This window comes from Triticum urartu, chromosome 3A (genome assembly GCF_056163025.1).
Source record: "Triticum urartu cultivar PI428250 chromosome 3A, HENAU_Tu73, whole genome shotgun sequence".
In the NCBI taxonomy this organism is placed as follows: Eukaryota; Viridiplantae; Streptophyta; class Magnoliopsida; order Poales; family Poaceae; genus Triticum; species Triticum urartu.
In genome coordinates this window covers 527,273,335-527,345,423 of record NC_141875.1, presented here as the reverse complement: position 1 = coordinate 527,345,423, position 72,089 = coordinate 527,273,335, and the positions used below count along the sequence as shown (strand labels likewise).

The window sequence follows — 72,089 nt, the reverse complement described above, 5'->3', positions numbered from 1 at the left end:
CGGGCGCGGAGGAGAGGCGCGGGCGCGGGCGGAGGAGAGCCGCTGCCTCTGGCCCGGTCGGCGGCGGGAGGGCCCGAGCTAGGCCTGGCGGGCCCGCTCGGTGGCGGCGAAGTGGTGCTCTCCCCCAGGCGACGTGGTGCGTCATTATTGGACGAGGGCGGTGGCGGCGAAATGTCCGGCCGTAACGGACATTGTCCGGCGGCTGGAGAGGGGATTTTCTAGGGTTTGGAAGAGGAGATCTGGGATTTAGAAATGGGGGTCTTTATATAGGGGTAGAGGGAGCTAGGAAGCTCCAAATGAGGTGCGGTTTGCGGCCACGCGATCGTGATCGAACGTTCTAGGTGATGGAGGGGTTTTTGGTGGGTTTTGGGCCACTTTGGAGGGGTGTTGGGCTGCAACACACACGAGGACTTTTCGGTCCCTCGGTTAACCGTTGGAGTATCAAACGAAGTCCAAATGGTACGAAACTTGACAGGCGGTCTACCGGTAGTAGACCAAGGCCGCATGACAAGTCTCGGTCCAATCCGAAAACTTTTAACACCCACACACGAAAAGAGGTAGAAAGGGACACCGGAGGACATAGGAGCGCCGGAATGCAAAACGGACAACGGGGAAAATGCTCGGATGCATGAGACGAACACGTATGCAAATGTAATGCACATGATGACATGATATGAGATGCATGACAAAGACAAAACACACGGAGACACAAACCTGACAACGAGGGAATAGAATAACTTAGTGCCGGAAACGGCAAGAGTTGGAGTACAAATAAGGTAAATTACATCCAGGGTGTTACACAACTATACCATGCTCCATTAAGAGAAACTATGTTAAAACTGCTTTATGTGATCTCGGAGCCGGTGTTAGTGTTATGCCTCTCTCTTTATATCGTAGACTTGATTTGAATAAGTTGACACCTATTGAAATATCTTTGTAAATGGCTGATAAATCAACTGCTATACATGTCGGTATTTGTGAGGATGTGCCTGTTGTAGTTGCAAACGTTACTATTTTAACAGACTTTATTATTCTTGATATTCCCGAGGATGATAGTATGTCGATTATCCTTGATAGACCCTTTTTGAATACTGCAGGGGCTGTTATTGATTGCAACAAAGGCAATGTCGCTTTTCATGTTAATGGTAATGAGCATACGATACACTTTTCGAGGAAACAACCTCAAGTCCACAGTATCAATTCTATTGGAAAAATCTCAACAATTACTATTGGAGGTTTTGAATTTCCTCTTCCTACTGTCAAGAAGAAATATGATATTCTTATTGTTAGGGATGTGCATATCCCCATAGTGTTATTCAAAATTTCTCGATTTCATGCGATTCGGAATGAGTTTGTTAACAAGACTTAATCAACATTGTTAGTGGATTTCTTTTGATGAGCATGAGATGGATGAAGTTAGAAAGCACAACTTTCTGTACCCTCCTTTTACTTTCTGTTATTTAGATTAAATAAAGCAAAAATAGTATTTTCTGTCTGCTTTCTGAATTATCCTTGCAATAAAAAATACCCCGAAAATAAAAGTTCTCCAAATGCCCTAAAAATTTAATATGATTTTTTCTAGAATATTTAAGAATTTTTGGCACTGAGAACACACCAGGGGTCCTCACCATGTGCCCACGAGGGTGGAGGGCACGCCCCCTGCCTCGTGGACCTCACGTGGGTCCCCTCCACTTATTCTTGCACCCACACACTTCGTCTTCCTTCAGAAAAAATCATCCACCAGCTCAAACCCGTGTTCTAGCTCATCTTGTTGCCATTTTCGATCTCCTTGCTCAAAGCTCCATTCACAAAACTGCTTTGGGGGATTGTTCTTAGTTATGTGACTCCTCCAATGGTCCAATTAGTTTTTGTTCTAGTGCTTTATTTATTGCAAATGTTTGCTGCTTAGGTGACCCTGTTCTTGAGCTTGCATGTCAAATTTATGTGGTCAAAAGTAGTTTTAATGCATGATATAGCCTCTAGGAACTTGTAGGAGTAGTTGCTATCAATTTTGTTGAGTTTGGTTCACTTTTATTTCGAGTTACAAAAAATTTCAGAAATTTTTCTGAGGAAGAAATATGTTTAGGAGAATGTACCAAGGTGGTTCCTCAAAGAAGCAAGGACCCAAGCCCGCGATACGTGAGCCGGACTATGAACTACCAAGAGAAGCTCAAGTGCGGCCTTGTGAATGGCCGTCAGAAAATTTCATGGTCCAAGTAGGAATTAAGGAGGAATTTGAAGCATATGTGCATAACACTGAACTTGAGGGCTTCGCGCCAGATAAGTGCCCCCAATATTATCACCAACTTCCTCCACGACCAGCTTGAACAATATCTCTTACTCACTAATACTTTTGTGCAAAATTTTCATTTCCATGCTAGGAGGTCGCCACCTTCGGTGGAATTTTATTTATATGATGAGCATAAGGAGATGTCACTTTATGATTTTTGCCGGGTTTGTAGGATACCCTTTGAGGGCAGCATAGAGGAACCACATCGTAATGATGTGGAGGGATTTATTGATATGATTGCTGTAGGGGAAACGAGGAAAGTTTCTGATGTAAGAATCACTAGCATACATTTTCCTGTTCTACATTACTTCGCAATATTTGCTAGTAGATGCTTAATTGGTCGCGGGAACTGTGGAAATCTTAGTGCCCCTGATATTGTTATTTTGCGCCATGCTTTGTTTCGTGATACCACTTTTAGTTTAGGCGCTATTGTTGCTAAATGGTTAAATCTAAACCGTACAAAGGGTCACGTCTTAGGGGGCATCTTCGCCTCGCGCCTTGCTGCACACTTTAACATACCTATTAGGCATTATGATAAAGAGGAAAAGTTGTTGCCTCATATTTTTCTAGATTATAAGAGTGTGGTAGCACATGATTTTATTGTTAAGAATAAGAAGAAGATGCTTAACTATAGACTGATATTTGATAAGAATTACTTTGACTATTACCTTGCTTTCTCCCTCCTTGTTCAACATATTTTCAGGCACGTACCTTGTTTTGTCGGAGGCCGTTCAGGCATACCAGAGCCTGACATTAGCTCCAGAGCCGGAGCCACTATCTGATCCTCACTGCCAGTCTGTTTATCAGTGGGAACTAGAGGAGATCGCCAACCAGTGGCACCCCGAGGACCCTCCTCAGTACACCGGAGAGGGCAGCTTCGATCCATGGGCATAGACCAACTTAGGCCAAAAGCCTAAGCTTGGGGGAGTACGTATTTATCACCGACATTACATTCATGTTCACACACTCATGCCAGTTGTCGGTGCTCATACTTTTTCATTGTATCATCCATGCTAGTTTAATTTATTTTTAAGCTTTCTCCTTGTGTGTTTGAAAAACCTTAAGAAAAACAAAAAAATAAAATTTGTTGTAGCTTTTAGCTAGTTTACTGCCTATAGTAGTAGTAACTAAAAGAAAACCCAAAAATATTTCTCGTTCTTCTTTTGCTTGTTGGGAGCTTTCCGTGTAAATAGTTTTGTTTCTTTTCTTTTCTTTGGGGTCGAGAGGAGAAGACCATGATGAAAATGTTGAATTGGCTCTCATATGCATTATTGTTGATCTAACAAAGAGCCCATATTACCTTGTCTTCTCCCTTGAATTGAATGCTTGCAGATTCCAGCTTAGTCCAATGCACGTGCACTATTATTATTATTATCCACACCGTTCAGTTGTGCAAGTGAAAGGCAATAATGATGATATATGATGGAATGATTGAGATGAGAAAAGTTGGTATGAACTCGACCTCTCTTGTTTTTGTAAATATGATTAGTTCATCGTTCCTGATTCAGCCTATTATGAATGAAACATGTTTGCAATGACAATTAGAGATTATAGTTGCTCATGCCATGCTTAATTTGCTAGGAGTTTATAATGGTTTACCTTGCGTGCCAACATGCTATTAAAATGGTTGTGATGTGGTATGATAGGGTGGTCTCCTCCTTTGAACGATTTGAGTGGCTTGACTTGGCACATGTTCACGCATGTAGTTGAAACAAAATCAACATAGTCTCCATGATATTTATGTTCATGGTGAATTATATCCTACTCATGCTTGCATTCAGTGTTGATTAATTTTAATGCATGTTCATGACTGTTGTCACTCTCTAGCTGGTCGCTTCCCAGTCTCTTTCTAGCCTTCGCTTGTACTAAGCAGGAATACTGCTTGTGCATCCAACTCCATAAACCCCCAAAAGTTATTCCATATGAGTCCACCATACCTTCCTATATGCGGTATCTACCTACCGCTCCAAGCAAATTTGTATGTGCCAAACTCTAAACCTTCAAATAAAAATTATGTTTTGTATGCTCGAATAGCACATGTATCAACTAGGGATGTCTATATCTTCCATGCTAGGCGGGTTATTCTCAAGAGGAGTGGACTCCGCTCCTCACTCACGAGAAAATGGCTGGTCACCGGGATGCCCAGTCCCATGCTCAAATCAAATCAAAATAATTGCAAACAAAAATCCCCCAGGATTGTTGTTAGTTGGAGGCACCCATTGTTTCGGGCAAGCCATGGATTGATGCTTGTTGGTGGTGGGGGAGTATAAACTTTACCATTCTGCTTGGGAACCGCCTATAATGTGTGTAGCATGGAAGATGTCGAGATCTCTTGGTTGTTATGTTGACAATGAAAGTATACCGCTCAAAATATTATTCATCTCTATTTCAAAAATCGAGCTCTAGCACCTCTACAAATCCCCGCTCCCCTCTGCGAAGGGCCTATCTATTTACTTTTATGTTGAGTCATCATCCTCTTATTAAAAAGCACCAGTTGGAGAGCACCGCTATCATTTGCATGTATTACTATTAGTTTACATTGAGTATGACATGACTGGATCTCTTTTACCATGAATTACAATTTCTAGTCAGCCCTTGATCTTCAGGGGTGCTCTGCATTTATGTTTTGCGGTCTCAGAAAGAGCTAGCGAGATACCATCTTGTTATATCATATTATGATTGTTTTGAGAAAGTGTTGTCATCCGAGATTTACTATTATTGCTCGCTAGTTGATTATGTCATTGATATGAGTAAACATGAGACCTAAATGTTGTTGTGAATATGGTTAGTTCATAATCTTTGCTGAAAACTTGAATACTGGCTTTACATATTTACAACAACAAGAGCAAACAAAGTTTGTAAAAGTTTTTCTTTATCACTTTCAGTTTGTCAACTGAATTGCTTGAGGACAAGCAAAGGTTTAAGCTTGGGGGAGTTGATACGTCTCCAACATATCTACTTTTCCAAACACTTTTGCCCTTGTTTTGGACTCTAACTTGCATGATTTGAATGGAACTAACCCGGACTAACGCTGTTTTCGGCAGAATTGCCATGGTGTTATTTTTGTGCAGAAATAAAAGTTCTCGGAATGACCTGAAAATCAACGGAGATTATTTTTGGAATATATAAAAATACTAGCGAAAGAATCAAGGCCAGGGGGCCCACACCCTGTCCACGAGGGTGGGGGCGCGCCTACCCCCCTGGGCGCCCCCTGCCTCGTGGACCCCCTGGTGCTCCACCGACCTCAACTCCAACTCCATATATTCACGTTCGGGGAGAAAAAAATCAGATAGAAGGATTCATCGTGTTTTACGATATGGAGCCGCCACCAAGCCCTAATCTCTCTCGGGAGGGTTGATCTGGAGTCCGTTCGGGGCTCTGGAGAGGGGAATCCGTCGCCATCATCATCATCAACCGTCCTCCATCACCAATTTCATGATGCTCACCGCCGTGCGTGAGTAATTCCATCGTAGGCTTGCTGGATGGTGATGGGTTGGAAGAGATTTATCATGTAATCGAGTTAGTTTTGTTAGGGTTTGATCCCTAGTATCCATTATGTTCTGAGATTGATATTGCTATGACTTTGGTATGCTTAATGCTTGTCACTAGGGCCCGAGTGCCATGATTTCAGATTTGAACCTATTATGTTTTCATGAATATATGTGAGTTCTTGATCCTATCTTGCAAGTCTATAGTCACCTATTATGTGTTATGATCTGTTAACCCCGAAGTGACAATAATCGGGATACTTACCAGTGATGACTGTAGTTTGAGGAGTTCATGTATTCACTAAGTGTTAATGCTTTGGTCTGGTACTCTATTAAAAGGAGGCCTTAATATCCCTTAGTTTCCAATAGGACCCCGCTGCCACGGGAGGGTAGGACAAAAGATGCCATGCAAGTTCTTTTCCATAAGCACGTATGACTATATTCAGAATACATGCCTACATTACATTGATGAACTAGAGCTAGTTCTGTGTCACCCTATGTTATAACTATTGCATGAGGAATCACATCCGACATAATTATCCATCACTGGTCCATTGCCTACGAGCTTTTCACATATTGTTCTTTGCTTAGTTACTTTTCCGTTGCCACTGTTATAATCACTATAAAACCAAAACTATTACTTTTGCTCCCGTTACCGCTACTATCATATTACTTTGATACTAAATACTTTGCTGCAGATATTAAGTTTCCATGTGTGGTTGAATTGACAACTCAGCTGCTCATACTTGAGAATATTCTTTGGCTCCCCTTGTGTCGAATCAATAAATTTGGGTTGAATACTCTATCCTCGAAAACTATTGCGATCCCCTATACTTGTGGGTTATCACAAGCTTGTCGACATCCAGAAGCAATACAAGATCATCGACAACGGGCAAGAGAAGGACTCCGTGGTTGACCTCGCCGAGACCATCATCGACCCCTGCTACGCCAACATGAAAGAAGACAACGATACCAAGGACCTGAACACGTGGGAGGTACCTCTGAATCTAGCCTACATAACCTACACGGGCAAGGACGCATACTCATGCTATGACATGTACAGGAGGATCTTGGACATGAGTGAGGGAGTCCTGGATTAGGGGGTCCTCGGACGGCCGGACTATATCCTTTGGCCGGACTGTTGGATTATGAAGATACAAGATTGAAGACTTCATCCCGTGTCCGGGTGGGACTCTCCTTTGCGTGGAAGGAAAGCTTGGCAATTCGGAGATGTAAAATCTCCTCCCTTGTAACTGACTCTGTGTAACCCTAGCCCCCTCTGGTGTCTATATAAACCGGAGGGTTTAGTCCGTAGGACAACAACAATCATAATCATAGGCTAGCCTCTAGGGTTTAGCCTCCATGATCTCGTGGTAGATCAACTCTTGTAATACTCATATTATCAAGATCAATCAAGCAGGACGTAGGGTATTACCTCCATCGAGAGGGCCCAAACCTGGGTAAACATTGTATTATCCTCCTTAGACGCACAGTTTGGGTCCCCCTACCTGAGATCCGCCGGATTTGACACCGACATTGGTGCTTTCATTGAGAGTTCCACTGTGTTGTCACCATAAGGTTTGATGGCTCCTTCGATCATCAGCAACGATGCGATCCAGGGTGAGGTTTTTCTCCTCGGATAGATCTTCGTATTCGGCGGCTTCATACTACGGGCCAACTCGCTTGGCCATCTGGAGCAGATCGAGAGCTATGCCCCTGGCCATCAGGTCAGGTTTGCAAGCTTGAACTATAGTACCTACATCCGCGGAGACTTGATCTTCGACGGATTTGAGCCCATGTCAGGTGCGCTGCACAGTCACGACGAGCATGACTTAGCTCTACCACCGGACGGTGTTCGGGAGATCACACCTGTGGCAACTCCGGCCCTCAATCCGGAGCAGATCGTGTCATCCGAGGACGGGTGGATGGACCCTGCCACAGAGGCTGCACACCAAGCGGCGATAGAGCCGAATACTGAACTCACCTCCTATGAGACCTGTGTTGCCGTGCCCTTGGATTCGTCCTCGACATAGGCTCCGAACCGCGTGCGTCCGTGCCTATCGAATCTGATTGGGCACCGATCATGGAGTTTACCTCCGCGGATATCTTTCAGCACTCGCCCTTGGGCGATGTGCTAAATTCATTGAGGTCTCTCTCCTTGTCAAGAGACCCTTGGCTGAACTATGTCTGGCTTGAGTGGGAAGCGGACGACGAAGAAATTCATTCCCCACCCACCACCCACTTAATAGCCACTATCGATGACTTGACCGACATGCTTGATTTCAGCTCCAAAGACATCAATGGTATGGACGACGATGCAGGAGAAGAACAGGAACCACCGCCCACAGGGCGCTGGACAGCCACCTCATCATATGATATATACATGGTGGACACCCCCAAAGAAAGCAGTGGCAATAAGGCAACAGAAGATAATCCCCCCGAGAAGCAATCTAAGCACTGGCGTCATCGGCGCCGCTCTAAGCCCCGCCATAGCAAAAGCAGCGATACCAGCACAAGAAACAATAACGCTGCAAACAGTGCCGAAGACGAAGAAAATTCCCTCCAGCCAGACTTCGAGCGGAAGGATGGGCAATCTAGCCCTAAGGAACAGGCGGCAGACGGAGAATCAGAGGATGACAATTACATGCCCCTCTCCGAAGACGAGGTGAGCCCCGGCGATGAAGAATTTATCGTGCCCGAGGATCCCGTAGAGGAGGAGCGCTTCAAGCGCCGGCTTATAGCCACAACAAAAAGCATGAAGAAAAAGCAACAACAGCTTCAAGCTGATCAAGACCTGCTAGCAGATAGATGGACCGAGGTGCTGGCAGCCGAGGAATACGAACTCGAGTGCCCAACGAAAAGTTACCCAAAGCGCAGGTTGCTACCCCAATTCAAGGAGGAAGCATTAAAGCCTACACTACCAGCATATGATGCGAGTGACCGACCACCTCGTGGCCGAGACAAAGCGGGATATCAGCCTGAAGTCCAGCCCGCACACCATCGCCAGTCAAACAAAAACACCAAGGCCCAGGGAAACACGCAGGACCTGTGAAACGTATTGGAAAACAAAGCAGAACATACAAGATCGATCTACGGATCACGGGGGCGCGCCCCAATGCATGACGACGACCGTCATGCCGGATATACTAAAAGTTTGGCCGGGATGAATATAGCAGACAAGACTCGTATGAACTGCACCGTGATATAGCCTGGCACAAAGGCGCCACACACCCCCTATGCTTCACTGATGAAGTAATGGATCACGAATTCCCAGAAGGTTTTAAACCCGTGAATATTGAATCATATGATGGCACAACAGACCCCGCAGTATGGATCGAAGATTTCCTCCTCCATATCCACATGGCTCGCGGTGACGATCTACATGCCATCAAGTACCTCCCATTAAAACTAAAAGGACCTGCTCGGCATTGGCTCAATAGCCTGCCGACAAACTCCATTGGCAGTTGGGAGAATTTGGAGGACGCATTCCTTGACAACTTCCAGGGCACTTATGTGCGACCACAGGATGCCGATGACTTGAGTCACATAACCCAACAGCCAGGGGAATCAGCCAGGAAATTATGGATCCGATTCCTAACTAAAAAGAACCAAATCGTCGACTGTCCGGATGCCGAGGCCTTAGCGGCATTTAAGCATAACATCCGCGACGAGTGGCTCGCCCGACACCTCGGCCAAGAAAAGCCGAAGTCCATGGCATCCTTGACGACACTCATGACCCACTTTTATGTGGGCGAGGATAGCTGGCTGGCTCGCAGCAACAACACATCAAGAAAACCTGGCAATTCAGATGCCAAAGATAGCAACGGCAGGCCACGTCGCAACAGACACAAATGTCGTAACAACGGCGACAACGCCGAAGACACGACAGTTAATGCCGGATTCAGTGGCTCTATCCGGTCAGCGGAAAAAGCCGTTCAAAAGAAGCAATCTGGGCCCGTCCTGCTTGGACCGCATACTCGATCGTTCATGTCAAATTCATGGCACCCCCGATAAACCAGCCAACCACACCAACAGAGAATGCTGGGTGTTCAAACAGGCCAGCAAGTTGAATGCCGAAAACAAGGAAAAGGGGTTGCATAGCGACGATGAGGAGGATCCCCGGCCGCCGAACACAGGAGGACAAAAGAAATTTCCTCCCCAAGTGAAAACGGTAAACATGATATACGCAACCCATATTCCCAAGCGGGAATGGAAGCGTGCACTGAGGGACGTCTATGCAATGGAGCCAGTCGCCCCAAAGTTCAACCCATGGTCTTCTTGTCTGATCACCTTTGATCGCAGGGACCACCCCACCAGTATCCGTCATGGCGGTTCTGCCGCATTGGTCCTTGACCCCATCATTGACAGATTTCACCTCACTCGAGTCCTTATGGACGGTGGCAGCAGCCTGAACCTGCTCTATCAGGATACAATGCGTAAAATGGGTATAGACCCTTCGAGGATCAAACCCACCAAAACCACTGTTAAAGGTGTCATCCCAGGTGTAGAGGCCTGTTGCACGGGCTCAATTACACTGGAAGTGGTCTTCGGATCTTCAGACAACTTCCAAAGCGAGGATCTAATCTTCGATATCGTCCCCTTCTGAAGTGGCTATCATGCACTGCTCGAACGAACCGCATTTGCCAGATTCAATGCGGTACCGCATTATGCATACCTCAAGCTCAAAATGTCAGGACCTCGCGGGGTTATAACAGTTAATGGAAACACGGAAAGCTCGCTCCGCACAGAGGAGCACACTGCGGCCCTCGCAGCAGAAGCGCAAAGCAGCCTTATGAGGCAAACCACCAATTCGGCGAAAAAGACCCCGGACACCTTCAAGCGAGTCCGGAGTACCCTGCAAGAGGATCGCCAGGCACGTTTAGAGCTCGCCTAGCAATTCGGCCTCCGTCCTAGTCCCAGTCAAGCGGCGAAATTTGCGCCACGCGTACATAATTATGCACTCAAGATACCATGGGCATAGGTGGAGGCACGACCATGGCGCGGCCCACAATGCGGCTCAACTGCTTCAGGACCCGTATACCTTTTACATTTTCTTCCTTTCAGGCCCCTATTCTCTGAAGGCCCTCTCCGATAGTCAGATTATCGGACCCATCACGGGAAGGAAACACCAAGGAAGCAAGAAGCTCTGACGTACAAGGGAATCCTCAGGTGGTCTCTGATAACGATCGATATACCTGTTTTGCATACCCACACGCAGCTTGACCTTGGATAGGACATGTCAAATAGTCCTATTTTTTACTTTTTGCAATACATGTATGCATATGCTTTGACGTATCATTTAAATAACAATATACAACATCAGCTCATTATTACATTCCTTTATCTTTTTTTCCCTGTCTGCTTATTTACGACAAATCGCACCCATACATTCTGATACGACCAGTGCGCCAGGGGCTTCAGTGTACCCCATAATGATAACCCACAAGTATAGGGGATCGCAATAGTTTTCGATAAGTAAGAGTGTCGAACCCAACGAGGAGCTAAAGGTAGAACAAATATTCCTTCAAGTTCTATCGACCACCGATACAACTCTACGCACGCTTGACGTTTGCTTTACCTAGGAGGAGTATGAAACTATAAGTACTTTGTAGGTGTTGTCGGATAGGTTTGCAAGATAATAAAGAGTACGAAAATAAAACTAGGGGCTGTTAAGGTAAAGAAGCAATAAAGTAAATATAGCGAGTGTGGAAAAGTGGTGGTAGGAGTTGCGAAATTGTCCCTAAGCAATTGACTACCTTACTAGACCGATAGCAAGTATTATGTGGGAGAGGCCACTGCTAGCATGGCATCCCTTACTTGGAATTCTATGCATTTATGATTGGAACTATTAGCAAGCATCCGCAACTACTAATGTTCATTAAGGTAAAACCCAACCATAGCATTAAGATATATTGGCCCCCCTTCAATCCCGTATGCATCAATTTCTATGCTAGGTTGAAGCTTCTGTCACTCTTGCCCTCCAATACATAGTCCTATCAACATACAACTAACCCTATGGTGTGATCCACGCGCGCACTCATATGATGGGCACCAAAGGATAGCAACATAACCACAAGAAAATTAAATCAATCATAGCAATTCATCAACCACCGATAGGGCAACGAAAATCTACTCAGACATCATAGGATGGCAACACATCATTGGATAATAATATGAAGCATAAAGCACCATGTTCAAGTAGAGGGTACAACGGGTTGCGGGAGAGTGGACCGCTGTAGATAGAGGGGGGAAGGTGATGGAGATGTTGGTGAAGATGGCGGAGGTGTTGGTGAAGATCGCGGTGATGATGATGATGATGGCCACGGCAGCATTCCGGCGCCACCGGAGGAGAGGGGGAGAGGGGCCCCCTTCTTCCTCTTCTTCCTTGACCTCCCCCCTAGATGGGAGAAGGGTTTCCCCTCTGGTCCTTGGCCTCCATGGCATGGGAGGGGCGAGAGCCCCTCCGAGATTGGATCTATCTCTCTGTTTCTATCTGGTTCTGCGTTCTCTTCTGGCTCTGTTTCACCGTTTCGTATATATATGGAGATCCGTAACTCCGATTGGCCTGAAACCTTCGCCGTGATTTTTTTTCCGAATATTAGCTTTCTTGCGGCAAAAGAAGAGCGTCAACCGCCTTACGGTGGGCACACTACCAGGGAAAAGCCTAGCAGCAGCGCGGGTTTTAGGCCTATCAGCAGCGTGGGCACCCGCGCTACCAATAAGGCGCTACAGCTAATAGTTAGTAGTAGCGTGGGTTAAACCCGCGCTACTACTAACTTTGTTAGTAGTAGCGTGTGCCACCCATGCTACTGCTATTATGTACACGCGCTACTACTAATGAAATAGCAGTAGCGTGGGTTAACAACCAACGCTACTAGTATCATTTATACCAGTAGCGCTCAGTTTCCTCCCCACGCCACTACTAACTTATTAGAAATTAAAAAAATAAACCAGTACACATTATTACACCAGCATTAGAACACATCCAGTAAGAGCATACATAATTGACATGGGTCCTATTTCATGGTTAACTGGACACCGAAGCCAATAAATGAGCCAAAACCCCATCATTATGCATTGGTACTCACGATTGACCACTTCAAAGAACATGCAAGTATGTATGTCATTAACAATTGCAAACATAAGTTTCTTTGTATCTACTATCACACAGTTCCTCATTCTACCTGTTCTCACTCCAATAATGAGACAAATGAAAAGGAAAAATAGAGATAATCTGCCGCAATTGCACTTCGGTGTCATGGATTCCGTCTGCCGCTTCAACATCTCATTATCCTGCAGCAATGCAAATTTTCACAAAATTACCTTTTGCAACAACATAAAATTGCATTGAGATTTCAGAATTAAACATAGGCATATCTCATAGTTTAAAACAAAGGCACTCAACGGAAAAGTGCATAAATTGAGAGAAAACCTTTGGCTAGAATAGCAACACAGCACAAGAGCTACGTTCGGTGGCGGAGCTCACTAATCGGTGGAGAAGGTCGAACTACCAAGTACGTAGCAGCACGACACAAGAGCACCTATGTTAATGCTGCCCACACAGTTGATTTAACTCTTACTAGTTCTTACTTGTTCTTACTAAATTTACCAAGTAATAACTATAATAATAAACATGTCCAGACCTCTTTTTTGGACTTAGGACTCCACATACTGTAGCCTATATGCTGTAAGCAGTTTGGGTCACTACTAAAACAGAACTGAGGTAGAGAGTTTGGTGATGATCATATTAAGTTCAACCAACATTTCACAATTCAAATTAGCAAAGATTAAACAAAATCATATGACAGCCCTATCAATTCCTGCTTAACACTTGGAACAAAAAGCATCAAGATAGAACTCAGGAATCAGTAAGTCACTAAGTTTACCATCGATCATATTCGAAACATATCATACGCATCTTACATATTACAATGAAAGTCTGCATTATGCAGATCAACGGCCTAGGTGGATAATGATCTAGGACAAAATATGATTTAGCACTAGGAGCAAACACGCTGCAATTTTGAAGAACAGAGCAGTGTTCAAGTCCCCAATAGACCACAATCCTAGATAGGAATAGCATTTTTCTTTCTTCAAATTACCATACACGGGGAAACAATGACAAGACTGGTTTGTTTTAAAAAAAAGGAAGAGGATGATTAAGTGGTTTTACTTCAGATCAACAACATGTCAAACAAATCACTCTACCAAGGGTACAACTATGAGGTAGGTTGCACCAAACTCTCATCGGAGAGAGGAATACAAAATGAGAGAGAGAGATAGAGAGGGAGAGAGAGGACCTTCTATCGTGTGGGCAGTAGCAGGGTCGGAGCAGCCACTCGCCTCGTCGTCCTCCTATCACAGCAGTAGATTTCTGCTTGACAAGCAGATAGGAGCACAAAACGCACGCATCAGGTGGCGTCAAGCACATGGCTGCATGTATAACAAAAGGAAAGGCAACTCTCTTCATTTTTCAGTTTCTAAACTAAATACAAAATGATTGTGAAATCTTAGGCATAACCAAAGGAAAGCAGATTCGCAAAATCACTTGAACTTGCTTATACTACACATACGAAGTCCAGTTTTTACTGTTAATATTGATGTTATAACATGTTCAGTTACAAAGATGCAAACTGCACTAGAGTGATTTCAAATCTTGCCACCAGCATGAGTCGAGTTGAGTTTCTAACTAACGAAAGACAAGCACAATGCATATACAAGGTAAATTTTGTAAATACAGGTGGCCAACGTAATTTATTCAGTTTGAAACTTGAGGTGTTGCAAAGTATTGTGCTTCATTTGTTCAAGAATACAGGTAAGTTGGATTGCAAGACCTCTCCTCTTCTCCTCTCTAAAAAAATATTACTTGCTGTGGTGTAGCAAGCAATCGGAGGAAGGAGACGAACAGAGGGTAAGGGGGAGAAGAGAAATGCTTACCTTTCCCCACTTTGGAGGAGAACCATTGAATATGTATGAGCATTCAGGGGCCGACCAGTTTGGTGAACGCAGCCCCTATCACCACACCAGCTCCAAGTGCAACTGATGCCCAGCGGGTTGTTGGGCTACCTGTATAAAATAACACAAGTCACAAACATGCATTAGACCATAGATTTAGTGACAGTTACTTCACGAAGTGTAAATTTGAGTTCTTCTCAAAGTGTTTCTTTCGGCATATGCCAACTCTGAATAATTAACAAGTAAATAAGATTATAAAATTTGAGAACATTCAAGAAAAATGCATGAATAATTGCTAGGCAAACTAATAATTATGGATTATCGGGTGGAAAACAGACAATTCACATAGCCAAATAACTTTTTTAATAGTTCCCTTACCAACATCAGATACACAGTAACAAGTTGCATTGCTTACTTTATAGAACTTGTGAAATCAAACTCATTCTAGATACAAATAAAAGGACTCCAAGTTATTCAACAGAATAGGATACAGGGAAACAGTTTGAGATTAGCTGATAACAAGCATCACATAGACATCAATGGACAAGCCCCTAAAGTTTGAGAATGAAACTGACTTAGGACTCCACATACTGTAGCCTATATGGTGTAAGCAGTTTGCCTAGCAATTATTCATGCATTTTTCTTGAATACCACAATCCCAATCAGACAAAGCGTTGTTCTTTCTCTAAAAAATACCAGACACGAGGAAATGATGGTAAGACTGAATTATTTTCAAAACCATAATTCACCATAACCATTCCGAGAGCATGACTAACACCAGGAAAGCATTGTTCACACCAATAAAATCACAAACAAAAGTTTCCCTGGCTAACAGTCAAAGCCATCACATAGCCTAGCCCAATTCAAGCACGTCCTGCTATTCATACACTGGCTGACGAATCAATTGAAATGAGACTCTGGCCTCTGCAGAATACAAACATACAGGAAATAAAACGTAAGCGATTTTTTGCTTACAATCATCGGAATCTCAGAGCACTCGACGCAAATTTGGGGCTCCAATCACGCAGGAAACAATCAATCTACAGCACCCTAAAGCAGGGCATGCGCATTAGTAACGTTCCCAAATGTTTTTGCCTGGAGGAGCGCGCCCTACCTATGCAGCTAGGGAATCCCTCATCAGATTAGGCCAATCGAGATGGAACACGAGCATTATTTTCGCGCAACCCTAGATCATGAGATACCCACGGAGGCGCGGCGAACAGATCTTGTGATGCAGCGAGGGGAATGGAGAGGTGAGGCGGAGGGGGTTGGGGGCTTACGGAAGAGGATGAGGCCTCCGAAGGCGCCGGCGAGGGAGGAGTAGGCGACGCGGCGGATGGAGAGGTCGAGGCAGGCGTCCCACTTGGCGTCGAGGTCGTACCGCGGCGGGATCCCAGACCTGGTGGGCGGGGACGGCTTCGTTGCCAGCACCGGGGCGGGGGCAGGCAGCGGCGCGAGACGAGGAGCGGCAGGCGCGCGGCCGCCGGTGTGGCGCACGCGGCGGGGGGCATGGGGGCGGACGGACGGAGGAGAGGAGGTGGAAGGGAGGCCGGCGGCGAGTGGGTTGGGACAGGAGAGGAGGTTGGGGATCTGGATCAGGCTACGTTTTTTTTGAGACAGACGGGGGGTGGGTGGTGTGGGACGGTTGGTGGGGTGGGAGGTGGTGGTGGGGTGGGAGTGTGGATCGGACCGGGGTGGACACGCTTAGTAGTAGAGTGGGGGTCTTACCTGCGCTATTACTACTTACTTAGTAGTAGCGCCCGTTTTATACCCCTCGCTACTACTATGGCCTATCCCGGGGGCATTGTTGGAGACCATTTAGTAGCAGCGCGGGTTTATACCCCTCGCTACTACTATCAACTTAGTAGTAGCACGGTTTTTATACCCCTCGCTACTACTAATTAGCAGTAGCGCCCATTTTTAAACTGCACTACTGATAAACTTCTGTGTATAAGGTTTTCCCTAGTAGTGGCACACGAGGGTAAGGGGCACGCCCTAGGGGGGCACCCCCTGCCTCGTGACCACCTCGGGCACTGGTTCGCGTTGATTTTCCTTCCGAATTTTCCATATTTTCCAAAAATAAGCTCCGTCCGTTTTTATCCCGTTTGGACTCCGTTTGATATGGATATTCTGTGAAACCAAAAACATGCAACAGACAGGAACTGGCACTGGGCACTGGATCAATATGTTAGTCCCAAAAATAATATAAAAAGTTGCCAAAAAGTATATGAAAGTTGAATAATATTGGCATGAAACAATCAAAAGTTATAGATACAACGGAGACGTATCAGCATCCCCAAGCTTAATTCCTGCTCGTCCTCGAGTAGGTAAATGATAAAAAAGATAATTTTTGATGTGGAATGCTACCTAGCATAATCTTGATCATATGTCTAATCATGGCATGAATATTAAGACACGAGTGAGTCAAAGCAATAATCTATCTTTTGACATAAAACAATAATACTTCAAGCCTACTAATAAAGCAATCATGTATTTTCAAAATAACATGGCCAAAGAAAGTTATCCCTACAAAATCATATAGTCTGGCTATGCTCCATCTTCACCACAGAAAATATTCAAATCATGCACAACCCCAATGACAAGCCAAGCAATTGTTTCATACTTTTGACGTTCTCAAACCTTTTCAACTTTCACGCAATACATGAGCGTGAGCCATGGACATAGCACTATAGGTGGAATAGAATATGATGGTGGAGGAGACAAAAAGGAGAAGATAGTCTCACATCAACTAGGCGTATCAACGAGCTATGGAGATGCCCACCAATAAATATCAATGTGAGTGAGTAGGGATTGCCATGCAACAGATGCACTAGAGCTATAAGTGCATGAAGCTCAGCCTGAAAACTAAGTGGGTGTGCATCCAACTTGCTTGCTCATGAAGACCTCGGGCATTTGAGGAAGCCCATCATCGGAATATACAAGCCAAGTTCTATAATGAAAATTCCCACTAGTATATGAAAGTGATAACTCAAGAGACTCTCTATATGAAGAACATGGTGCCACTTTGAAGCACAAGTGTGGTAAAAGCATAGTAACATTGCCCCTTCTCTCTTTTTCTCTCATTTTTTTTGTTTTTTTTGTTTTTTTATTTTTTTTGGTGGGCTTCTTTGGCATCTTTTTTTATTTGGGCTTCTTTGGCCTCTTTTATTTTTTTGTAAAGTCCGGAGTCTCATCCAGACTTGTGGGGGAATCATGGTCTCCATCATCCTTTCCTCACTGGGACAGTGCTCTAATAATGATGATCATCACACTTTTATTTACTTACAACTCAATATTACAACTCGATATCTAGAACAAAGATATGACTCTATATGAATGCTTCCGGCAGTGTACCTGGATGTGCAATGATCTAGTGTAGCAATGATATCAAAAAATGGATAAGCCATGAAAACATCATGCTAGCTATCTTACGATCATTCAAAACAATATGACAATGAATGCTCAAGCCATGAATATGACGATGATGGAGGTTGCATGGCAATATATATTGGAATGGCTATGGAAATGCCATGATAGGTAGGTATGGTGGCTGTTTTGAGGAAGGTATATGGTGGGTCTATGGTACCAGCGAAAGTTGTGCAGTACTAGAGAGGCTAGCAATGGTGGAAGGGTGAGAGTGCGTATAATCCATGAACTCAACATTAGTCATAAAGAACTCACATACTTATTGCAAAAATCTATTAGTCATCGAAACAAAGTACTACGCGCATGCTCCTAGGGGGATACATTGGTAGGAAAAGACCATCGCTCGTCCCCGACCGCCACTCATAAGGAAGACAATCAATACATAAATCATGCTCTGACTTCATCACATAACGGTTCACCATACGTGCATGCTACGGGAATCACAAACCTCAACACAAGTATTTCTACAATCCACAACTACCCACTAGCATGACTCTAATATCACCATCTTTATATCACAAAACTATTGCAAGGAATCAAACATATCATATTCAGTGATCTACAAGTTTTATGTAGGATTTTATGACTAACCCCGAAGTGACAATAATCGGGATACTTACCGGTGATGACCGTAGTTTGAGGAGTTCATGTATTCACTAAGTGTTAATGCTTTGGTCTGGTACTCTATTAAAAGGAGGCCTTAATATCCCTTAGTTTCCAATAGGACCCCGCTGCCACGGGAGGGTAGGACAATAGATGCCATGCAAGTTCTTTTCCATAAGCACGTATGACTATATTCGGAATACATGCCTACATTACATTGATGAACTGGAGCTAGTTCTGTGTCACCCTATGTTATAACTATTGCATGAGGAATCGCATCCGACATAATTATCCATCACTGGTCCATTGCTTACGAGCTTTTCACATATTGTTCTTTGCTTAGTTACTTTCCCGTTGCCACTGTTATAATAACTATAACCCCAAAACTATTACTTTTGCTCCCATTACCGCTACTATCATATTACTTTGATACTAAATACTTTGCTGCAGATATTAAGTTTCCATGTGTGGTTGAATTGACAACTCAGCTGCTCATGCTTGAGAATATTCTTTGGCTCCCCTTGTGTCGAATCAATAAATTTGGGTTGAATACTCTATCCTCGAAAACTGTTGTGATCCCCTATACTTGTGGGTTATCACAAGCTTGTCGACATCCAGAAGCAATACAAGATCATCGAAAATGGGCAGGAGAAGGACTCTGTGGTTGACCTCGCCGAGACCATCATCGACCCCTGCTACGCCAACATGAAAGAAGACAATGATACCAAGGACCTGAACACGTGGGAGGTACCTCTGAATCTAGCCTACATAACCTACACGGGCAAGGACGCATACTCATGCTATGACATGTATAGGAAGATCTTGGACATGAGTGAGGGAGTCCTGGATTAGGGGGTCCTCGGACGGCCGGACTATATCCTTTGGCCAGACTGTTGGATTATGAAGATACAAGATTGAAGACTTCATCCCGTGTCCGGGTGGGACTCTCCTTTGCGTGGAAGGCAAGCTTGGCAATTCGGATATGTAAAATCTCCTCCCTTGTAACCGACTCTGTGTAACCCTAGCCCCCTCTGGTGTCTATATAAACCGGAGGGTTTAGTCCGTAGGATAACAACAATCATAATCATAGGCTAGCCTCTAGGGTTTAGCCTCTACGATCTCGTGGTAGATCAACTCTTGTAATACTCATATCATCAAGATCAATCAAGCAGGATGTAGGGTATTACCTCCATCGAGAGGGCCCAAACCTGGGTAAACATTGTGTCCCCCGCCTCCTGTTAGCATCCGCCTTAGATGCACAGTTTGGGACCCCCTACCCGAGATCCGCCGGATTTGACACCGACATTGGTGCTTTCATTGAGAGTTCCACTGTGTCGTCACCATAAGGTTTGATGGTCCTTCGATCATCGGCAACGATGCGATCCAGGGTGAGGTTTTTCTCCCCGGATAGATCTTCATATTCGGTAGCTTCGTACTACGGGCCAACTCGCTTGGCTATCTGGAGCAGATCGAGAGCTACGCCCCTGGCCATCAGGTCAGGTTTGGAAGCTTGAACTATAGTACCGACATCCACAGAGACTTGATCTTTGACGAATTCGAGCCCATGTCAGGTGAGCCGCACAGTCACGACGAGCATGACTTAGCTCTGCCGCTGGATGGTGTTCGGGAGATCACACCCGTGGAAACTCCGGCCCTCAATCCGGAGCAGATCATGTCATCCGAGGATGGGTGGATGGATCCCGCCACGGAGGCCGCACACCCAGCGGCGATAGAGCCGAATACTGAACTCACCTCCTATGAGACCTGTGTTGCCAGACCCTTGGATTCGTCCCCGGCATAGGCTCCGAACCGCCTGCGTCCGTGCCTACGAATCTGATTGGGCATCGATCATGGAGTTTACCTTCGCGGATATCATTCAGCACTCGCCCTTGGGCGACGTGCTAAATTCATTGAGGTCTCTCTCCTTGTCAAGAGACCCTTGGCTGAACTATGTTTGGCTTTAGTGGGAATCGGACGATGAAGAAATTCATTCCCCACCCACCACCCACTTAATAGCCACTATCGATGACTTAACCGACATGCTTGATTTCGGCTCCGAAGACATCGATGGTATGGACGACGATGCAGGAGAAGAACAGGAACCACCGCCCATAGGGCGCTAGACAGCCACCTCATCATATGATATATACATGGTGGACACCCCCAAAGAAAGCGATGGCAATAAGGCAACGGAAAATAATCCCCTCGAGAAGCAATCTAAGCACTGGCGTCATCGGCGCCGCTCTAAGCCCGACCATAGCAAAAGCAGCGATACCGGCAGAAGAAACAATAATGCTGCAGACAGTGCCGAAGACGAAGACAATCCCCTCTAGCTAGGCTTCGAGCGGAAGGATGGGCAATCTAGCCCTAAGGAACAGGCGGCAGACGGAGAATCAGAGGATGACAATTACATGCCCCTCTCCGAAGACGAGGTGAGCCTCGGCGACGGAGAATTTATCGTGCCTGAGGATCCCATAGAGGAGGAGCGCTTCAAGCGCCGGCTTATAGCCACAACAAAAAGCCTGAAGAAAAAGCAACAACAGCTTCAAGCTGATCAAGATCTGCTAGCAGATAGATGGAACGAGGTGCTGGCAGCCGAGGAATACGAACTCGAGCGCCCAACCAAAAGTTACCCAAAGCGCAGGTTGCTACCCCAATTCAAGGAGGAAGCATTAAAGCCTACACTACCAGCATGTGATGCGATTGACCGACCACCTCGTGGCCGAGACAAAGCGGCATATCAGCCCGAAGTCCAGCCCGCACCCCGTCGCCAGTCAAACAAAAACACCAAGGCCCGGGGCAACACGCAGGACCTGCGAAATGTATTGGAAAACAAAGCAGAACATACAAGATCGATCTACAGATCACGGGGGCGCGCCCCAACGCGTGACGACGACCGTCATGCTGGATATACTAAAAGTCCAACCAGGCTGAATATAGCAGACAAGACTCGTATGAAATGCGCCGTGATATAGCCTGGCACAGAGGCGCCACACACCCCCTATGCTTCACTAATGAAGTAATGGATCACGAATTCCCAGAAGGTTTTAAACCCGTGAATATTGAATCATATGATGGCACAACAGACCCCGTGGTATGGATCGAAGATTTCCTCCTCCATATCCACATGGCCCGCGGTGATGATCTACATGCCATGAAGTACCTCCCATTAAAACTCAAAGGACCTGCTCGATATTGGCTCAATAGCCTGCCGGCAAACTCCATTGGCAGTTGGGAGAATTTGGAGGACGCATTCCTTGACAACTTCCAGGGCACTTATGTGCGACCACCGGATGCCGATGACTTGAGTCACGTAACCCAACAGCCAAGGGAATCAGCCAGGAAATTCTGGACTCGATTCCTAATGAAAAAGAACCAAATCGTCGGCTGTCCGGATGCCGAGGCCTTAGCGGCATTTAAGCATAACATCCGCGACGAGTGGCTCGCCCGACACCTCGGCCAAGAAAAGGCAAAGTCCATGGCAGCCCTCACGACACTCATGACCCACTTTTGTGCGGGCGAGGATAGCTGGCTGGCTCGCAGCAACAACACATCAAGAAACCCTGGCAATTCAGATGCCAAAGATAGCAATGGCAGGCCACGTCGCAACAGACACAAACGCCGTAACAACGGCGACAACGCCGAAGACACAACAGTTAATGCCGGATTCAGTGGCTCTAAATCCGATCAGCGGAAAAAGCCGTTCAAAAGAAGCAATCCGGGCCCGTCAAATTCACGGCACCCCCGATAAACCAGCCAACCACACCAACAGAGAATGCTGGGTGTTCAAACAGGCCGGCAAGTTGAATGTCGAAAACAAGGAAAAGGGGTTGCATAGCGACGATGAGGAGGATCCCCGGCCGCCGAACACAGGAGGACAAAAGAAATTTCCTCCCCAAGTGAAAACGGTAAACATGATATACGCAACCCATATTCCCAAGCGGGAATGGAAGCGTGCACTGAGGGACGTCTATGCGATGGAGCCAGTCGCCCCAAAGTTCAACCCATGGTCTTCTTGTCCGATCACCTTCGATCGCAGGGACCACCCCACCAGTATCCGTCATGGCGGTTCTGCCGCATTGGTCCTTGACCCCATCATTGACAGATTTCACGTCACTTGAGTCCTTATGGACGGTGGCAGCAGCCTGAACCTGCTCTATCAGGATACAGTGCGTAAAATGGGTATAGACCCTTCAAGGATCAAACCCACCAAAACCACCGTTAAAGGTGTCATCCTAGGTGTAGAGGCCTGTTGCACGAGCTCAATCACACTGGAAGTGGTCTTCGGATCTTCAGACAACTTCCAAAGCGAGGATCTAATCTTCGATATTGTCCCCTTCTGAAGTGGCTATCATGCACTGCTCGGACGAACCGCATTTGCTAGATTCAATGCGGTACCGCATTATGCATACCTCAAGCTCAAAATGTCAGGACCTCGCGGGGTTATAACAGTTAATGGAAACACAGAAAGCTCGCTCCGCACAGAGGAGCACACTGCGGCCCTCGCAGCAGAAGCGCAAAGCAGCCTTACGAGGCAAACCACCAATTCAGCGAAAAAGACCCCGGACACCTTCAAGCTAGTCCGGAGTACCCTGCAAGAGGATCGCCAGGCACGTTTAGAGCTCGCCTAGCAATTCGGCCTCCGTCCTAGTCCCAGTCAAGCGGCGAAATTTGCGCCACGCGTACATAATTACGCACTCAAGATACCATGGGCATAGGTGGAGGCACGACCATGGCGCGGCCCACAATGCGGCTCAACTGCTTCAGGACCCATATACCTTTTACATTTTCTTCCTTTTAGGCCCCTATTCTCTGAAGTCCCTCTCCGATAGTCAGATTATCGGACCCGTCACGGGAAGGAAACACTAAGCAAGCAAGAAGCTTTGACGTACAAGGGAATCCTCAAGTGGTCTCTGATAACGATCGATATACCTGTTTTGCATACCCACACGCAGCTTGACCTTGGATAGGACATGTCAAATAGTCCTATTTTTTACTTATTGCAATACATGTATGCATACACTTTGACGTATCATTTAAATAATAATATACAGCATCATCTCATTATTGCATTCCTTTATCTTTTTTTCCCTGTCTACTTATTTACGACATATCGCACCCATACGTTCTGATATGACCAGTGCGCCAGGGGCTTCAGTGTTCCCCATAATGATAACCCACAAGTATAGGGGATCGCAACAATTTTCGATAAGTAAGAGTGTCAAACCCAACAAGGAGCTAAAGGTAGAACAAATATTCCCTCAAGTTCTATCGACCACCGATACAACTCTACGCACGCTTGATGTTCGCTTTACTTAGAACGAGTATGAAACTAGAAGTACTTTGTAGGTGTTGTTGGATAGGTTTGCAAGATAATAAAGAGTACGAAAATAAAACTAGGGGCTGTTAAGGTAAAGAAGCAATAAAGTAAATATAGCGATTGTGGAAAAGTGGTGGTAGGAGTTGCGAAATTGTCCCTAAGCAATTGACTACCTTACTAGACCGATAGCAAGTATTATGTGGGAGAGGCCACTGCTAGCATGTCATCCCTTATTTGGAATTCTATGCACTTATGATTGGAACTATTAGCAAGTATCCGCAACTACTAATGTTCATTAAGGTAAAACCCAACCATAGCATTAAGATATATTGGTCCCCCTTCAATCCCGTTTGCATCAATTTCTATGCTAGGTTGAAGCTTCTGTCACTCTTGCCCTCCAATACATAGTCCTATCAACATACAACTAACCCTATGGTGTGATCCACGCGCGCGCTCATATGATGGGCACCAAAGGACAGCAACATAACCACAAGCAAATTAAATAAATCATAGCAATTCATCAACCACCGATAGGGCAACGAAAATCTACTCAGACATCATAGGATGGCAACACATCATTGGATAATAATATGAAGCATAAAGCACCATGTTCAAGTAGAGGGTACAGCGGGTTGCGGGAGAGTGGACCGCTGTAGATAGAGGGGGAAGGTGATGGAGATGTTGGTGAAGATGGCGGAGGTGTTGGTGAAGATCGCGGTGATGATGATGATGGCCACGGCGGCGTTCCGGCACCACCGGAGGAGAGGGGATAGGGGCCCCCTTCTTCCTCTTCTTCCTTGACCCCCTCCCTAGATGGGAGAAGGGTTTACCCTCTGGTCCTTGGCCTCCATGGCATGGGAGGGGTGAGAGCCCCTCCGAGATTGGATCTATCTCTCTGTTTCTCTCTGGTTCTGCGTTCTCTTCTGGCTCTGTTTCACCGTTTCGTATATATATGGAGATCCGTAACTCCGATTGGCCTGAAACCTTTGCCGTGATTTTTTTCCGAATACTAGCTTTCTTGCGGCAAAAGAACAGCATCAACCGCCTTATGGTGGGCTCATGAGGGTAGGGGGCGCGCCCTAGGGGGGGCGCCCCCCCTGCCTCGTGACCACCTCGGGCACTGGTTCGCGTTGATTTTCCTTCCGAATTTTCCATATTTTCCAAAAATAAGCTCCGTACGTTTTTATCCCGTTTGGACTCCGTTTGATATGGATATTCTGCGAAACCAAAAACATGCAACAGACAGGAACTGACACTGGGCACTGGATCAATATGTTAGTCCCAAAAATAATATAAAAAGTTGCCAAAAAGTACATGAAAGTTGAATAATATTGGCATGGAACAATCAAAAATTATAGATACGACGGAGATGTATCACATAACACGCCATGAAAAGTCCGAACACTTTTGACAGTGAGGCACCCCGAACTTATAGCATTATATGCATCAGCTCCGAATCATGTCTTGGGTCAATAGTTGGGTTTGCCCAGCTCCCATGTTTTGGTATCTTACGTTCCGCTATATCGGCTAAGGTAGCACTGGGAGAACTACTGCGATTGTGTCCCGGTTCTTCCGGACGAGCACCTCAGTAGAGAAAGCCGAAAACTGACTGTCATGATGCGGCGAGAGCTGGTCGCTGTTCGAGAGGTCTCAAATCCTTAAAGATTTTTTCCGCTTTGGGCGAGGAGTCGGCCTTGTCCGATTTAGGCGTACATAGCGCCCCAAGTTTGGCCTTCCGAATACTAGGGGCTTCGCCAAAATTTAAAATTGTAGACTTCTATGGCTAAGTGAGAGTGATAAAGCTTTATAGTCCGATTGCCTGGTTCGTTGTGCTGAACACCTCCTTCGAAGGACCCAAAACTGGGATAAAGAGTGATCAGGTTTATCCCGAACACCTCAGTACTAGTTACATGGGGTCAGAAGCCGACGACTGGCCAACTCTCAAATTTTATAAACGGCCGCACAGAAGGTAATATTTTAAATTAACAAGCGTTACATAGCGCGCATGAACTCGTTTCACATTACAGGATCACATGAGTACATTCATTAAAATATTACATCCTTAGCACATTCCTCTGCCACAAGGCGAGCACCCTTTAGGACGCTGTCATAATACTTTTCGGCCCCCTCCCTCGGCCCAGTAGAACTCCGCGGCATCCGACACACTGCTGGGTAGATCTGCGAATGCTCCTGGAGAGCTCCGAATTTGGGTAAGTAAAAGGAAAGTTTCCTTCACATGCTTGATTTGCATAAAGAATGCCTTACCCGCCACTATCTTCCTGACCACCTCAATTTCCAGGAGGGCCTTTTGGGCTTCAGACTTGGCATTTTGTGCGTTCTCGAGGGCCTTCGCAAGTTCGGACTCTTGCATCCTAGAGTCACGCTCCAAGGACTCGTACTTCTTGACAAACTCCTGGAGCTCTTGCTGAACCTCGACGACTCGGGCCTCTTGCTTCTCGCGCTCGGCGCGCTCCTTGGCCGCTTTGCCTTCGGCCTCGGACAACGCCTTCTTCAGGGTCGCCACTTCGGTCGTGGCCCCTAGAAAAATTCATGACGATCATGTGATCTAACAACTAGTTTCCTTTTTCTCTATCAATAAACATACGAGGTATCACTTACCTTTGTTTTCTTCGAGCTGCCTCTTGGTAAGGCCGAGCTCTTCCTCAGACCGCTCAAGGTCCCGCTTTAGTGCGGAGACCTCCGCCGTGTGAGCGGCAGCAGACAGCAGTGAAGCCTGCTTATTCACATATGCATATTCTGATTAGACACCTGTGATTTTTATTCGATCCTTTGTTCGTCCTTTCTTCCGAACACCAAACAGAGCATCAGGGGCTACTGTCTATGCTGTAACATTTTCCTCACAATTTGATTACTTACCTCGAAGCCTGTTAGGAGGCTGGCACAGGCTTCGGTCAGTCCGCTTTTGGCGGACTGAACCTTCTTGACCACCGCACTCATGATAGTGCGGTGCTCTTCGTCAATGGAAGCGCTGTGAAGCGCTTCCAGCAAATTGTCCGATGCCCCTGGATGGACAGAGGCCATCGGCACAAACGGCTTGTCCCCCTTAGACTTGCTACCCCCGGCATTAGAGCCCATGGGAGTCTTGCCCCTCGTGCGCCCTGTGTCCAGAATGTCGCCTTGGGGCGCCTCCAGAACTGTCTCCCCTTGGTTCAGCACCCTCTGAGACAACACCTCGACATCGTCTGTAGGGCAGGGGGAGGAGGCGGTCGGGAGTGAATCATTGTTCATCTATGACGGGCCCAAAGACTCATCCGATGAGGATACATCGACACGGGCTTTAGATCGGCTGCATGATCATGTTCGGCATGATAAGAAGTAATAAAATGAAACATACCAAGAACTATTATGGTATCCGGATACTTACGACTTCGCCAAGGGCTTGTCCCTGGGTAACCACTCCTCGTTGCTAAAAGCAGCCGCCGTGGAGCAGTCCGGAAGGAGAGTCCTTCCTTCTTGGACCCTTCGGCTTCCCCTGACGGGGCGGCCTTCCTTTTCTTGTATCCCTCGGCTGGGGGGGGGGGAGAACTTTCCTCTTCCTCCTCCTCGTTTTCGTGGGAGGAGGGCGCATCGGTGTTATCGGACAATGAGTCCGATACGACCTTGCGCCGGAGACCTTTCCTGGTCCCCGTGGCCTTCTTCTTGGCCTTCTTCTCCGGTGCCTCATAGGGCGCCGGAACCAGCATCTCCGTTAAGAGAGTCATTGCTGGATCCTTGGGCAGTGGGGCCGGGCAATCGATCCGCTCTGCTGTCGCGACCCATTCCTGTTAAATGGCATGGAAGCTTAGATCCCCCACATGATTATACTGGGGAAAGAAACATCTTATGAGATATATGGAGCTTACCGGATTGGCGTGGAGCTTTGCGCTGAGTCCGCAATCCTCGGTAAGGGGAGGAGGTACCTCGGCAGACTTGAACAGCACCCTCCGGATGTCCTGGTGTGTCGTATCGAAGAGCTCTCGCAGCGTCTGGTGCTTAGCCGGGTCGAACTACCACATATTGAATGCCCGTCTTTGACACGGGAGGATCCGGCAGAAGAGCATGACCTGGACCACGTTGACAAGCTTGATTCTCTTGCTTATCATCTTTTTAACACAGTTCTGGAGTCCGGTCAGCTCCACCGATGAACCCCAGGATAGGCCCTTCTCTTTCTAGGAGGTGAGCCGCGTGGGGATGCCGGATCGAAATTCGGGGGCCACCACCCAGTTGGTGTCATGCGGCTCGGTGATGTAGAACCACCCTGATTGCCACCCCTTCACTGTCTCCACATAGGAGCCTCCGAGCCAGGTGATGTTGGGCATTTTCCCACCATGGCGCCTCCGCACTCCACTTGCTGGCCGAGCACCACCTTCGATTTAGCGTTGAAGGTCTTCAGTCACAGGCCGAAGTGGGGCTTGATGCGGAGGAAGGCCTCGCACACGACGATAAACGCCGAGATGTTGAGGATGAAATTGGGGGCCAGATCGTGGAAGTCCAGCCCATAGTAGAACATGAGCCCGCGAACAAATGGGTGGAGGGGAAATCCCAGCCCGCGGACGAAATGGGTAAGGAATACAACCCTTTCGTAGGGTTCGGGGGTAGGGAGGATCTGCCCCGTGTTTGGGAGCCGGTGTGTGATATCTGCGGCCAGGTATCCGGCTTCCCGGAGCTTCGTAATGTTCTCCTCCATAACAAAGGAGACCATCCACTTGCCTCCCGCCCCGGACATGTTTGGAGTGGTTTTGCGGAGGAAATGCGAACTTGGGTGCTGGATGTCGAGTGTGCGAGAATGGATGGGCAGGGAAGAAGAAGGCGTGGGTGAAAAGGAGGAGTCCTTGTCCCTTTATAAGGGCGGAAGAAACTATACGCCTCCCCACCTGCCTGGTAAACTCGCTTATTCCCCAAGCGCCGTGATTGATGGCACGGCTGGGTTACCCACACCCATATTGATGAGAATCCCGTGATAGGGGGACACGATCTCTGCTTCGACAAGACGTGCCAAGAAAACCGCCTCGCAATATGTGCAGTAGCTGGTTGAGAATAATGACCGGGCCACGGCAGGACGTCACGTTATGAAAAGTTGTCAGCAGATTAGATTTGTGGAATAATATACTCTCTATGGTGGTATGTGGAATTTGTTTTGCAGAGCCGGACACGATCCTTGTGTTCAAAATCTTCTATGGAGTATTCGGAGAAGGAACCCGCCTTGCAATGCCGAAGACAATCTGCGCGCCAGACTCATCGTCATTGAAGCCTGGTTCAGGGGCTACTGAGGGAGTCCTGGATTAGGGGGTCGTCGGACGGCCGGACTATATCCTTTGGCCGGACTGTTGGATTATGAAGATACAAGATTGAAGACTTCGTCCCGTGTCCGGGTGGGACTCTCCTTTGCGTGGAAGGCAAGCTTGGCAATTCAGATATGTAAAATCTCCTCCCTTGTAACCGACTCTGTGTAACCCTAGCCCCCTCCGGTGTGTATATAAACCAGAGGGTTTAGTCCGTAGGACAACAACAATCATAATCATAGGCTAGTGTCGGTGTCAAAACCGGCGGATCTCGGGTAGGTGGGCCCGAACTGTGCGTCTAGGCCGGATGGTAACAGGAGGCAGGGGACACGATGTTTTACCCAGGTTCGGGCCCTCTTGATGGAGGTAAAACCCTACGTCCTGCTTGATTAATATTGATGATATGGGTAGTACAAGAGTAGATCTACCATGAGATCAGAGAGGCTAAACCCTAGAAGCTAGCCTATGGTATGATTGTTGTTCGTCCTACAGACTAAAACCCTCCGGTTTATATAGACACCGGAGAGGGCTAGGGTTACACAGAGTCGGTTACAATGGTAGGAGATCTACATATCCGTATCGCCAATCTTGCCCTCCACGCCAAGGAAAGTCCCTTCCGGACACGGGACGAAGTCTTCAATCTTGTATCTTCATAGTCCAGGAGTCCGACCGAAGGTATAGTCCGGCTATCCGGACACCCCCTAATCCAGGACTCCCTCAGTAGCCCCTGAACCAGGCTTCAATGACGACGAGTCCGGCGTGCAGATTGTCTTCGGCATTGCAAGGCGGATTCCTCCTCCAAGTACTTCATAGAAGATTTTGAACACAAAGGTAGTGTCCGGCTCTGCAAAATAAGTTTCCACATATTGCCATAGAGAGAATAATATTTACACAAATCTAATCTGCTGACGTATTCCGTAGTGTGACATCACACTACGGCCAAGTCTTTATTCGAATCGTTTTACTGTCCCACCTCAGCGCGTTTAGCGAGGCGGTTACCTTGGCACATCTTGTTAAAGCAGAGATCGTGTCCCCTTATTCCGGGATATTTCCAATTTAGATAATTGGATTTGCACCAAAGGAAACCATAAATTCCATATACCATAGAAATCTAGGATAGAGAAGCTATATCATACCCAGAACTCCGATTAAGAAAAAAATGGAACCGCCTGCAGTATACAAAATAAACTTTGTAGCTGAATATAGACGCCTCTTCCCCCCCCCCCCCGATTTATGGATGGAATCAAATACGCAGTATTTACAGAAAAAAGTCTTCGTTTATTGGGAAAGAATCAATATACTTTTAATGTCGAATGGGGATTCACTAAGACAGAAATAAAGAAGGGCTTTTTATTTAATTCAAAAATTAGCCACTTGGATTTCCCATTATGGGTCTACTGCATAATGTACATATTATATATATAATATATAGAGATAGAGAGAGAGACATTATGTAGAGATTGTATATGTATATATCGATATCTTGAGAGCTCAAAATAAAATTAATAAAAAAAACATACCCTACATAACATATCCAACTCTTCTTGGTTCAGGGTTTTCCGTTTCCGAAGACTAGTAAAATAGGCGGATTCTGGAACCCCAAGGATTCAACGGTATATGGATATGGAAAATAGAACCAAGGTCTATCTTTTTGATCAGAGGTTGAATCGATCATCAGAAGAAGAATTAGGCCAAAAATTAGGATACATTCTGGGAAAATGAAACTTCCATTGAAGAGAAGCAAATGAAACGCTTTCATAAAAATTCGTTGTTAGGTGCTCCATTTTCCCATTGAGGACGAACCTCAACCTGTGCTCGAGAGATAGCTCTCCATACACTGATAAGGGATGTATGGATTCTCGAGAAGAGAGGAGCCGTGGTGGCCCCCCCCGGACCGCCCGGATCCCACGAGTGAATAGAAAGTTAGATCTACATGGGATCTCACCTGAATCGCCCCATCTATCCTCCTGAGGAGAAGTTTGTTTGGTTTCAAACTCCGATTCAAACAGGAGGAGTACGCCATGCTAATGTGCCTTGGGGCGAAGGAAGTATGACCGCTTTACCAATAGTTGAGACTCAATCTGGAGACGTTTCCGCCTATATTCCTACTAATGTAATCTCCATTACAGATGGACAAATATTCTTATCTGCGGATCTATTCAATGCCGGTGGCCGAGCGGTTCAAGGCGTAGCATTGGAACTGCTATGTAGACTTCTGTTTACCGAGGGTTCGAATCCCTCTCTTTCCGTTTTTCTTAATTCATCAACGTTTAGGATCACAATGTATCAAATCAAATAACAATTTTTTCCAGCAATAATATAATATCTTATATTATCTTATTTTGATTTAATAGAAATTAGAAATTCTCTATAGCAAATTACTGTTAAAGTTGAACATAATAAAATGAGAAATTGAAAGATTTCGTTGAAATTGTTCGTTTGGAAATTTCCCGAAAAGCTAATTATAGGTTCTTCTCTCCATCGGAACAATAGGGCCGTTATGCTTATTACTAAACTTGTTGAAGAGATGAAATAGAACCAAAGATATTAGTTATTAATCTTAGCTATTAACTAGTTCTAAATTTGAAGTTATACTTATAAAAATAAAAAAATACTAAAACTTCTTAAAGATAAAGTTAGCTTGATATGCTTAACTATAGGATATTAAAAAATAAAATTATAGAATTTATTGGTATTTTCATTCGATCATTATAGACTTTATTATTTGTTAATAATTTGAGGATTAATATTTCAGAACTATGAGACAGAATATTCTGTTTTCTTATTTACTCTTTACTTTATTTTTTCTATTTAAAGTTGATCAATTTACATAATGTATCTATAAACAAAGTAATAAATATACTTAAAACAAAGTAGAAATTCGCAAAATGGATAAAATCATTGCAGTTATTATAGGGAAGTCTAGAGATATCCTATTTGAAGGAGGACGGGATTCAAATCAGGGAAAGGATCCTTTCTTCTATTGATTTGATAGAAATTCGTTTTTCTTTTCCTGTCTGTATGATTTTGATTTTCGATGAATGAGCCTTTGGTAATGCTTTTATCTCTATTCTATGTCGCAGGCGCCTATCCAGTCTATAAAAGATTCTCATCAATACGGGCGTGGGTAACCCAGTCGTACCCGTTGGTATGTTTTCTCGATCAAAGGCGGGTCCCAAACGGTCACGGGGAGGGCCCTTGGTATTCAACCTCTTATAAAGAGACCAAGGCCTTAGTCCTTTCTTTCAATCTCAAACGAGTTCGCCCTTCGCCTCGAGTTCCAACACCCAAGGCTCCAGATTTCAGGCGCTTCGGACCTTCGACAATGTCCGATTCCGACCTTCGAGGCCGATGGATGCCCTCCTCCGTCATAGAGGAGGATGTGCTGAAGTTGAGAGAGGCTAGGTTCTTGACCGGTGAAATCTGGCATAGGCTGCCTGCTCAAGGGCAGGTCATTCCCACTCCCAAGCCTGGTGAGAGTGTGGTCTTCATGTCTCACTCCTTCGGGGGCTAGGCTTCCCGACGGATCCCTTCGTGAGGGGGCTCATGTATTATTATGGGCTGGAATTTCATGACTTAGCCCCGGAGTCCATCCTCCATATTTCCTCATTCATCGTCGTGTGTGAAGCCTTCCTCCGTATCACTCCTCACTTCGGACTATGGCTCAATACCTTCAAAGTAGAGCCGAAGATGATCGAGGGACGGCATGCGGAGTACGGAGGTGCTTTTATAAGCAAGAATGCTGGCGCTCCACAGCCCGAGGGCTCTTTTCAATAGGAATCCAGCTTATGGCAACGAGAGTGGTTTTATATTACCGCTCCCAGGGGCCCCAAGTGGGTGGCGCCACCTGCCTTTCGCCCGGGTCCCCCACCACAGCTAGTGTCATGGGTTAATAAAGGACTGGACAGGGGGCCGTCCAAGGACGTGCCCTTGTTGCAGGGCCGCATTCGAGATCTCCTAGAAAGAGATATCAGTCTAGTCATGGCGACACAGGTTATGCTGATTCGCCAAGCTCTACCCTGCAAACGTCGCCCCCTCCGCCTGTGGGAGTTCAATCTGGAGGGACCACGAGCTCTCCAACATTTTATGGGTGCGACGCCCGTGGAGATGTACAAATTGTTCTTCAGATCACAAGCAATGTGTCCGGACTTGACGGAGGACGCAGGTCTAAGCTGCAACCGCCCGGATACTCAAGTAAGTAGCCCCGTGCCCGAACTCGCAATCCGCATATTTATCATAAAATTGCCCTTAAAAGAGTTGTCCTTTAAACAGGAGCGGATAGCGAAAGCAAAGCTAATCAGGTGTCCGGCCCCCCTCCCCGAGACCACGCCGGGTCCCGTGCTAGTCAGGATGTTGGAGGTTGTGCCTTCGGAGGAAAGCGAGGGAGGGGACAAGGAAGCTACAGCCTCCTCGAAGGAGGCTGTTTGGAAGGGAGGAATCGAAAATTCCTCTCTTCAGTGGAAGAAGAGGACCGCCTCTGAAGACCCGGAGACCATGGCCTCAAAGCGGGGGAAGAAATCTTCGCTAGAGGGTCCTGTGCTGGGGGATGCTTCGGCCGAATTATGCCCTCAAGTGGATCAGCCCTCCACCGAGCCGTAAGTAGAGAGGAGTTTTTCTTTTTAAGAGATGAGAGAAATCCTTGCTTTATATCTGAGAAAAGTAATCGAAAATTTACCTTGTAGCTCGGACCTTAGCCCTTCTCAGCAGAGCTCGTCTTCGGGGGATCTTCTTTCGGAAATGATGGAGAGCGGAATGCCTCCCCCTGCCGTACCGCCTTGCGAGGTGGGCGACCCTGAGGTATCGTCGCGGAGGGTTTCTCCGAATCCGGCAGTGCCGGAAGGTTCATATGGCCCCCAAAGCCCTCCGCGTCCGGCCTTCGAAAAGGGCCATCAGACGAGTCCGGCACCATCTGGTGCGCGGTCGGAGGAGCTGAAGGATCTGCTAGGGTGAGCATCTATCTCAGAGGAGCACCGTGCATTGATGGGTATGGTGATTGAGAGGATTTCATCCGCGGAGAGCGGATTGCACGAGGCAGTCAGGAGTTTACTGACAGGTTTTGAGGTACGCGAAATAATATACCCTTTTTGGACAGTTGCGCATAAATAAGATGCGCCCTGTGTAGGTAGTAGCCCCTGAGACTCTGTGTGTTGTCAAAAGTGAAGACGCGTAGAGGATCATAATCCCAGGTCTAATATGCCGCCTTCATACGTAGGTGGCGAAGTGTCCGTTGGCCAGCCGGACTAATGAATTTGCCGAGCTAAAGCGGCAACTTGACATGGCAGATGCGGACATCGTGCTTGTCAACAAGCGGCTTGACGAGGCACAAGGTATGTAATTCCTCCGGCGGCACCTGGTAAGAGGAGCTTTATGCCAGTATCTTACAATGTGTGCGCTTGATGCAGATGGTGCTGCTGCCATGGAGAATCTTCGGGGGGAACTTGCCCGAGCCAAGGAGCAAGCCAGGAAAAGTGATACGGTTGCCGGAAAGGCAATTGAAGAGCTGAAAGCCGAATAGGCTGCTCACTGCCGAAGCAAGAAGGAAATGGCCGAGATGGCCGTGAAGCTGAAGAACGCTGCTGACCGTTGCAAGCTTCTTGAAAAAGAAGATCGGGCGGAACAAACGGACCTGAAGAAGGCCGTTGCCGATGCCAAGGATGCTCGCTCTGTGATGAGAGCTACGAAGGAGGAGCTGCGTCAGGCCAGAGAGATCGCGGCTGGAAAGCCCTTTATGCTGCGGAGGAAGTTCTGTGATCCTAAACATGCTCCGTTAGACCAGATGTGGAATACGGCGGACACCTATCTGGATTTAGCAGCGAGTGCCGCAGATGTGGCTGAACACTTCCGAGATCAAGAAGACCGCGAAGTGGAAAAGCTCTTCTGGTCGCAGTTCCACAATCCAGAGCGTCCAATGTCATTAGCCGATCGTTTGGCCGAATGGGCCGAGCTAAATAAGTTGTCCGGACTCGCCATGAAGTATGTCATGAGTCATCTGTGGCCAGAGAGGCAAGAGCCGAAAAGTTATTTCAACTTGGTGCAGCAGTTCCTTGGTGCGGCGCCGCATATCAATGCGATGAAGAGGTCAGCGTGCATAGAGGGTGCGCGGATGGCTCTTGCCCGTGTCAAGACATACTGGGCGGAAATGGAAGCCACCGCTGTTGCATCCCCAGACTCGGATGGAAGCCGAGTACCTGCCGAGCACTATTTTTAGGAAGTTCTGCAAGGCGCTCGTTTAATAGAGACGCAGTGCTCGAAGGATACTATATTCGAATAGCATATATTATTGTAAAACAGTATTATGATAAATTGTAGAAGCTTTTTATACTTGTGCCTGCAAGTATTATGATACCTCCTGTGCGGCCGTTTAACATATATGTATATATAATCTGAAAGATGGCAGTCGTCGGCTTCAGCCCCCACGCACATAATGCGGGGGTGTTCGCAGAAGGCGCATTTTTACACTTGATCCAACGTCTTGGTCCTACAAAGGAGGTGATAGCGCAACGAACTAGGCAATCAGACTATGATGCTTTATCACTTTCACTTAGCCATAGGAGTTTGACAGTGAGGCTATGTATATAGCCCCTGGTGGCGCCTGCGCTCACCCGAACTCGGGGCGCGTATGTGCCTGGCCAGGAAACGGCCCTTCGTTAATGCGGAGGAATCCTAAAGATTCTGGTAAGTCATCGAGTGGTTGACCAGTCTCACGCTATATCATGACAGTCAGTTTTCGGCTTTCTCTACTGAGGTGCTCGCCTGGCCGAACCGGGGCACAATCGCAGTAGTTCTCCTGGTGCCGCCTTAGCCGATAGAGCGGAACATAAGGCAGTAAAACATAGGAGCCGGGAAAACCCAAAATTTGACCAAAGACATGATTCGGAGCTGATGCATATAAGGCCAAACTCGCGACGCCGAACACTCCCTAAGGTATTCGGTCTTTATGAGGGAGGGCGGGATAACGCCCTTAGTAATAAGCCCCTAGTGTCTAGGTACGCGCAAAACTCTGACGTGGCCACATGCCAAAACGCCAGCCTCCTCCTTGGTTATACCAAGAAACCAGGGGATGTGTATCAACAAGAGACAGTAAAAAAGGTTTACGCAGGGTCTTAATCCGAAAAGAATCCTTGGAACGGGTCCCTGCTGCACGTCTGCGCATGTGTCTCCGTTGTGTCGTATCCTGGACGGGTGTAGCACGGTGTTCATCTGTAAAAAGAGAGGAACTTAGTTGAAGAAAGATCGTGCCGAACATAAGTTATACTAAATAAACAAAGTATAAATCGAAATGGGTAAAATTGAGCTTTATTGTCTCTTGTTTTATATGCGCGGAGACCCTAGTACAGGGGTATACGGCTATAAGCCTTTATCAATTGTATGTTTTTGCTGGACTCGTCTAGCCGTGTCCGTGGTCTTGACGACCTGTTTAGGTGCTTTGGCTGGTGAAGCCGCTTTATTGTGGGGCTGTCAAGGCAGCCGCACTGTCTTCCGCGCGACAGGAACACTCAATGTTTTCCTTTTAATGAGATGATGCCTTGTGGACCGGGCATCTTAAGCGTAAGAGATGCATAATGCGGTATTGCGTTAAAGCGGGCGAAAGCTTCGCGTCCCATCAGTGCTTGATAGCTACTTGAGAATGGGGCGATGTGAAAAGTTAGCTGTTCGCGACGGAAGTTATCGGGGGAGCCGAACATAACTTCTAGCCGGATAGAACCCATACAGCGGGCATCCGGGCCTGGCGTTACCCCTTGAAAGGAGGTTTTGCTATGGCGAATTTTTGTTGGGTCTATCCCCATGTTGCGGATTGTATCCTGGTATAACAGGTTTAGACCACTGCCGCCGTCCATCAGGACATTTGTAAAGTGGAGTCCGCCGATTATTGGATCTAATACCAAGGCAGTCCAGCCTGCGTTCCGGATACTTGTAGAGTAATCCTGATGGTCGAAGGTGATCGGTTTTAACAACCATTGGCGAGACTCCTTTGGGATAGGCCGTATGGCACGTATCTCTGGTGGCGCCGTTCTATTCGTCACGTGAAGTAAGTTTACTGTTTTGACTTCTTGTGGGAAATCATTTTGTTTCCTGGTGCTCTGCTTGTGGGGTTCGTCGTCGTCCTCACTTGGTGTGTCGAGCCCCTTGTGTTCGGCATTGAGTTTGCCGGCTTGCTTGAAAACCCAACAATCTCTGTGGGTATGGTTCGTAGGCTTCCCGGGAGTACTGTGTATTTGACATATCTTGTCCAAGATTTTGTTTAAGTTGGATAGCTCGTCCCTATTATCCTTGAGGGGCGGCTTTCTCTGATTCTGCCGCGAGCTTTTGAATCCGGCGTTGACCGCCATGCTCTTTGGGCTGTTTCCCTTATTCCGGCGCTGGTCCTTGCTGCGTCGGGGTTTTACGTTTCCATCCCTAACTTCGGATGTACTTGGGTTGCTGGTGCTACATCTTGCCAATCAGCAGTCCTCTCCTGCACAAAAGCGGGTCATGAGGCTTGTTAATGCGGCCATTGTTCTTGGCTTTTCTTGGCCGAGGTGTCTGGCGAGCCATTCGTCTCGAACGTTATGCTTAAAAGCTGCTAGGGCTTCGGCGTCCGGACAGTCGACTATCTGATTCTTTTTAGTAAGAAATATGTTCCAGAATTTCCGGGATGACTCTCTGGGCTGTTGAGTTATGTGACTGAGATCGTCTGCATCCGGAGGGCGGACATAGGTCCCTTGAAAATTTGCCCAAAAAGCATCCTCAAGATCTTCCCAACTTCCAATGGTGTTTTCGGGAAGGCTTTTGAGCCAATGCCGGGCTGGCCCTTTAAGCTTGAGGGGCAAGTATTTTATGGCGTGGAGGTCATCTCCTCTGGCCATGTGTATGTGGAGGACATAATCCTCGATCCAGACCCCAGGGTCTGTTGTTCCGTCGTACGCCTCTATGTTTACGGGCTTGAATCCCGCTGGAAATTCATGGTCCAGCACCTCATCGGTGAAACATAGGGGGTGTGCGGCACCCCTGTATTTGGGTGTGCCGTGATGTTCGGATATTTGTTGTGTTGCATTGCTTACTAGAGCTTGCTTTCTTGGCCCGTATATAGATCTAGCTAGGCCGTCTTTTTGATGCGGATCCTTTGGTGGATCGCGTGCCGGCTTGTGTTCGGCGCCGCTTGTCGCTCCATGCTGGCCATGCGGTCGTCCATCCGACCGGATGGCTTTCCTATTTTTTGACTGCGGGGGCTCTAAGGCCTCCTCGTCAAATTCAGGCAGTAGCTTTCGCTTTGGATAGCTTTTTGTGCAGCGACTGCCGCCATATTTGTCTGCGGTGTTGTGTACTTTGCTCCATCTGATTTTGAGTGCATCTTCCGCAGTTTTGAGCTTCCGCTTCTGCTTTTTCAGGCTATGCGCAGTGGCGACGAGCCTTTTGTGGAGGTTCTTCTGCTCCATGAGTTTATCCGGCGTAAGGTCGTCCGGACTCTTGTTTTCGCCGGGGACAGGGTGTTCGGTTTGTTTATCCAAGTTGCCCTATTCAGACGCTTGCTAGAAGGCATGTTCGTCGTCCGCCGGCTTGTCCTGCTCTATGGCTGGGTCTGTATGGCTGCTGTCTCTGTCGAGGCGGGGCTTGGAGCTGCGCTTACGTCGCCGCTTTGATTGCTTTTCGAGTGAACGATCCCTCGTTGCATCCCTGTGTTCCTCGTTGTCGCTTCCTTTGGGTGTGTCCACCATGTATACATCATGAGATGAGGTGGCTGTCCAGTGCCTTATAGGCGTTGGTTCAGGTTCATCTCCTACATCGTCGTCCATACCGTCGATGTCTTCGGAGTCGAAGTCGAGCACGTCGTTTAAATTATCGACAGTGGCTACGAAGTGGGTGGTGGGTGGGCATCGAATTTCTTCGTCGTCCACATCCCAATCCTGCCGGTCATAGTCCGGCCAGGGCTCTCCTGACAAAGAGAGAGACTTGAGTGAATTCAGAATGTCGCCGAAGGGCGAGTGTTGAAAGATGTCTGCGGCGGTGAATTCCATGATCGGCGCCCAATCGGATTCGATCGTTAGGGGCGCGGAGGGCTCGGAGTCCGGAGAGGAGTCCGGCACCTTGGGGTCACGGGCTTCGCAGACTACAAGGCTGGTGTTCGGCTTGATCACCGTAGAGATTGCAGCCCCGAGGCAGTGTCTAACCACCCATCCTCGATTGGTGTGATTGGCTCCGAGCTAGGGGTCGGAGCGGACACAGATGCGGCCTCCAGGGCACTGTTCGGCGGCAGAGCTAGATCATGCCCATCGTGACAGTGCGGCGCACTCGGCTGTGGCTCGAATCCGTCGAAGATCAAGTCTCCGCGGATGTCGGCCGTGTAGTTCAAACTTCCAAATCTGACCTGATGGCCAGGGGCGTAGCTTTCGATCTGCTCCAGATGACCAAGTGAATTGGCCCACAGTGCAAAGCCGCCGAATACGAAGATCTGTCCGGGGAGAAAAGTCTCACCCTGGATCGCATCGCTATTGATGATCGGAGAAGCCATCGGGCCTAAAAGTGACGACACAGAGGAACTCTCAATGAAAGCACCAATGTCGGTGCCAAAACCGGCAGATCTCGGGTAGGGGGGCCCGAACTGTGCATCTAGGCCAGATGGTAACAGGAGGCAGGGGACACAATGTTTTACCCAGGTTCGGGCCCTCTTGATGGAGGTAAAACCCTACGTCCTGCTTGATTAATATTGATGATATGGGTAGTACAAGAGTAGATCTACCACGAGATCAGAGAGGCTAAACCCTAGAAGCTAGCCTATGGTATGATTGTTGTTCGTCCTACGGACTAAAACCCTCCGGTTTATATAGACATCGGAGAGGGCTAGGGTTACACAGAGTCGTTTACAATGGTAGGAGATCTACATATCCGTATCACCAAGCTTGCCCTCCACGCCAAGGAAAGTCCCTTTCGGACATGGGATGAAGTCTTCAATCTTGTATCTTCATAGTCCAGGAGTCCGGCCGAAGGTATAGTCTGGCTATCTGGACACCCCCTAATCCAGGACTCCCTCAGCTAGCCTCTAGGGTTTAGCCTCTACGATCTCGTGGTAGATCAACTCTTGTAATACTCATATCATCAAGATCAATCAAGCAGGACGTGGGTATTACCTCCATCGAGAGGGCCCGAACCTGGGTAAACATTGTGTCCCCCGCCTCCTGTTACCATCTGCCTTAGACGCACAGTTCGGGACCCCCTACTCGAGATCCACCAGTTTTGATACCGACAATGAGGGCGTGTCTGCTTCCCATAACCGACGCGTACACGGACAGCCGCAACGTCATGATCAAGCGTGCTAGGAAGGTCTAGATGTTATACTTTGTCTGTTTAAGCACCTTTATCATCTGAGTGTTTCATGCATTAGCCTATGTGTCGTAATTATCTGTTTTGTTCAAAATATTTCTTCTAAGAACCCATTAACCTATTTGCTTTTCTTAGTGGCTATTTGCTTATGTATGTAACTAGTTCACTCGTCCATTAAAAAAAACTAGTTCACTCGTCTGTCGTGCCTTGAATCTCCTTCCTCCCAACATATTCCCCTTCTCAGGTGGACCCAGCAGGTCTCGTACACAGACATATGGGACCAACCACCTATCCATTTGTATTTCTTTATTTTGTTCAACCTTTCATCCTCTTCCTATATAGCGGCTGGCCATCATAGCCTATGGCGTTGGCCAGGCCATCCCTCTACTCCCACACATTGTTTGGCGGCGGCAGCTCCACCGGCCCACCCTACACCCGAACAAGTCAACCCTCATACCCCCCCTCCGCCTGTGTCTTCCCCCGCTCCGGTTCGTTCGGTCCGAGGTCTCGACGTCGTGCTCTGTCTTGGTGCTCTCGCCGCGGCGCCGCTGTCTATCATTCCCAACATGGTCAGCAAAACAAGAGGAATCGGGAGACAACTGTTCGTCGAGAGGCTGAAAGTCCCGGGCCCACCAGGTCCATGGCCTAGGTTTTGTTGTTTAACATGGGTAGCCCACCACATGTTTCAACGTTTTTTGGATCCAGCAGGTATCAAGCGGCCTCTGGGCCTCCCAACCTAGCTTGTCTATAACATCAGCAGCCCAAGTTATGTTTGTTTTTTCAAGACGACGCACAGCTCAGTTCTATTTTTCTATAAGAATGAAAAACTGAACCTATGTTTTCCCTTTATTACATATATATATATATAATAGAAACAACATAAGGTTCCGTTAAACCTATCATTCGTCCAACCATTTTATAGACCTTCCCACTTCCTTTATTTTTCGTTTTCATTAATCCTATATCTGAATTTTCTGCCACTTTCTTTTTGATGTAAACTGAGTTTTCTCCTAGTACTTTTCCCTAGAACCAACTCAACTGTCCCACGTCTAGCCTAAAAAAATAATACCCCACGTCCCATTAACTCATCAAATTAAAATGATATTTTATTTTGTAAATTGAAAGTTCTTACAAAATAATAGTAATAATTGTTTATATATAACTTGGCAAGTTAACTCCTAGTGATTTTGTACATAAGCTTGCAAAGATTTTACTGACCAATGCAGTAATAGACATGCAATCATGTGTTTATGTTTTTATGACATTTCTCTGTCCAGCCCAACATGATATTTTCACCCAGCCTAGCAACTCTGCGGATTGTGAGAAAAATGCAAATGGGCTTTAAATTCTACCATAATATATAAACGGGCCGCATAGATGCTACATCATTGTTTCACCCAGCCTACCAAATGGACTGGCTGACATGTGGGCCAGTAGGTCGAAGCCTAAGCACTTTCACAAAAAATAAAAATACAAAGGTTGAAGCCTAAGCAAGGCGTTGGATTTACATCCAACGACCGACATTTCTTCTTCAATCTCACGTCTTCTTCCCCCAGCGCTGCCGGGACCGCCTGCTCCAGCCTCCGGCGTCTAGCGGCGCTATTTTGCGTGCCTCATAGAGAAATGCTACCCCGCTGACGGCCAGGCCATTCCTCTACTCTGCACCTCCTATTATTCTCTGCCGAGTGTAGGCCCACCCCGCACCCGAACCAGTCAAGTTTCCCACTCCTCTCCATCTGCGACTCCACTGTCACGTCTTCCCCATCTCTAGGCCGTTCCAGTCTAGGGCCTAGCCGTCGTCCACCACCTCGCTGCGCTCGGCGCGGCGTGGTCAACAAACGAGAGTCATCGGAAGAGGACTGTACGTGGAGAGCCTAACGGCTAGGACCCACGAGGTCCATGGTCGCACGCAAGGAAAGTTCCTCCTTATTAAGATGTTTCCTTCCCCTTACAGCCGGGACCCACCGGCTGTATCTTCGCACGGAAGGAAGTGCCTCCTTGTTATGCGAAAAAAACTATTCCTCCCGATGACAGCTGGGACCCGACAGATTTGGTGGCTGACTTGTGGGCCTACTAAGCAGACGTGTACGCAGGGCTTTGTCAACTTAATCAACAAATGATTCTAGCAGCTGGACTGTTGGATGTTAATCCAACAGCCGTGCTCCTTCTTCAACCTCTGGTCTTGCTCCTGTCTCCCGTGGGCGGCAGTGCTGCCGGGCACCCGAACCAGTCAAGTTTCCCACTCCTCTCCATCTGCGACTCCACTGTCGCATCTTCCCCATCTCCGGGTTGTTCCAGTCTGGGGCCTCGCTGTCGTCTACCAGCCTTGGTGCGCTCAGCACGGTGTGGTCAACGTGGTCAACAAACAAGAGTCATTAGAAGATGATTGTACGTGAGAGGCTGACAGTGGGGACGCACCACGTCCATGGACGCATGCATGCAACTGCATCCTAACAGCTGGGACCCAACAGCTATATCTTCGCATGCAAGGAAGTGCATCCTTATCCTCCCTAACAGCTGGGACCCACCCGGTCAAAGAGTACATACCCTTGTCTGTCTTGTCGCGAACGTGTACATATATTGTCGTGGAATTGTCACGGCAGATGTCCTCTTGCAAGGACTTAGTCGTGGAGCCATTGCAACTAGGAAGCTTAAAGGGGTTAATCGGGACAAAGGACACGAGAGGTTTATACTAGTTCAGCCCCTTACGGTGAAGGAAGGCCTACGTCTAGTTGGGTTGGTATTGCTTGAGGTTTCGATGACCAGGGAGCGAGATACGCTATGCCTGGCTCTCGATCAGTTGTTTTCTGGCCCTTAAGCCGCCGACGGGTCGTCCCCTTATATACACGGGTTGACGCCCTGCGGCCTACAGAGTCCCGGCCGGCTCATAGACAGTCTCCGGCTCGGTGACTAGTTAATTCTACCTTATGATACAAGTCATGCCATCATGGCGGTTTACCACTATGGGCCTTAAGTTGCCTGTGGGCTTTAGACCCTTTATTGAACCGCCATCTTCATGCTTGATCTTGGGCTTCTTCTGATGAGTCCCTTTTGCGTAACCCGGCCCCTCCTGGGCGGCTTACACAAATAGTTATATCCCCAACATTAGGCCCCAGATTGATTTGAACCGGTTCATGTCAATCTTAAAATACCTTAAGAAACAAGCCTTCAGTCTTTTTGTCTGCGCAAAGGTTTTAACCCGCCATGACGTCATCTTCTGGTTCCGCGTTAACCCGTCGTGACATCATCTTCAATTAAATTCATATTTTACTCCATCATATCTTCCAACGGATCTTTGCCTTTACTAACCATTCCGAAAAACGAGGCGTCGGGGTCACTGGATAATGATGTTCGGTCCCCTCGTTTCTCGCGCCGTCTCAGTCGGCCCTTCCTTATAAATAGGTGCGACCTAGGTCTTTCCCATTCTCCTTCCTCGGTCGTCTTCCTCCTCACACTGTTTCTCTGCCGCTCGAGCTCTGCCGCCGCCGCCGCTGCAGATTTCCTCGTCTTCTCCAACTCAGGCCGCTGCATCAACCTGACTTGACCAGAGAAATGTGACGGAACCCTGCAACAGCTCTGCATCCGTAAGTCCTTTTCCTTCCCTGCTTTTAGATCTGCATTGCGGCCTCCCGAGTTCGTCGGTGTTCATCGCCGCCCGTTGCAAACCCTTGATAGTTTTCCTCCTTAGTGCTCCTTTTTGATCTTTAGACAGTTAGAACTACTACGGCGGCTGTTCCGCACCCATCTCGAATAGAAATAGATCTCATTTCCCTTGTTTAAAGGCCTCTTTCGAGTGTATGAACTTCTCTGCACTGGTTTTAGGTCTAGAAATTTTTCTTTTCAGAACGATCGTTTGATCCAAAATAATAGCTGCAACTTGTGAAACATGTTTGTTCCACACTTAAGCCAAAAAACGGCATCTGTCGACTCTGTTTCAGCCATAGTAGTTCATGTGACCGGTTTAAGATAATACTGACTGTCAGCACTGCCTGCTTTTGGCAACTTAAGACAATTTTCATCATCGTTAATACTTGCAGCTGTTTAAACATTATCACACAACCACCTGTATGTCATTAGGCCCCTACTTAAGCCGCCATCTCAGACAACCCAATAATACTTATTCTCCGGGTTCTAATAAACCGGAAAATTTCCTTTATCTTGTTGTAGGCTTCAATTTAGTCAATGGCACCCAAAGCTGTTAAACCTCCGATTACCTGCAACTGGGTCCCATCCATTGTTACGGAGAGCAAACTATCAGAGTTTGTGAAGTCCGGCCATCTGCCCAAGAAGGACGTCATGTCTTATCGTGCTCCTGACCCGTCTGAAGAGAAACCTCAACCCAAGGAAGGGGAGGTGATCATTTTTACCGATCACATGAGCCGGGGATTTGCTCCTCCCAGTTCAAAATTCTTTAGAGACGTTTTGCACTTCTTTGACTTAAGACCTCAAGACATCGGGCCCAACTCCGTGTCAAATATCTGCAACTTTCAAGTTTTCTGTGAGGTTTACCTTGGAGAAGAACCCAACCTACTCCTGTTCAGGGAATTGTTCTATTTGAACCGGCAGAATGAACGGGCCAACGGGCCCAGTCTGGAGCTTGGTGGCATATCAATTCAAAGGCGGAGAGACTGCCTGTTCCCTTATGCTGAATTGCCGAGTCATCCAAAGGACTGGAACCAGACATGGTTCTACTGCCAAGATACTTCTCCGGCTGGCAAAAATCCACTGCCCGGCTTCCGCGCATTGCGCCTTGAACCTACTCACCCGCCGCCGGATAAGTTGACAGCTATTGAACGCCTGCCACTCACCCCCAAAATCAAGAGGATTAAAGCTCTTCTAGGGAACGGCTTAGATGGCATTGACTTGGTCCGAGTCTGGATTGCTTGGAGAATAATTCCGTTAAGCCGTCGCCCCGGCTTAATGTGTAATTATTCAGGCGAGAAGAATGACCCTCAACGTCATAACCCTGACGACTTACCAGATGACGTAGTGGAAGCTACAACTCAGTCCTTGTTGAAAGAGGGCACAGTGAATAGTAATGCCTTCGGCTTACTACCTTTTTGCTAGAAGAACCCGGCCCCTGCAGTAAGTTTCCAGCCATCGGGTTATGTTTTATCATGTTAGGCTGTATTCTTACGCATAACCAGTTATAACCTTTTACAGGCAAATGATAGCTTCTGGAACACGCAATATGATCATGAGGCGGCCAAGAAAGCCAGGGCGGCTAAGAGAGCCGAAAAGAAAACCACCAAGCCCACCACCTTAAGGAAAAGGAAGCCAAGCGCCTCTGAGCTGTTTCAGCTTGATGATACTGATGATAATGAGGAAGAGGTAACCTTTGAAATTCCCTTTCTCCTTTATTTCTACCTTACTGATGCTAACCTTCTTTCAGGAAGACACGGGCAACAGCCAACCTGTTGAGGAAGAGGTAATTGTAATCTCCTCCGACTCTAAGCTTCAGCCGCGTCAGAAAATTCGAAGAGTACCCGAAAAGTAAGATTTTCACATCCTTTGGCTTACCAAGATCCCGACTTTCTTTTGAAGCGACAGAATTATGAGAGCCGGAGGCAGACCCGGACCAGCAAAGACGCGGAACTCTCCTCCGGCTTACCTGATGTGACTAGGAAACGCCAGACTGAGGTTATCTCCGATTTACACCTTCTTTTTCCTTTGGCAGGCTTCATTTGTTAGCCTCTCAATTATTCTGACTCCAACTATCAGGATATTTCACCTTCCTCCGGTGAGTCTATGCAGTCCAACATACCAGCCTTCAAAACTGCTCCCGGGTAATATAAACTTGTTGTACCTTATGCTTTATTTTACTCATATTTGCTGTATTTAACTTGTCTACCTTTTCCACAGTGTGCAAGTAAAGCCCAGCAAAAGGGCAAAAAAGAATAAGCCGCCCCAAGAGCCGGTTGTGACTGAACCAGAGTTGGACACAGCTACTCCTGATGCCTCTGCTCACGAGCCACCGCCTCAACCGTCTCATGATGTTCCTATATCTTCCTCTGACCCGCCTACTGAACAAACCCTCAACGATTCTGGTAACCCGAAGGCTCCTAGCCCCGCCAAGGCAAAATTCTCAAGACTCAGTTTGTTGAGCCGGCACAGCCGTCTACACTTGCCAAGTGTTCTAAAAAGGAATTGGTGGAACGCCGGAAGGCCAAGCTGGATGTCGCTGACTATACTCATTTGAGTATTGGAGAGATTGTCTCCGGCTATATCAATCAAGTATAAAGCAACCGTGACCTGGAAATTGACATGGTGAAGCAGATACAGCAAAAATCTGAGGTATGACTTATACTAGCTTACTTTCAATCACACTTACTGTACCAGCCCCCAAGTCTATTGCTTATGAATAAATATGATGTAGACTTAGAAAAATTGTTAGAGCTACTTATCCGGCTTAAAGAAAAAATAATTGAACCGGGTGTAACACAATACCTTTAACTTGCGATATACATTAGCCCCCAAGTGCCAAAAATCTTTGCTTGCAAGGTATTTGGGACTTAATATTTAAGACCGGCTTAATAATTTAGAAAGCTTCGGTATACATTAGCCCCCAAGTGTCAAGTATCTTTGCTTGCAAAGTGCTTGGGACTTAATAGTACTTACCGTAAGTTTTACTACTATCTGGTGCAATGCAGGCCACCATAAGTAAATTTGAATTGGAGATTGCTGATTTGAAGAATCGCCTGGTAACCCAGGAAAGTGAAATTGAAAAGGCCAACTCCAAATTTGAATTCAGCGTCTCTGAACAAGAGAAGTTGAAGCAAAATTTTCAATCAGAGAAGAAAACTTGGGCTGATGAAAAGGCCGCACTGGTGACCCGGGCCGAGACAGCAGAGGCATCGCTTGCGGAAGCGACGGCCGAACTGTCCGACTTAAAGCTCCAGATATCTCGAATGGTTTCAGCAATCTTCGGTGAGTGACTTATCCAAACCTTAAACACTGCAGAACTCCTTGAATGACCATTTCAGTTGTCTCCTCTAACTCACCTTATGCTTAATAACGCAGGCCCCAGGAGCACAAATCTTAAGCAGAACATGGTGATCAAGCTGAAGGCGGTTTATACTCTGGTGGAACAACTCTACACCGGGTCACAACGTGCTCTGGCCATTGTGGCTTTATCAAATGATGTTCCTTATCTCCTGCAAGATGTGCTGAAGCGGCTTGCTGTGCTACCTCAGCGAATCCAAGAGTTAAGACGAGCATCTGCAAGAGCCGGAGCTATAGCCGCATAGAGCCGGGCCAAGGCGTGGCTTCCAGAACTAGACCCCGCTGACATTGCTCTTGGGTATCCAAGTTTAAAGGAAGATGGCACCATATTTAATGATAAGGATTTCACCGCCTGTGTGAAGGATATACGTCCGGTGGCTACTCTTATTGGGAACGATACTGACCTCACCAAGTGTCAGCCGGGTTATGACAAGGGGAACCGGAGAATCCCCATGCCACATTACGACGATGTCAGCTTGATCCCTCCAACCCGTAAGCACACCTTTGCTCCTGAAGTCGACCCAACCGATTTAATAGATGATGAAGCTGAGTTTGAAGCCTTGAGTGGCATTGACTGGGCCTCATCATCCTTCTAGGACAAAGCAGCCGGCGGAGAGACGGAGAAGGATAACCCGGGGGCTTCAAGTCAACCCCAAGAGTAGCTTGTCAGGCACCACCTGCTTATGTCATCGTAGAAAACAATGCATCATTCAGACTCGGGGAGTCTTGTAACAAAGTAAAAGATACCTTGAGTTTTGCTATGCCTTTGCGCATGCTTATGGCCCTTAATACTTACATAAGCCGCCGCCATTGTTCTCTTTGTAGTTTGTATGAATCTGTTATGTCCTTTGCAAAAATACCTTGCATTGCCCTGTAGTGCTCACAGCTGTTTTTTCCGGCTTATATAAACCAACCCCTGAGGGTAAACTTAACTCCTGAAAATTGGCACATATAAGTTCACCTGGTTCTTAACAACCTGATGTAACTAACATTAATTCTGGAAGACTGTAATGTATTCCATTGTATTTTCAAGAGGGTCACAAGATACCTAATGTTGGCACTTGTAAAATATGATGAACAAAATTCAAGGGTTTCTGATTCGAATACGATTAGTGACCCGTTCCAAAGGGGTTGAGCTAAGATTCGGATACGATCTGTTAGCCCCCAGTGGCTGTGGCGATGCCAATCAAGTGGGTATCGACAGCTATGTTCTCTTTGGTTCGAATACGACCTATGTTTGAACAGGAAGCCCCCAAGTGACCATAAGAGTTGTTTAATGACGCTGATTCGAATACGATCCACGTCAGACCCAAAAGGAGTTAAGCTATGATTCAGATATGATCAAGAAGCCCCCAAGTGGGTTTGGAAGTATGCCGATCAAATGGGTATCGACAGCTATGTTCTCTTTGGTTCGAATACGACCTATGTTTGAACAGGAAGCCCCCAAGTGATCAATGGCTAGATTCAGATATGATCATAAGCCGGACCAAAGGAAAGCCGGATTCAGATATGATCCGCTTCTCCTTGGTTATCTCCACCACCTGTCAAGGAAAAACACATAAACCTTTTTTGGGAGTGGAAAAAGGACAGAGGTCCTGCTTTATTGCTTTATATAATATACATAGTATAAGTATATACACATTAGAGCTGACGGCTCAAGTATAATAAGGCCGAAGATGGGCGATATTCCACGGCCGACGGGTCTCCTCCTCCGACTTACGTGAGTCTTTATGCTCTCGAACGTCGATAAGGTAGTATGATCCATTGTTCAGATTCTTGCTGACCACAAAGGGTCCTTCCCAAGGAGGGGATAGCTTGTGTATGTTAGATTGATCCTGGATGAGTCGGAGCACTAAGTCGCCTTCCTGAAAGGTTCTGGACTTAACCCGGCGGCTGTGGTAGCGACGCAGGTCTTGTTGGTAAATCGCCGAGCGGGCTATTGCCAAGTCTCTCTCTTCATCCAACAGGTCAAGTGCATCTTGCCGAGCTTTTTCATTGTCTTCCTCAACATAAGCCGCCACACGGGGTGAATCGTGACGGATGTCACTTGGCAGGACCGCCTCTGCTCCATACACCATAAAGAAAGGCGTGTAACCCATAGATCTGTTAGGGGTAGTATTGATGCTCCAGAGTACAGAAGATAACTCCTCCACCCAACAACCCGGCATCCGCTGTAAAGGGACCAAGAGCCGGGGCTTGATACCCTTCAAGATTTCTTGATTGGCTCGTTCTGCTTGGCCATTTGATTGAGGGTGAGCTACAGCTGAAACGTCAAGCCGGATATGCTCTCGTTGACAGAACTCTTCCATAGCTCCTTTGGAAAGGTTAGTACCATTATCAGTTATGATGCTGTGTGGAAAACCAAAGCGAAAAATCACCTTTTTCATAAACTGGACTGCTGTGGCTGCATCACACTTACTGACTGGCTCCGCCTCCACCCACTTTGTGAACTTGTCAATTGCCACCAAGAGGTGAGTCTTTTTATCCTTAGATCTCTTGAAAGGCCCGACCATATCAAGCCCCCAGACTGCAAACGGCCAGGTAATTGGAATCATCCTTAACTCTTGAGCCGGCACATGGGCTCGTCGTGAGAATTTCTGACATCCGTCACATTTACTGACCAGGTCTTCTGCATCAGCATGAGCTGTCAGCCAATAGAACCCATGACGGAAGGCTTTGGCCACAAGAGATTTTGAGCCGGCGTGATGACCACAATCACCTTCATGAATTTCACGAAGGATCTCCTGACCCTCTGCAGGTGATACGCAACGTTGAATCACTCCAGTGACGCTGTAATGATGTAACTCGCCATTGACAATTGTCATGGACTTGGACCGCCGGACGATTTGTCTTGCCAAGGTCTCATCCTCTGGCAACTCTCCCCGGGTCATGTAAGCCAAATAAGGCACTGTCCAATCCGGGGTAACGTGGAGAGCCACCACCAGCTGTGCCTCCGGGTCTGGTATTGCCAGATCTTCTTCTGTAGGTAACTTAATAGAAGGATTATGCAAAACATCAAGAAAGGTGTTAGGCGGCACCGGCTTACGCTGAGACCCCAGCCGGCTTAAGGCATCCGCCGCCTCATTCTTCCTTCGATCAATGTGTTCCACTACGAAACCCTTGAAATATCCAGCCACAGCATCGACTTCATGATGGTAAGCCACCATGAGGGGATGTTTAGAGTCCCACTTGCCTGACACCTATTGAGCCACAAGGTCTGAGTCTCCTAAGAATCTTACCCGGCTCAAGTTCATCTCTTTGGCCATCCGGAGACCATGGAGCAGGGCCTCATACTCAGCTGCATTGTTAGTGCAAGGAAACATAAGCCGGAGCACATAACAAAATTTGTCACCCCGAGGGGAAGTTAATACAAATCCGGCCCCCGAGCCTTCCAACTGTCTGGACCCATCAAAGTGAATAATCCAATAAGCGTTATCGGGCTTCTCCTCAGGTGCCTGTAGCTCTGTCCAGTCGTTGATGAAATCCACCAAAGCTTGGGACTTAATGGCAGTGCGTGGCGCGTACTTCAGACCATGAGGCCCGAGCTCGATGGCCCATTTGGCGACTCGTCCTGTAGCCTCTCTGTTCTGAATAATGTCTCCCAAGGGGGCAGAACTTACCACAGTGATAGGGTGACCTTGGAAGTATTGCTTCAGCTTCCGGCTTGCCATGAACACCCCGTAAACAAGTTTCTGCCAATGAGGATATCTTTGCTTTGACTCGATGAGTACCTCACTGACATAATAAACCGGCCGTTGAACCGGATGTTCCTTACCAGCCTCCTCGCGCTCTACCACAATCGCCACACTGACGGCTCGTGAATTAGCAGCCACATATAACAGCAAAGGCTCTTTGTCAGTGGGAGCCGCAAGAACCGGCGGTTCAGATAACTGCCTCTTCAAATCCTCAAAAGCAGCATTAGCGGCATCACTCCAGACAAAGGTGTCTGCCTTCTTCATTAATTGGTACAGCGGTAGGGCCTTCTCACCTAACCGGCTTATGAACCGGCTCAAAGCGGCAACAGGACCCGCCAATCGCTGAACATCATTAATACATGCCGGTTTAGCCAAAGAAGTGATTGCCTTAATCTTCTCCGGATTAGCCTCGATGCCCCTGTTTGAGACCAAGAATCCCAAAAGCTTGCCTGCAGGCACACCAAATACACACTTCTCCGGGTTAAGCATCATTTTGTAAACCCGGAGATTGTCAAAGGTTTCTCTGAGATCAGATATCAAGGTTTCCGCCTCTCTGGATTTCACTACTATGTCATCCACATAAGCATGAACATTGTGCCCAATCTGATCGTGAAGACAATTCTGTACACATCATTGATAAGTCGCCTGGGCACTCTTGAGCCCAAACGGCATAGACACATAGCAGAAGGCTCCGAATGGGGTGATGAAGGCCATTTTCTCCTGGTCCTTAACTGCCATCTTGATCTGATGATAGCCAGAATAAGCATCCAAAAAACTCAAACGCGCACAACCTGCCGTAGCATCAATGATTTGATCAATACGGGGGAGAGCAAAAGGATCAGCCGGACAAGCCCTATTTAGGTCCGTGTAATCCACACACATCCGCCAGGTGCCATTTTTCTTGAGTATGAGCACCGGGTTAGCCAACCATTCTGGGTGAAAAACTTTAACAATAAACCTAGCCGCCAAGAGCCGGGCGACCTCTTCTCCTATAACTTTTCATCGCTCTTCATTGAATCGCCGCAGAAATTGCCTGACCGGCTTATACTTCGGATCAATATTAAGAGTGTGCTCAGCGAGTTCTCTCGGTACACCCGGCATGTCAGAAGGTTTCCATGCAAAGATGTCCTGGTTCTCACGGATGAACTCGATGAGCGCGCTTTCCTATTTAGGATCCAAGTTGGCACTGATGTTGAATTGCTTAGATGAATCGCCTGGAGTGAAATCAACAAGCTTAGTCTCTGCAGCCGATTTAAACTTCATGGCCGGGTCATGCTCCGTAGTCGGCTTCTTGAGAGAAGTCCTATCTGCCGGGTCAATGTTATCTTGATAAAATTTGAGCTCCTCCGCTGCATAGACAGACTCGGCGTAAGCCGCATCGCCCTCTTCACACTCCAGTGCCACCTTTCGGCTTCCATGCACAGTGATGGTACCCTTGTAACCCGACATCTTGAGCTGTAGATATACATAACACGGCCGTGCCATGAATTTGGCATAGGCTGGCCGCCCGAACAAAGCGTGATATGGACTCTTGATTTTGACCACCTCAAAAGTTAACTTTTCCGCCCTAGAATCATGCTCGTCTCCAAAGGCCACCTCTAGCTCAATCTTCCCCACAGGATACGCCGACTTACCGGGCACCACTCCATGGAAGACGATGTTGGAAGTCTTTAAATTCTTGTCAGTTAAGCCCATGCGCTGAAAGGTCTCGTAATAGAGGATGTTGATGCTGCTACCTCCATCCATGAGCACTTTAGTAAACTTATAACCACCAACTTGCGGTGCCACCACTAGGGCCAGTTGACCCGGATTATCAACCCGGGGAGGGTGATTCTCCCTGCTCCAGACAATAGGCTGTTCCGACCACCTCAAGTAACGAGGGACTGCCGGTTCAACAGAATTCACAGCCCTCTTATGAACTTTCTGATCATGTTTACACAAACTTGTGGTGAACACGTGATACGGCCCACTGCTTAACTGTTTTGGATGGCTCTGATAACCCGACTGCTGCTGCTGCTGACCTCCTTGACCAGACTACTGTTGATTATAACCACCCTGGCTTTCCTGAAAACCGGATCCTGAACCACCGCCCGGGCCATGAAAGCCACCGGCTCCTGAACCGCCGCGTGGGCCTTGATTGCCATCAAATGTGTTAGAATTATTCCATAAATGAGTCACTAGTCGTTCCCGGGTACCGTGTTTCGGGCAGGGTTCATTGAGTAGTTGCTCGAGAGATGGACCTGACCCACCAAACCGGGGTGGTTTTCCCTTGCGCTTCTAATTGTTACCCTGTTCATTGGCCACAAATTCCGGGTTACTGTCCGCCTTACGCTTATTACCTCCTTGACTCGCCGGGTTATGCTGCTGACCCTTTCCATTGCCGTTCTTCTTTCCCTTCCCTGTCTTTTCCTCATCAGACGCGGGATCCTTGGTACTATCAGAATCGGCATACTTGACTAAAGCCGCCATCAGTGTCCCCATATCATTGCAATCACGCTTAAGGCGCCCCAGCTTCTGTCTCAGAGGTTCAAAGCGGCAATTCTTCTCCAGCATGAGAACTGCTGAGCCGGCATCCATCTTGACAGATGAATGTATTATATCCTTGACCCGGCGCACCCAATGAGTCGTAGATTCACCTTCTTCCTGCTTACAATTTGTCAGATCCACAATTGACATAGACTGCTTGCAAGTATCTTTGAAGTTCTGGATGAAATGGGCTTTTAGCTCCGCCCATGAATTAATGGAGTTGGGTGGCAAACCCTTTAACCAAGAACGGGCCGTTCCGTCCAGCATCATGGTGAAATATTTAGCCATCGCCTCATCACTAACCTCTAGCAGCTCCATAGCCATCTCATAACTTTCAATCCATGCCCCAGGCTATAAATCGGCAGTATAATTCGGCACCTTCCGAGGCCCCTTGAAATCCTTGGGCAGACGTACATTACGTAAAGCCGGTACCAGACAAGGAACTCCTCCGGTTCTAGTAGCAACCCCCGCTTCAACGGAAGTCGTCGGGTAAGCCGGTGAGTTCTGTTGGGCTGCTAGCTGAGCCGCTAGCTGAGCCGCCCGCTCGTCCTCCTGACGTATCCGATCCTGAACCGGGTTATGCCCACCAGGCTGGTTCCGGCGCTAAGCGTTACTTGACAAGGCCTCTAATTCCATGTTCCTACTATAACTCGGGCTCTGATTTTGACGAGGCGGAGCTAACCAGGGCGGAGGAGTCGAGTGAATCCTATCCCGGCTGTAGGAGTAGGTCTCTTGCTGAGCCAGGGCTGTTTGGACAAGTTCTCTGATCTTCCGGGTTTCCACCACTGTCGGATCATTCCCATCTACTGGGAGAGCCGCCAAACGTGCTGATGCTGCAATTAAGTTCTCCATGGGGTTGGAGAAGTGACCCTGCGGTATTGGCACATAATTGGGCGGTGCCATATTGCCGTGAGGCGGTGCCATCCCCTGAGGCCAGACTGGACCTCCCGCTCCAGATGTAATAAGCTGATTCGCACCTGGCGGGTTACTTGGGCCGGCCCCGGGTGTAGCAAAGAGATTCCGAGGATCATAATTCTGAGGTAAACGGGACTGAGTTTTCTGATGTCTCCTCCTCATTACCTCATTAGATGCATTCAGGCTCAATGTGAGCTGCAAGGCCTCTGCCCGAAGTTGCTGCGCCCGTACGTCCAAAGCTGCCCGCTCTGCTGCTAATCTAGCGTCCTCAGCTGCTAAGGTTTCTTTGACCCGGGCGATCTCGTCGCGAACCTGTGCCACCTCCGCCTCATGCTCAGATTGGTTCATAGGGATGACTGTAACAGTTAACAAAGCTGTAAGCTTATCCATGAGATCCATCAGCACCTGAGCCGGTGAGCGCACAGGGCCTCCTGCCCCGGCTGCTCCTAACCCGGACGTTATCGCCGCTGAAGCCGTAGAATTTTGGCCGGGTTGAGTACCAGCCATGAAGACTCCTGCCCAGTTTGGCGACTCTGAGAGGTCTGGAATAGTGCTGCCATCGGAACAGCCCCCAAGCACGCCATCTTGAACTTGATACATCGAATCTGTTGAGCCGGCGGATGAATTATCGTCAGAGAGGACGGCCGGCTCACCATCACCTTCCGATCCTTCAGGAAGTTCACCTCCATGGATGCAACCCACAAAGGCACACTTCACGACGGGTTGAGCTCGGGCGGGTTTCGCACGCTGAGCCGTCTCGACGAGGTCGGTGCAGCTGTCCGGCTCAGGGCCCGGCTCACCAATCCGGCCGATGAAGACGTGAATTCTGCCAAAGGGACCCGGTAGCCATACTCAATTGAACCGGCGTCAGGGCCCCAGCCTTTGTCGTCGATGTAGATCTTGCCACGACGACTCTTGGTCATCCGGCCAACTGCGTATCCCTCGAGCCCTTCGAAGCTGCACTTCAAGAACTCGAATCCACCATGCGCCGGCCCCACGGTGGACGCCAACTGTCGTGGAATTGTCATGACAGATGTCCTCTTGCAAGGACTTAGTCATGGAGCCATCGCAACTAGGAAGCTTAAAGGGGTTAATCGGGACAAAGGACACGAGAGGTTTATACTAGTTCAGCCCAGTGAAGGAAGGCCTACGTCTAGTTGGGTTGGTATTGCTTGAGGTTTCAATGACCAGGGAGAGAGATACGCTATGCCTGGCTCTCGATCAGTTGTTTTCTTGCCCTTAAGCCGCCGACGGGTCGTCCCCTTATATACACGGGTTGACGCCCTGCGGCCTACAGAGTCCCGGCCGGCTCATAGACAGTCTCCGGCTCGGTGACTAGTTAATTCTACCTTATGATACAAGTCATGCCATCATGGCGGTTTACCACTATGGGCCTTAAGTCGCCTGTGGGCTTTAGATCCTTTATTGAACCGCCATCTTCATGCTTGATCTTGGGCTTCTTCTGATGAGTCCCTCTTTGCGTAACCCGGCCCCTCCTGGGCGGCTTACACAAATAGCTATATCCCCAACATATATACTGGTCGATCGGTCGCTCTGCAACGATGAACCGTGGCCGAGTAAGTAGCGGCACATGTCATAGTCGAGCCCCCCACGTAGCAGTTCAGGTTGTCCCGTCTAAACCATGTACACGTACATACAACCACACACCAAAAAATACAGCCACGTACATACATACAAGTGCGGCCTTGAACGCCTACTCGCGCATACGTACGACCAGGGCTCGTGTACATGGCTGGGTCAGAACGCAGAAACTGCGTCTTCCTCGTGTTCATCGGGAGCCAACCGGCTTGGACGGAACAGCCGATCGAAACGAGGCTTGGCGTACCATAGAATGGAGGAAATGGCCTTGTGTTCGACCAGCCACGGTCGAAACAAGATCCTATTCATCGAGAGGGGTCCGGCCTACCACAAAACGAAGGAAACGGACTTCTCTTAGACCTCCTTCAGTCGTAACGGGGTCCATTGATCGGGAGGGGTGTGGCGTACCGCAAAACGGAGGAAACAGACTTGTGTTGGAGCGCTACGGACGAAACGGAGCTCCTGTTCATCGGGAGGGGTCTGGCGTACCGCAAAATAGGACTCCATGGGATACTGTTCATCTCCACCGTCGACCTCCTCCGGCCTCCACGGGCTACTGTTCATCCACTGTCGACCTCCTCCAGCCTCCACTTATGACTGTTCATCCACGGGCTCCTGTTCATCCAGCCTCCACCGCTCCTCCACCGGCTACTGTTCAACCAGCCCTCTCCATGGGGTCCTGTTCAACCACCCCTCCACGAGCTACTGTTCATCCAGCCCTCCACCGGCTACGGTTCAACCAGCCCTGCATGGGGTCCTATTCATCCAGCCCTCCATGAGGTCCTATTCATCCAGCCCTCCACGAGGTCTTGTTCATCCACCCCCAACCGGCTCGATCAGGGTCCTGTTCATCCAGCGGCAATGACCTCTACTACCATGGGGTCCTGTTCATCCACCCCCACCGGGAACTATTCATCCACCCCCCAACAACACTCATTGTTCATCAAGAGGCAGCATCGATCGGCTTTAGTTAGTAGTAGTAGTGAAGGAATCACTCGGGTTCAGTTAACAACAAGGGATCAATCGGGGTTCAGTAACGTAGCTAGTGTAATCGCTCGGGTTCAGTTAGAGCCCAATGCCTCGCTCGGGTTCAGTTAGAGCACAATGCCTCGCACACATGTGCGTACGTGTACGAGAGAAACACGCAAACCTTTGTGCATCGCTCGGCCCCGACCACCCACCATAACCGGGAACTCCCCGATATTTTCCTCGCCCTCGCTTCTACCACATTTTTTTCCGTCATGCACGACCCAAAGAATGTCATGCAGTTGCGTCTCCGGCCCGCCTAGGACGAAAAACCCATTTTCTTTCATGATTTTTTGTCGTAGAAGTAGGAGCCCACCACATCTATGATGATACTGGGTTTTGTCATAATTATCATCATAGAAGTGTCATAAGCATGACAGAAAAAATCGTTCGGCCCAAAATGTCATGGATGTGTCTTTTTTTTGTAGTGATAGACATGTGTTGTCATTTTATGAATGGGGTCACTGACGGCGACATGTACCTAGGGTAGGGTCATAGGCCTGACCTAGACATCCTTCCCAAGGACACTGGCCTAAAGTCAGAAGCATTCAAGGGACACCATCGTTCGCTCGACCATAAATATTCCACTCGGAAGATTCAAGCTCACTCGACCAAGGAGTACTCACTCGACCGTACCAAGAGTCAATCGACAGCTGGAAGATCTAAGGTCACTCTGTATGACAAATGATCAGGCGTTACCTTATAGACTTAATAGTCATTCATGTATCTTTATTGCTGGCGTTATCAGTAACACCCATCTTTATGTACCTTAAACCTTGTGTAACTGAGGGCTGGAGGGGTTCGGTGCACTCTATATAAGCCACCCCCTCCTCTGGCACAAGGGTACGCACCCCCTGTAACTTCACACATATTCCAATCGACCAAAGCCTCCAGGCACCGAGACGTAGGGTTGTTACTTTCTCTGCGAAGGGCATGAACTCGTACATCCTGCGTGCACAATCTCACCATAGCTAGGATCTTGCCTCTACATTCTTACCCCCTACTTTACTGTCAAACTTAGAACCACGACAGTTGGCACCCATCGTGGGGCAGGTGTCTTAGCGACTTTCCGGTGAGGTTGCAATTTTTCCCCAACTCTTTTCATCATGATTTCCGGCGGAGGTCTGGATGAGGGCCGCGAGATCCGTCTCGGCGCGCTCGTCTTCATCGCCAACGACTCCGCCTGGCTTCAGGAAGCTCCTCTCGACATCGAGGCGCTCCTTGTTCGTGGAGCGACACACTTTTGTGCGTGCGTTCACGACATCCTGCTGTGGCAGCCGTCAACCTAGTATCGGTCGGCTCCCGCAGTGCCTTCGCTCCCAGCTGTACGCCGTTGAAAGCAATCCAGTCGGTCGCGGATTCAGCGATGGGTGAAGCACGCGGTGGCATGTCAGTCGGCCACCCCTCAAGTCGCGGCAATTGAGCCCAACGAATCTCTCTACGGCCTGTTCGACTGGCTCCGTCGAGACCTCATCCGAGTGCGACAACATCGGCCCCACGGCAGAAGTCCTGATGGTCGACACGCCCTGCAGTCCTCCTGGCATGCGTCGCATCGGCGGCAATGAGGGAGGTGGCGAGCCATCGCATATTCATGAAGAGTATCATCCTGAAACTCTCTCTTCTCAACCGAGGGAGGAACTTCACCACCGCAATATGGAGGCCCTGCACATGCCCGTTGTTGGAGAGACCTCTGAGGCTCGGGCCTTGGAGGCAGTGCGCTTAGCCACTTTGGCTGAGCGCACTCGACTGGAGAATCTTCAGCGTTCACTCGACGAGCGTGCTCAGCGGCAAATCCCCAAGTCCAGTCGACGACAACGGCAATTATTCCCACCAGAATCGTAGGTATATCGCACTCCGATTCAGAATCTTACTGTTGCGGATCGTATAGCAGAATCCATTCAGCCGTTCAAGCCGGAAGCTCGAAGAGGTTTAATGCAGATCAGAGCGCTGCTCCGAGTGGCAGGAGACAAGAACACAATAGTTTCCCAGTCGTGCAACAGGATCCATAGCAGATATGTGGTGGCTGATACTGTCCAGTCGGCCCATATCCCAAGATCGCCTCCGCGGCGTGAGGGATGCGAGCATCGTCAAGGGCGGTATTTGGGTCAGAATCATGAGCAGCCAGATCGTCGGCTCAACCGTGATGGCCGCCGTCGAGTGCCTACACCCCCTCAGAGGGGCGAATCATACGTGCCCCGGCATTATGATGATAGGCGCTCGTACATCAAAGAGCGGAGAAGGCTGGTCGACCCAAGGGAGCCAGGGTTTGACGCAAGGTCAATTTTGGTGCAAGGTCTAGTCAACAGGAGCTGAGCACAGAGAGAAGGGCAGGACAGAGATCGCCTGATTGTAAACAGGGTCCACGTTTCCGGTCCTGAGTGTTTTAGCAGAGCCATCAGAGCTGCAGAGATCCCTCCCAACTTCAGGTTGGCGACTAGGGTCAGTAAGTTCACTGGAGAATCAAAGCCTGACACTTGGCTAGAAGATTACCGAGTGGCTGTGCAGATCGGTGGAGGAAATGATGAAGTTGCCATGAAGCATCTTCCCCTGATGCTTGAAGGGTCAGCCAGAGCTTGGTTGAATCGGTTGGCTCCAGGCAGTATTTTCAGCTGGGAAGATTTGGCCCGAGTGTTTGTTAGAACGTTTGAGGGCATGTGCAAATGGCCTGCAGGATTGACTGAATTGCAGCACTGTGTGCAAAAGCCGAATGAAACTTTGAGATATTACATCCAGAGATGGACCACTTTACAGCACACTGTAGAGAATGTGTCGCATCATCAAGCAGTGTGCACCTTCAAGGAGGGCGTTCGGTACCGGGAGCTCAACCTAAAATTCGGTCAGATAGGAGACATGTCTCTGACTCGAATGATGGAGATAGCCACTCGGTACGCCAACGGCAAAGAATAGGACCGACTCCGCAGTGGCAAGAGTAAACTGGTCGGCCAGGACACCGGAGGAGGAAATTCCAATTGGAAGCAGAAGCACAAGGCAGAGCCTGCAACGCCTGGAGAAGTTGTAGTGGCAACCCAAGGAAAGCCTAAAGGGCCCTGGACTCCTAAGAAAGTGAAAGATGCAGCCGGTAACGATGTGATGGATTTACCATGTCACATTCACATCAAGAAGGATGAAGAGGGAAATCCCATCTATCCTAAGCATACCACTCGGTAGTGCCGTGTCCTTATACAACAGTTTAGGGAAAAGCAACCCAATGACAAGGAAAAAGAGTCTGATAAAGATGAAGACAAAGAAGAGGATGATGATGGTTTTCCCAATATTAACTCCACTTTGGTAATTTTTGCTGATGTTGAAAGCAAAAGTCGACTGAAAGTCATGAACAGAGAAGTGAACATGGTTACTCCTGCAACACCGACGTATCTTAAGTGGTCAAAGACCCCCATTACATTCGACCAGTCAGATCACCCGCCGCACGTTGCCACCCCTGGAAGGCAAGCGTTGGTGGTCGACCCGGTCATTGGAGGCACCCGATTGACCAAAGTTTTGATGGATGGGGGCAGCGGATTGAACATCTTGTATGCTAAGACCCTCTGTGGGATGGGCATTCCGATGTCCAAGCTCAGTGAGAGTAACATGCGGTTTCACAGAGTTATACCAGGGACGAAGGCAGATTCACTCGGCCAGATCACCCTTGACGTGGCTTTCGGCGATTCAAAGAATTACCGGAAGGAAAAGTTGATGTTTGAAGTCATGGATTTCCACAGTGCCTATCATGATATCTTGGGCAGGACTGCGTATGCCCGTTTCATGGCTCGACCATGTTATGTGTATCTTAAGCTCAAGATGCCTGGCCCTACAGGCGTGATTACAGCCACTAGTAATCAGCAGCGAGCAGAAGAGTGCTTCCAGAAGGGCTCAAAAATCGCCAATGAACAGATGGCAGCAATTGAAATGGAGGAATACAAGAAGACAGCAGATCCGAGTGATTTGTTGAGAGCTAAGAAGCCCGCTTCAGAGTCTGCATTTAAGTCGACTGATGAAACAAAGTCAGTGCATATTCACCCGACTAACCCCAATGCTGCTCCGACTCATATATCAACAACACTCGACAGCAAGTAGGAAGAAGCGCTCATCCAGTTCCTTCGTGAGAACTGGGACATCTTTGCATGGAAACCTTCTGACATGCCAGGTGTTCCCAGGGATCTGGCTGAGCACCGTTTGCGAATCGACCCAGAAATTAAACCTGTGAAAGGGTATCTCCGACGGTCCGCCGTGGAAAAGCGAAAGGCAATTGGCAAAGAAGTGGCTCGGCTTCTGGCAGCCGAGTTCGTCCGAGAGATTTACCACTCCGAGTGGCTTGCCAATGTCGTCATGGTTCCCAAGAAAGATGATTCACTCCATATGTGCATTGACTTCAAGCACATCAATCGGGCCTACCAGAAGGATCATTTTTCTCTACCCCGCATCGATCAAATAGTCAACTCGACTGTGGGATGTGAGCGACTGTCCTTTTTGGACGCATATTCCGGGTATCATCAGATCCGACTGTATGGGCCCGATGAAATAAAGACAGCCTTCATCACCCCATTCGGATGCTTTTGCTATGTTACCATGCCCTTTGGTCTCAAGAATGCTGGTGCCACATTCATGCGCATGATACAGAAGAGCCTGCTCACTCAAATTAGTCGGAATGTGGAGGCATACATGGATGACATCGTGGTTAAGTCTCGTAAAGGTTCCGACCTACTGAATGGCCTCGCTGAAACCTTTGCCAATCTAAGAAGATGTGATATCAAGCTAAACCCGTCAAAGTGTACATTTGGAGTTCCAGGTGGCAAGTTACTTGGTTTCCTTGTTTCCAAATGAGGAATCGACGCGAACCCAGAGAAAGTCAGCGCAATACTCCGAATGAAGCGCCCCATGCGCATACACGACGTTCAGAAGCTTACTGGTTGTTTGGCCGCCTTGAGTCGGTTCATCTCTCGTCTCGGTGAAAACGCATTACCTCTTTACCGATTGATGAAGAAATCTGATAAGTTCGAGTGGACTCCTGAAGCTGACGCAGCATTTGCAGAGCTCAAAACCCTGCTTTCCACCCAGCCGGTGCTCGCTGCTCCAGTTAGCAAGGAGCCTTTGTTGCTTTATATTGCAGCCACTGGACAAGTTGTCAGTACAGTACTCACGGTCGAGCGGGAAGAAGAAGGTAAAACCCATAAAGTTCAACGCCCAGTGTACTATATTTCTGAAGTCTTAACTCCATCCAAGCAGAGGTATCTGCATTACCAAAAGTTGGTCTATGGAATTTACTTGACTGCGAAGAGGTGGCACATTATTTCTCGGATCACTCCATCACAGTCGTCAGCGACACTCCATTGTCAGAAATTTTGAACAACAGAGATGCAACTGGTCGAGTGGCAAAGTGGGCGATTGAACTCCTTCCGTTGGATATCAAGTTTGAGGCAAAGAAAGCAATCAAATCCCAGGCAATAGCAGATTTCCTTGTCGAGTGGATTGAACAACAACAACCGACTCAAGTCCAGTCAGAACATTGGACTATGTTCTTTGATGGGTCCAAGATGTTGAGCAGTTCTTGTGCTGGAGTCATTCTGGTGTCCCCGCGAGGCGACAAACTTAGCTATGTCCTTCAGATTCACTTTGATTCCTCCAACAATGAGGCTGAGTACGAAGCTCTTTTGTATAGGTTGCGAATGGCCATTTCACTCGGTGTCCGTCGCCTAATGGTCTCTGGCGACTCGGATTTGGTGGTTAATCAAGTGATGAAAGAGTGGGATGTCAGAAGCCCGGCTATGACTGGCTATTGCAATGCAGATAGAAAGTTGGAAAAGAAGTTTGAAGGTTTAGAGCTCCACCATATTCCCCGATTGAAGAACTAGGCAGCAGATGGCCTGGCTAAGATAGGTTCTAAGAGAGAGTCCATTCCCAACAATGTGTTCCTGGAGTATCTTCACACACCGTCAGTTCAGGAAGATCCCTTCAAGGAAGAGCCCCTATCGGTGTCAAAACCGGTGGATCTCGGGTAGGGGGTCCCGAACTGTGCGTCTAAGGCTGATGGTAACAGGAGGTGGGGACACAATGTTTACCCAGGTTCGGGCCCTCTCGATGGAGGTAATACCCTACTTCCTGCTTGATTGATCTTGATGATATGAGTATTACAAGAGTTGATCTACCACGAGATCGTAGAGGCTAAACCCTAGAAGCTAGCCTATGATTATGATTGTTGTTGTCGTACGGACTAAACCCTCCGGTTTATATAGACACCGGATGGGGCTAGGGTTACACAGAGTCGGTTACAGGGAAGGAGATCTACATATCTGAATCGCCAAGCTTGCCTTCCACGCAAAAGAGAGTCCCACTCGGACACAGGACGAAGCCTTCAATCTTGTATCTTCATAGTCCAACAGTCCGGCCAAAGTATATAGTCTGGCTATCTGAGGACCCCCTAATCCAGGACTCCCTCAGTAGCCCCTGAACCAGGCTTCAATGACGATGAGTCCGGCGCATAGATTATCTTCAGCATTGCAAGGCGGGTTCCTTCTCCGAATACTCCATAGAATATTTTGAACACAAGGATCGTGTTCGGCTCTGCAAAACAAATCCCACATACCACCGTATAGAGTAAAATATTCCACAAATCCAATCAGCTGACAACTTTTCCTAACATGACACCATGCCACGATCCGGTCTTTGTTCGAATTGTTCTCCCTAACCAGCCACTGCGCATGTCGCGAGGCAGTTTTATGGGCATGTCTTATCAAAGCAGAGATCGTGTCCCCCTATCTCAGGATTCTCATCAATACGGGTATGGGTAATCCAACCGCGTCTTTAGCGTGACGCTTGGGGAATAAGCGAGTTTACTGGGCTAGTGGGGAGGCGCTGGATCCCTGCCGCCTTTATAAGGAGATAAGGACTCCCCTTTTTCACCCATGCCTTCTCCTTCTGCTTATCCATTCCCCTCTGCTTGAGCTCCAACGCCCAAGCGTTAGTCCTCTCCGGCCACAAAGGCCTTCCGAAAATGTTTGGATCTGGAGCAGGAGGCAAATGGATGGACTCTACTGTTCGGGAGAAGGATATCAAAAAGCTTCGGGAGGCCGGGTACCTGGCCGAGAAAATCAGCCACCGTCTCCCGACGGCAGGACAGATCGTCCCTACTCCGGAACCCCACGAGAGGGTTGTTTTCCTCCCTCATTTTGTCCGCGGGCTGGGGTTTCCCCTCTACCCATTCGTTCGCGGCATCATGTATTACTATGGGATCGATTTTCATGATCTATCCCCCAATTCCTTCTTCAACATCTCGACGTTCATCGTCGTGTGCGAGGCCTTTCTCTGCATCTCGCCACACTTCGGCTTATGGCTGAAGATCTTTAATGTGAAGCCCAAGGTAGTGGGCGGTGAGCACGCCGAGTGCGGAGGCGCCATGGTGAGCAAGATGCCCAACGTCACATGGCCAACAGGTACTTTCAATGATTCCGTCAAAGAGTGGCAGCAGCAGTTGTTTTACATCACTGAACCGCGCGGCACGAAATGGGCCGCTGCTCCTGAATTCCGATCCGGAGCCCCCTGCAGCTTACATCCTGGCCCAAGAATGGCCTGGATTGGTCTTTGACCGACGAGTTTTCGGCGCATTAGACGCGCGTCAAGAATATGGAAGACAAGGATATCAAACTTGTCAATGTAGTCCAGGTGATGTTAGTTCGCCGGATCCTTCCTTGTCAACACCGGGCTTGCAATTTATGGGAATTCGACCCGGCCAAGCACCAGACCCTGCGAGAGCTCTTTGGCTCCTCACACAAAGATATTTGGAAGGTGCCTTTTAAGTCCAGAAAATCATGGCCGGACTCAGCCGAGGACCGCGGGTACCACCTGTCCCGTCCCACAAGTTCGGTAAGCCATTATAAGTTTTATTCGCATAACCCAAGGGAAACGCTTAATGTGTTTTCCACAACTCTCCTAGGGCTGGACGAAGAAGGCGGGGTGGATCTACTGTCCGTCCCCGCTAGCCAAAGAACCGGCCGGCCCGCTTCTAACGAAGATGTTAGTCCCGACGCCCTACAAGGCACCGAAGAAGAAGGCTGAGAGAGGGGCCAAGAAGACCAGGGCAGCCTCCGTCGTCATGGCGCCTCGGACATGATATCCGTAGACCCCAATGGCCGTTCTTCCTCCGAAGAGGAGGAGGAGGAGGAAGATGAATCCCCAGTAGGGGGAAGAAAGGAAAGGACAACCTCCACATCATTGGAGGCCGAGTCTCCTAAGAAGGGAAAAACTCCTCTTCCAGAGGAGTCCACCGCCGCTGATAGCAGCCCGGAGTGGGATCCCAGGGCTCAGCCCCTGGTGAACTCGTGAGTATATAAAATCTGAACACGTTTATGCGTCCAGACTTATCATGGCACAATATTTTAATCTGGGCCATACTTTTTGCAGTCCGGCGAGGTCCCGCGCGGAGCAATCCTCGTCGGAGGATTTGCTAGGCTTGGACGCTATGGAGAGCGAGACACCCCCGAAGGCCCCTTCCCCCAAACATGTGAATGACACCGAGGCTTTGTCCTAGGAGGACCTAGGCCAAGGAGGGGGGAAAAGATTGCCAAGGTGGCGCCAGGAGGTCAAACTTCAGGGGCCGAACACATGGGAGAGAAGGCTCCCATGGGCGTCGTCGGCGGGAGCCATCTTGAATTCGGCCCCCTGCCGGACGCAATTCCGGAGAGCAATATGGTTCCTGTCGGATGTGGGGTTCCAGCAAACCCTTAAGGTTCGGACACTGGGGTGCGCGCGAAGTCTTTCCTTCCCACCAATCTACGCCCTAGCTCACTAAGATCTCGCGGACGAACTCGACGAACTCACAACACAGAAAGACACGAGGTTTATACTGGTTGGGCCACCGTTGTGGTGTAATACCCTACTCCAGTGTGGTGGTGGTGGATTGCCTCTAGGGCAGATGATGAACAGTACAAGGGAAGAACAGCCTCCTGAGGTTGAGGTGTTCTTGTGAGTAGGCTCTCGATCGGGTTGGATCAAGTTAAGATGAGATGAGATCCTCTCAGATCCCCCCTACTATGGTGGCTAGCTCTACTTATATAGGCCCTGGTCCTCTTCCCAAATATCGAGCGGGAAGGGAGCCAACAATGGCGGGCTAATTTGAAGGGGGGCAGCTAGTACAAGCTATCCTGACAAAAGTGGTCTTCGCCTGCCAAAAGCTCTGGTGGTGACACCGTCTTGGGCTCCATGATGACCTCCATCTTGCTGTCCTCTTGCTCTTGGTCTCGTTGCACCAATATAGCAACCTTTGCCTGATGCCTCGGTACTCTTCGCCTGCGCTGGCCTCCTTAGCACCAAAGAAGAAACAAGGACGCTGCTCGCGCTGGTGCCCGCCTGGTGTCGTGCGTCATGGCTCACGTCACGAGGGCCTCGTGAGGTTAGCCCCGTCTTGTTATCCCCGCTCCTCGTGAGCCTGCCTAGCTAGGCCACTCCAGAGGAGGCCTTGCGTCGTCCGCCTCGCGAGGCTTGGACCCTCGCGAGGGTCTTGGATGCCTTGTTGATGAAGATGGGCCGTACAGCCTGCTGGCTTAGCCACACCGCGGGCCGCAGGCAGGCAAGTCTGGGGACCCCCATTCCTAGAACGCCGACAGTAGCCCCCGGGCACAAGGTGCGCTCGGGCTTGGCTTCGCGGCGAAGCCAAGGGTCAAGTTCGGAGCACCGTGGGCCCCCAAAAGCCTGCGGCCTCGGTTGACGCGTGGCGGTTGATTGGACGTGGGCGTCTCCGCTTCCCCATGCTGCCTCGACAACTGCATGACTTGACAAGTCCCTGCGACATGCAAGGAAAAACATCATTACCTGCGATCGTGGGAGATGCTGTTTGGCCTTCTCTTGCTATAAATGGGGAGGGAGGCGGAGCCCCTCTCGCCCATCTCTTCCTCGCTTGCTTGCTTCTTCCCCCTTGCTCACTGCTGACAACAATGGCGCCCATCAGAAAGTTTTCTACTGAAGAGAAAGGAAAGGCTCCCCGTGATGATCCGGGGCCTCTTCCGCTGAAGAAGAGGTCGATCCATCGCCGTGATGAGGCGGCGATACAGGTGGTGTCGAGGCCCTGGGGCGAGCGGCCTCCTCCGGGGTACCCGCTGCCCTTGTACGCCCAAGCCGAAGGCTCAGGAGGACGAAGTGACGAGCAGCGCTGCCCACGCCGCATCCAGGGTCGCCGCGCCACGGCGACGCGTGCCGTCACCCCTGGGGTTCACACCACGGACTCCTCACACGAGTCGGTGTTGTGGGCGCCGATCCCTCCAAGCTCATGGATCTGCTTCCCATGGTTCTTCTCTGACGTGATGCCGCCGAGGGGGCCTCTCGAGCTCTAGCTGTAGCACGCCGACTGCAGCGCTCTGGCGACTGGAGCGGAGATCGAAGTGGTCCCCATCGGGAAGATCTTCATGACTCGCGGCTGGGGCAAGATCGCGCTTCAAGGTCTTCGATGCTGAGGGTCGCTGCATGGAGTGCTGCTCCGGAGAGGAGCATGAGGCTGATGCGCGTGCCGCTCGCGGCCACTCTAGCAACAGAAGCCCTTGGGAGTCCAGTAGCTCTCCTGAGCTCTATGAGACTCCGGAGACGAGCGATGACAGCTACGTGCCCCCGAGCTCCCGCCGCGCTCGGAGCTGGGCTGCGGCGTCCGGCCGTCGCCGTCGCTGATCTGGATGGGGTTGGTGCCGGCCTCCCGTGGCCCACTGTTGATGATGGTGTCCACCACGGAAGGATGTAGATAGGATTCCCTTTAGTATCATCTTTTGTTTCCTGCCATGAATCATGAATTACCCTGTGGGGGCATTTAAGGGTCCATAATGTTTTTTGTGCTTATCTTCCCTGTTATGAGAATTTGATGAACGCATGTCCCGTTAAGGCTTGGTTCCCCCTTTCTTTCCTTGCGATAGCTTGTTGCTCTACGCTGACAGGTCTTGGTCCCCAGGCAGGCTACAACCTTCGCAGGTATGCCAGGTCGCGTGTCGTGGTCAAGGCCAGGAGGTGTGCGGCCCGAGGTCCAGTAAGAGCCCCTGAGGCGCGATGCTCAGGAGGTCCCCTTTAGCGCTCAAGCAGCCATGGTAAGGCGAGAAAGGGAGTTGACGTGGCCGCAACGGGGTTGCGGCAAGGCGTGAGTGACCATTAGGCCCAAACATTTAGCCGATCCGAGTGTGGGACTTATCTTGTTGATCTCGTGGCGACTCCTGACGTTGCGCTAGGGCTGCGCGCCTACTCGTGCGGCATAGCAAGGCTGGCCCATACGAGTTTCCCTCCCCACATGCTCTCCTTAGTGCTCTACATCCTCAGTTCCCGGCCCTCGAGCAAGCTCAGCCGCCGCTGGTATGCCAGGTCGCGATGCCGTGGTCAAGGCCAGGGGTGAGGGCTGGAGAGCCAGTAAGATCTCCTGAGTCACGATGCTCAAGAGCCCCCCTTTTAACGCGCAAGAGAATTGCACGAGATAAAAGGAGACTCGCGGTGCCGCCTGCTATCCTTCCCATGGGATCCCTGTGAACAGGCACAAGAAGAAAGACGGTTTGCTGTTACAGCTATCAGCCTGCCGCTGGTTGCTCTGAATGAGGTGAAGGCACTGAGGGCCTGGTGAGGTGACGTGCACGGGGCATGCCGCGAGCCAGAGCTCGACCGCTCAGATTTGTCGGCGCGGCAGGGACGGGCCCATGCACCAGCGCCGTGCCTATGTGGAGGCCCCGGGGGAGGCGATGATCGAGCTGGTGATAGCAGTTGGCAGGTTAAGCATGGAGAGCAGATCAATTCGGATGAATGAAGGAAGATACATGCCACCGGGTCCGGCCCAAGCGGCTTGGGGATGATGCAGCCCGAGGGGCGCCCCCAACAAGGTAAGCTAAAGACATGAGCAAAAGGGATACATGCCGCAGGGACAAACCCACGCGGCCTGGGAATAATGTAGCCCAAGGGGCGCTCCCAGCTAAACGAGCTTGGAAGATGTCACCTGGTTCTGTAGACGAAGCAGAGTTGGTGCAGCTGAAGGCGTGCGTTGAAGAAATGACTCCTCATGAGCCACCAGAACCCTGAGCCTCAGGAGGCTCTGGGGGCTCGGGAGGTTCCCTGAAGACCGTCTCCATCTCCTCCAGAACGGCGTGGTACCTGGCTTCCTGAGCCGCCAGGATACGTCACATGTTGTGCTGATAGGCCGACGCCACGCTCGGCAAGCCAAAGGGCATACGAACGTAGCTGTGCGGCAGGCCCTCGCAGCGGCCCACACACGAAGGCCAGAAATGCTCCTAAGATGTGGCCCTGTTGAGCCCTGGGACATCGATGCAGATGCGTAGCCCAGCATCCTCGCCAAGATGCGGAGCTGCGCCCAGTGGGCGGCTGTCGCCGCACATGGCTCTTGCTTCTTGCAGTTCCTGGGTGGTCTTGGTGATGAAATCCTGAGTGGTGGTCACTCCTTGCCCGGTGCTCTCCTGAGGGTCACGTGTCGCAAAGCATGCCTCCAAGTGGTGCCCAAGCGCCTCCCTCGTGAGGTTGGCAAGGTCAGAGGCCCTCCAGAAGAGAGTCCCCGAGCCCTGCCTAAGGAGGGCGCTGGGCATGGCTTCCTATGCGATGGAGGGAGGCGCCTGGTCCTGACGAGGCTCCTACCGCGATGCCATCGTCCTGAGGTCCTGCACGGCGCGACTTCTTCTTCTTGGGGATGGCCTCCAGAGGGCCTTCATTCCTGCTTTCGGGGTCGTCGATTGCTGCGGCTTGAAAGGCGCGCTCGAGGGAGCACACCGCATCCCTATCTTCACACAGGACCGTGATGATTCCTCCGCTCCCAGGCATCTTGAGAACGTTGTAGCCGTGATGAGTGACTGCCATGAACTTGGCCAGGGCTGGATACCCGCGAGGATGGCATTGTATGGCAGGTAGATGTGCACGATGTCGAAGTCAATGAGCTCGGTGTGGTAGTTCTTGCGCTCCCCGAAGGTGACAGGCAGGCGGACCTGCCCTATCGGTGTGGTGGAGCCGTCGGTCACTCCTGAGAAAGGCTTGGTGGGCTGGAGCTGCTCATATGGCACTTGGAGGTTGTCAAACGTGTCGACGAATAGGACGTTGGGCCCTGCGCCGCCGTCGATAAGGGTCTTGGCGACCTGCACATTGCTGATGACTGGGGAACACAGCATAGGGAGGGTGCCAGTGGTGGCTGCGCACTTGAGCTGATCCGCCGAGTTGAAAGTGATGGCGCATTGGGACCACCTGAGCGAGCGCGTGGCCTCGAGTTTGGGGAGCGCCGCATTCACCTCGCGAGCGAACTGTTTGAATATGCGCTAACAGGCTGGGGTCTGGGCGCCGCCCAAGATGCGGGCGATCGCACGCGGCTCCTGGAAGCCCCCAGCCCCCTCATCCTGGTGGTGGTCGTCGTTCCTTCTTGGTGGCGGCAGCGGGAGAAGACCAGCGTTTCCCTGGGGGCGATCTTCATGTGGTGGGTCCCTCCAGGCGCCCTCGTGAGGCTGGTCCTGCCAGCGGTCCTCACGAGGCCGGTCGCCCCACTCCTGGCGTGGGCCACAGTCGTCCCAGCGTCCGCCTCCACGTCCTCCTCCGCGGTCGTAGCCCCGGTCATTGCGCTCGGGGCGTCGACCATAGCGTCCTTCTCGTATGGCTCTGAGCTCTTGACAGTCGCTGGTGTTGTGGGTGTTCAGGTTGTGGAAGGCGCAGAATGGTCGGCAGTTCTTGGACGACTCGGGCTGATCTCCGCCCCGCTTGATGTCGGGCTCCGCTGCGAGCATAGTTGCCTCCTTGCGCTTCACGTCCTTGGCTTTGGCCTTCTTCTCCTCCGCGCCCACGGCTGGCAGCTCAAGGAGAGAGAGGCGCCCCTCCTTAGCTCTTGCGCACTTGGTCGCCAGGTTGAACAGCTCCTGAGATGTGCTGAGATCCTCGTGGATGGCGAGTTCTTCCTTCATCTTGACATCACGGACGCCGTCGGAGAACACGGAGATGATGGCCTCGTCCGTGACCTTGGGGATCTTGAGGCGGGTGTTGTTGAAGCGCTGGATGTACTTCTGGAGGGTCTCTCCTGGTTGTTGCCTGATGCGGCGTAGATCACCCGCGGCCGGTGGCCGGTCGCGAGTACCCTGGAAGTTGGCGACGAAGCGGTCGCGCATCTCGTCCCTGAAGGAGATCGAGCCGTGATGCAAGTTCAGGAGCCAGGAGCGAGCTTGATAACCCACAAGTATAGGGGATGCAGGAGCCAGGAGCCAGGAGCCAGGAGCCGTGATGCAGGTCCTATTTTTTACTTATTGCAATACATGTATGCATACGCTTTGACGTATCATTTAAATAGCAATATACATCATCAGCTCATTATTGCATTCCTTTATCTTTTTTTCCCCGTCTGCTTATTTACGACAAATCGCACCCATACATTCTGATACGACCAGTGCGCCAGGGGCTTCAGTGTACCCCATAATGATAACCCACAAGTATAGGGGATCGCAATAGTTTTCGATAAGTAAGAGTGTCGAACCCAACGAGGAGCTAAAGGTAGAACAAATATTCCCTCAAGTTCTATCGACCACCGATACAACTCTACGCACGCTTGACGTTCGCTTTACCTAGAACAAGTATGAAACTAGAAGTACTTTGTAGGTGTTATTGGATAGGTTTGCAAGATAATAAAGAGTACGTAAATAAAAAGTAGGGGCTGTTTAGATAAAGAAACAATAAAGTAAATAT

The 72,089-nt window shown here is 49.0% G+C and overlaps 1 pseudogene; it reads right to left on the bottom strand.

Annotated features, from left to right (window-relative positions):
• Nucleotides 1-13,778: 13,778 nt before the first annotated feature.
• On the bottom strand, nt 13,779-44,960 carry LOC125546936 (uncharacterized; annotated as a pseudogene).
• Between the last annotated feature and the right edge of the window lie 27,129 nt (nt 44,961-72,089).